Below are 72089 nucleotides of genomic sequence, written 5' to 3'. Positions count from 1 at the left end.
GAACACTGGGAAGCTCAGGAGGAAGTTATGACACTAGAAAGACACTGTTTCACTGTTAGATTTAGTCTGTATGTGTGTGCGTTTCTGTATGTGAAAGAGAAAGAAGTGGAGGAATAATTTATTTTGCACTTGAACACACTTCCCCTCTACTGTGGATATTAGTGGGTGGAGAATTTCAGTGGAGTTCTACTCAGAGAGTTGTAGAGTTCCAGGTTATAGTTGTATGGTGGTTCCACTAGACAGACTGTAGTCTGGGCTGCAGTTTTCAGTGTTCAGTACACTGTAGTTTTGTAAAGTGTATAAGATGTGTAGCAGCATTACTGCTGTAGCTGTATGTAGTGTGTTGTGGAATGCAGGTTTGTTTTTAACTGCAGATGTGTTTTTACTTCCTTTTTGGAAATGATGTGCATACGAAGTCCTGTGAAGCATTTGAGGTTCTTCTTTATTGTACTGATTCGAAGCTTTGGACTATGTCATAGAGAAATGAACTGACCAAACAGCACTGAGGGAGGTCATTTTAGGTCACTCCCACTGGCAACCACATTTTCTCTATGACAACGGACTGAAACGTTCAAGTTATAATGTCGACGTTCTCACTGATGATGTGAAACTATCTGCTAGATCACTGACTGATAAAGAAGAAAGAGGACATACCAAATGACAATGTATTAAACCCTACAGGATCACTATATATGTGAGTGAGAATGTTGTCATTCTTACTTATGTGTGTCTGTGTTGGGGATAGACGTTGGTCAGAACTTCATCTGAATGCACTTCCTCTGCACTATAACTGTAGTTGTCATATTATTCAGTAGAGTGTAGTTCTGAAGCGTGTGTGTATGGTGTGTATCAGCAGTCCTGCTGTAGCTGTGTGTATTTTGTGTGTAACTCAGTAAGAATGCAGGTGTGTGTTTATCTGCTCCTTGTGCTCCATGCTGCTGATGGTGAGTGTAACCTTCTCTCTACTTCTGTAGATCATCAAATATCTGCTCAGTAGCTACTTTATAAGAAACACTGAAAACATCTAGTAGGAGTTCAGTTAGAGACGACATCTCTGACCACCTATAAAAGGCACTTTAAAGGCACATGTGGACACTAGTGCCAATGGGTGATGTTACTGTTTCTAATAAAGTAGGTGGTGAGAATAAAATTGTGTGTGTGCGCATGTGTGTGTTGTATATTACCTGAACATGTAAGGTAGAATTTAAGATTTGGTTAGTAGGCTGCTTTCAGTTGTAAACCAAACCTTGAACTCAATGTGTCATTGTGGTGCAGTTACATCTAATTACATATAACCCATGCATATCGGATTCAGTGCTCAGACTAGAGCATAATAATCAGAGTAAAGTAAGTAGTCAGTACATGGTTGTATAGTAAATGTTACTCTGAACAATCACAAATCACTGTGTGCTTGAGATAGTTAAGCCATGTTAAAGAGAAAAGAGATGAAAAGAGTAAAGAGATGAAACTCAAAGGTTGGGACATGCACATGAGGGGATTGATAGTGAAGGTCTTCTACTGGTGTGTTTCTGCAGGCTGTATACTGGAACATCAGAAGATCACAGACATCACTGCATACGCAGGAGACTCAGTACTACTGCCCTGTTCCTGCACTGACCCACAAACCAGACCTGAGAGTTTCACCTGGCAGAAACACCAAAACTCCAGTTATACAGAGATCTCCAGTGAGAGTGAACAGTACAGAAACAGAATTCAGCTGGGTACTGCTCACTCTCCAGGAAATCTCTCTCTACTCATATCACACCTGACTGAGGAGGATGAGGGAGACTACAGATGTCTAACTAAAGGGAATAAATACAAAGACATCAAACTTTATGTTTCAGGTAAAATATTATTCAGAAACACGGACAAATTAAAATCTCCTAAGTAGATTTCGCCTGGTGGATCTCCATCATGAACTTCGCTTTTCAAACATAAATATAAATGTAATATAAATACATTCACCACACACTTTATTAGACACACATACATCACATTTTACTAAAATTCAAAAACAGGACATTTAAAAATAGAGAAACACCATTACATATTTATGTATCTAACATGTGGACCACATTATCCTCAGATATTAGTCACCAGACACCCTCTGTCACCAGTCTAGAAGAGTTAAACACAACTAACATACATTTCACCTGCCCTCACTGAACACTTTCAGTACCTCTAATAAGTGAATGTGTAGGTATAATTACAGACTGTGTCCACCTGGTGTCTTACACAGTTTGTGTGTCACCCTGCACCCAGGACATTACTGGTCAGTTTCTGACCACAGATGTCCCAGTATATGTGGATACTGAACCATTCTCCACACGTCAATCCCACTACAGTGCTGGAGGCTTGGTAGTGGGTGTTGTACTGGTATGAGTGGTTCAGGTACAGCAGTGTTACTGGATTCAGTGCTACTGAGAAAGAAAAAAAAGAGCAGAGAGAAGAGTCTCCTCTCACAGCTGGTGCTGTTCATTAACACACACTAACACTAACACATCAGGACCAGTCTGAAGTATAAACAATCAGACCAAACCAAATTATTACACTTCACAAACTAAACTACATCACCCACTGGAACACAAACACAAGCACAAAGCAGAGAACACAGCCTGGCCGTCCAGACCAGCCGATATAAATGTTATGGCTGCCCAGAGAACAGAGACTCTGTCAGCAAAAAAAATCTGAGACGGTCCACCCCAACTTTAAGTGTCTGTCTAACACTGACAAACTGCCCATCCTACTAGGCAAAAAGAAGGAAAGCAGCACTTTAGCTGGGTGATACATATCTGCCTGCCATAAGATGAGGGACAGTGATTAACCCACCCAAACATACACACACACACACACACACACAGAGACTATATTACCCAGTTTATAAAATTTACCTAACTTTTTTTCTTTATTAACTATTTATTATTATTAACTATTTGTTATTATTAAGTATTTATTATTTTCCATCCTTATTATTTATTTATTTTCCTTTCTTTTCACTTTTACTTCTTCTAATTATTATTATTTCAGACCAATTACAGTTTCTCTTCAAGTTCTTTTATAACAGAATTCTTAATTTCCATAATTGCAAAGGTTGTAATGTTGTGTAATGTTCATGTTGTAATACCGCTTTGGCAATACTATAGTTGTATATGGTCATGCCAATAAAGCTTACTGAACTGAAATGAACTGAGAGAGAGAGAGAGAGAGAGAGAGAGAGAGAGAGAGAGAGAGAGAGACCCGATCCAGGAGCCCCTAATTCATTCACTCTCAGAAAACGACTAAAGGACACACTGCACCTACAGAGCCCTGCAGCTTCAGACGTAGCCAACGTATCACCACCACTGACACACAGAGAACTGAACACGTCTGTTTGGCCAAACTGTACATACATCAGTTCTGTAGTACAAAATCTAAACTTGTTAAATACATAACAGTCCTGAACCCTCATTACTTATAACTGATCACACTTTTCTATTCTTGCAGAGGCTCCATATAAACCTGTAAATCCTCCTTCAGTGGACACTGACACAACAAGTCCAACAGCTTCAACTAAACCTACTACTACAATGACGTCTCCAAATGGTTAAATTGTTTCTTTAAATCTGTGATGTTTCTGAGAATAAAAGTTATTTAATGTGTCATTTAATGTAAACTCTCAATGAAATATAATGCCTGACTCTGTAACTTCAAACTGAGCCTGTAGAGACGTATTACAGACCCATTCATGTTCTTTTCTATTTGCTTGTGTGTCAATAAGAATATGCTTTGAATGCTTGTTAAACATTCATACAATATAATATTTAAAATGACAATTAATACATTTAAATTTAATATAAATGCTTCCCACATTCCCACATGCAGGTGCTCACACTTCTCCACTGTACACACGTCATGTCATATTAGCTGGTGTGGGGGTTTTACTGCTGTTGATGGGATTAGGAGGAGTCATCTGCTGGAGATACAGAGGTACACATACACACACACACACACACACACACACACACACACAAACACACACACACACACACACATAAATACATACATATCCACATCCATCTCACACTGAGTTAATTTTGTAGTTCAGAGATGTGAACAGACGGTGAGCAGAGAGGGACAAACAGGACAGAGGAGAGATCAGCAGACACAGGTGAGTGTCACACATCCATGTTATAATATCAGTGAACTCTGATTCAGTGCACAGATCTGTTCTACAGTGTCAAAGCTTGGATCAGTGAATGTGACTGTTTCTGCATGATTGTTCTGACATTCTGTACATGACTACAACGTTAAGATCGAAATAATGTAATTGCCAGCCAATCCCTTCATGTAACATCGACATGAGGCAAGAAACATTTGGGCCATATACAAAATAGTTTACTACATACTTATGCTGCATACTGGACTCATTATATACCGTATAATGTTTACTGTTCCCTGTAGTAGTATGATGCATAATATCCAGTGTGTACTAAAACACAAACCATACTAAGGGGTCACGTGAACTTATGAAGTTCTACCCACTTGTGATTTACGGCCACCGTTGCATGATGAGATGCTGTACACCATGGAGACAGGCCTGGTCACGTACTGGATTATTTGGCCATAGCAGTATGTCATCTGGGTATCTTTTGTGTACTGGAAAAATTCATTTTGGTCAGACTAGTTTTCAAGCTCTCTTCAGTAAGCACTCATTAACTAAAGAAAAATTGATCAACAAACATTTATCATTTGTATTAAAAAGGGCAGATGATGTATGTATATGGTTACTCTGCTCAGCTACTTTATTAGGATCACCTTCACACTACATCCAGTTATCTTCTAGCTGCGTTATATACCTGTGTACAGTTCCACAGGCCTGTGTATAAACTTCAGACACACTGCTTTTCTTGTTACACACTCATACATGCTCTAAAGACACTACCACTGCAGAGACACTTCTTTGTTTAGAGTGGTCCACCATTCAGGTAGGATCCATTCAGCAGTGCTCCAGTGGTCACCCAGTAAACAGTGGTGCACACCTGCAAGATATGTGCACATATTAAATTACAGACTGCAGGTGATTTCTGTGTCTTTATAAAAGTGGCCGGTGAGTGTTTAAATGTTTGTGAATGTATAAACAGATTACACACGTGCTGCCATAAATTAGATTTACATGCGCAGTTATGGATTAAATGTATATTACAATTAACACCCATTAACACCTCTGCAATACAATACATTTATTATATTAACACTTGTATTAATCCACTCAACAGGGTGTGCATTAGTCTGTATGTGTGTTAATATTTTGTAATTGTGATATTTTCTGCAGGATGATGTGATGTATTCTACTGTAGCCCAAATTAACACCACCAGACCAGCACCCAGAGCAATGGATAATGGAGATAATACAGAATATGCCAGGATCAAACTAAATTAACAAACTTAAATTCACACACACGGGTATACGTGCGCACACACACACACACACACACACACACACACACACACACACACACACACACACACACACACACACACACACACACACACAGGGACTTTTATTGTATGGTATCTAGCCAATGAACTGTTATGTTCTTCTGTCTTGGTTTCAGTGCTGACTTTGTATAATTTGCTGTATTTTACTAATTAACTGCTAATTAGTTACTTCAGGTGTGGTTTCAGACTGGCATAAGTTAGGAATTGTAGGTGGAGGACTAACAGTAACAGGGGCAGGACTAAGACTGATAACATTACAGTGTAGCCACTCCAAGAACCAGAGTACTTGGGTTTTATTCCTTTTGGGTTCATCTTCTGCTTGGGAAAGGAGGCTAACCGCTAAATCTACAACTAAAATTGTGACTCCTACAAGCAAGTACCGTTTTTGTTCTGTACATTTGCAAAAACTATTTGTTTTATTGTTACATTATGGATTTTTGTCAGCAGATTGTCTTTTCTGCATTTTCTGTATCTCGAAGCATTTTTGTATATTTAATCTTTAAATAGTAGCACATTTTTCTGTTATTAAGCAGGTCATTTTAGAGTCAAATGCCAACCGTTTTCTGTATGCGTCACTTGCACTGTGAGAGTCTATTGTTGTTTAATAAATAAAGAGCCAAAGCAGGAAAGAGTTGTGGTTTCTGTTTACACCTACTGTTCATTAAGTACATCGTGTGTGTGTGGTGTAGTTTGACAGCAGAATGTGTGTAGAGTGCAGTTCACTGACAGCAGTTGGATGCCACTGTCTGTTTCTTTGTCTTTAGGACCTTAAACTGGAAACCATTCTAACTGAGCTGTGGTATGGTTCACATATACACATTATTGGTGTACAAATTCACCAATGCATTGGACAGACAAGCTTGATCAGGAGGGTTGAACACCAAAGTAGAGCAGATGGTTCTGCAGAATTGTACACAATGTGAAACCAGATCAGTGACATAGAAACAGTCTCACTCAGACTCAAGAAAAAACACCAAATGTGAAAATCATCTTTTATCCCAAACAGGTGACTCTGGTCCAGTGCTTGGTGTGAAAGGGTTCATACGTAGAACATAGCAGGTGGTTGCTTAGGGCAGTAGAGCTGTGTTGAAAAGGTTCTGCAAAGTGAATTTATTTTGCTGTTGTAGCTGAGGCAGTTGGCTTGCTACGGCATTATATGACATACAGCGGGTGAAATAAGTATTGAACACGTCACCAATTTTCTAAGTAAATATATTTCTAAAGGTGCTATTGACATGAAATTCTCACCAGATGTTGGTAACAACCCATCCAATCCACACATGCAAAGAAATCAAACCATAGATGTCCATAAATTGTGTAATAATGAGAAATGACATAGGGAAAAAGTATGGAACATGCTTATTGAAATTTATTTAATACTTCGTACAAAAGCCTTTGTTGGTGATGACAGCTTCAAGACACCTGTATGGAGAAACTAGTCACATGCATTGCTCAGGTGTCATTTTGGCCCATTCTTCCACACAAACACTCTTCAAATCCAAACTTCTTCTATGAACTCTGAGCTTTAGTTCCTTCTATAGATTTTCAATTAGATTCAGGTCAGGTGATTGGCTGGGCCATTCTACCAGCTTTATTTTCTTTCTCTGAAACCAATTGAGAGTTTCCTTGGCTGTGTCTTTGGGATCATTGTCTTGCTGAAATGTCCACCCTCCTTTCATCTAAATGGCTGCAGATTTTTTTATCAAGAATGTCTCGGTACATTTGTCCATTCATTCTTCCTTCAATTATATGAAGCGTGCCAGTGCCATATGCTGAAAAACAGCCCCACACCATGATGTTCCCACCTCCAAACCTCACTGTTGGTATGGTGCCTTTTGGCCTCCAAACATCGTGTGTATTACGGCATCCAAAGAGTTCAATTTTGGTCTCATCTGACCAGACTATATTCTCGCAGTATTTCACAGGCTTGTCTAAATGTTATTGAGCGAACTTTAAATGTGCTTCAACATGCTTTTTCTTCAGCAATGGAGACTTGGGTGGTGAGCATGCATACAGGCCATGGGGATTGAGTGCATTACTTTTTTTCTTTGAAACAATTGAACCTGCTGATTCCAGGTCTTTCTGTAGCTCTCCACAGGTGGACCTTGGCTCTTGAACAACTCTTCTAATAATTATTTTCACTCCTCTGTCTAAAATCTTGCGGGGAGCACCTGGTCGTGGCCGGTTTACGGTGAAATGATGTTCTTTACACTTCCGGATTATGGCCCCAACAGTGTTCACTGGAAACTTCAGTAGTTTAGAAATTCTTCTGTAACCAATGCCATCAGTATGTTTTGTAACAAGAAGGTTGCAAAGGTCTTGAGAGAGCTCCCTGCTTTTACCCATCAGGAGATGTTTCTTGTGTGGCACCTTGCTAATGAGACACCTTTTTATAGGCCATCAATTGAACTATCTAATTTAATTTGCACTAATTGGCAGGATTGCTTTCTAATTACTGATAGATTTCAGCTGGTGTCATGACTTTCCATGGCTTTTTGCACCTCTCTTTCTTCATGTGTTCCATACTTTTTCCCTGTGTCACTTCTCATTATTACACATAATTTATGGACATCTATGGTTTGATTTCGTTGCATGTGTGGATTGGATGGGTTGTTACCGACATCTGGTGAGAATTTCATGTCAATAGCACCTTTAGAAATATATTTACTTAGAAAATTGGTGACGTGTTCAATACTTATTTCACCCGCTGTATGAGAGTGCCACTGTTGTTGTCCCATGTTTTATGTTAATAAACGTCTTTCACAGACGAGGGGGTCTGCACGTCCTGCTCCGTACCCATCGGCACTCGGGCCACCAACGTGGCTTGATATCTTTGTCGGATATAAATGGAGGCCAATACTGGAGGGAGAGGATGAGGAAGAGCAACCATCACAGATGAGATCTGGGCTACTTTGGTTGACCAAATAGTTAAGCATGGGTTGTGTTTCAGAAAAGCTGAGCAGGGGTCCAGCCTAATCTAAGTCACTACACTATAGTCAGTGTCCCTGAGCAGCACATGAGTGATGTCACAATGTGTGCAGCCATTAGCCAGAATGATGTCATTCATCATCATGTCACTCTCGGTCCCTACAACTGCCCACGTCATCACCTTCCTCCATACACTACACAACACACTCATTGCCCATCACCAGGGGACTGGACCAGAGCAGTCCTGGTTTGTTGTTGTCTGCAATAACAAGTTTCTGCCAGGCTGCTCTGGTACACACTGAACACCCATGATGTGTTGTGCTTCACCTTCCACCACTTCCTAAATCCTGTTGAGGAGTTCTTTTCAGCATGGAGGTGGAAGGTCCATGAGCACCAACCCCACCTACACATACACGTTCTCCAGGTGATGGAGGAAGCTTGTGGTGACATTGATGATGGAGCATGTCAGGGGTGGATACGTCACTCCAGGTGGTACTTCCCTCACTGCCTGACCAGACATCTGTGATGTTGATAAGATCTTGTAGCCAAACCCTTGCAGGAGACAAGATGCACCCTAATTTCTGTTTCATTATTACAAGCCTATTTTGTTATCTTCTATATATTACGGTATATACAGTATGTGTGTTGCAGTAATGTTCATGCAAAAAATTTAACTTTCCCCTTGTAATTGTGTTTTACTTTATGGTGTGTATGTACTGAATATACATACATAGTCTGTATATTTGTGAAAATACATGTACGTGTGAGTACTATGACAGAACTTTACAGCAGAATGCTGTGCTCTGCACAGTGGAAACTTAAAAAACACAAGCTAGTAGTGTTTTCCATTTATCATATCAGTGTGTAGTTGCCATGCAGAAAAAGCCATACATTTTATATTTGTATAGATGCTTGATGCAAAAATATCATTTTGGAAATAGTTTTGGATGAAGTGTTTGCTTTTCATAAAGCGTGTGACATTTTGTATGTCAACACTCATGAGATCAGAATCCTCTGTAGTCTCTCCCCCAAACCCACACCCACTCCCCACTTGGGAAAACACACAGAAGCACCAAACACATACATCATACACCACATGTAAAATACTGTACCACATATACAAATCAACCACAATGAGGTGTGACCTCTGTCATAGGCAGCTGGATACAGAAGCACAAACAGCACAAACAGAAATAAACAAGTGAGCACAAGTGAGCACATTTATATTTATATATATATATATATATATATATATATATATATATATATATATATATATATATATATATATATTATAAGTTTTATAAAAGTACAAACTTATAGACCGAAATGTTCCTAGTTAAAGTCACAATACTCTGTTTCTTAATTTTGTCAGTCTTAGTAATGTTCCTACAATTCCTACCTTATGCTGGTCTGAAGTAACTAATTAGCAATTAGCAAGTAATTAGCACCGGTTACTCTCTACCGGACCGAAACACAGCACAGATTTCAGTGCCACTTAACGGGTCAGGTCAACGAAGAATCAAATTTACTTTATTCTCCCTTAACCCGGGTGGACAAGACATGTTTGGAGTCCATATTTCGCTCCTTTAGAACAAAAAGCTGCTAACGTTGCTAACAAACATTGGAAGCCAACAGCAACGATAGCTAATAGGATTTGTAAATAAGTGATATCGAGCTACATGTCCTCAAACCTCATCCAGGTCGCTTCCCGGTGACGTGTTTCTTCACTTGTCTAGTTTACAGTGAGTTATACGACACACCGACTAGTCTGGGAGACATTTATTAACACTTGGATGCGGTTTGACCGGCTTGAGAGAAGTCTGTGGGCATGTATTTATGAAGGCTATATTTGAGCTGCTGTTGACCTCCAGTGTTTGTTAGCAACGTTCGCATTTAACAGCTTGTGTTCTAAACTAAAGAGGCAAAATTTGGACTTCAAACATTTCTTGATAGATAGACAGAATCTGGGGTAAGTAGTGAGCTGCTGCTCTCAGATATAAATACCTTTGTGCAAATTTAATGTATGAGGATGACAACACCTGTAGAGAAAAGGTAACACTCACCATCAGCAGCGTGGAGCACAAGGAGCAGATAAACACACACCTGCATTCTTACTGAGTTACACACACACTACACACAGCTACAGCAGGACTGCTGATACACACCGTCCACACTCTTCAATACAGTCTACTGAATGACTTCACAGCTACACTTATAGTGGAGAGGAAGTGTATTCAGATGCAACTGACAAACTAACCACAACACACACACCAAATATAGAAATGCAGTAGGTTTTGTAAGTTGTCATGTGGTACATCCTCTTTCTTCCTTATCAGTCAGTGATCTATCAGATATTCTCACATTGTCAGTGAGGACGGTCTCATTCTTAGTTAAGTGGCTCCGTCCTTTGTCACAGAGATACGATGTAGAAGCTCAGGGGGTGAGACCCAACATAACCTCCCTCACTGCTGTTTGGTCAGTTCATTTCACTACGACACCCAAAGTACTTCAAAGGCTTATTAATGAAAACAGTGTAACGCTTCTTACCTGGAGTGAGGAACAGGGGCTACGGGGTAACCGCGATGCGTGGAGTAAACCTGGAGTGACACACACACTGATGTGGGCAATCTGAAAGACTTTTATTCTCTCCTTGACCACTTCAAGCCAGGTCACATCATTCTACTTATACGTAAAGGAAACAGTAAAAAGCACCGTACAGCGTTACCAAAGCAAAAGGAGCGCTGAGAAGGCAAGCAGAAAGGTGACAGTTCTCCCCTCAGACACTCTCTCTCTTTCTCTATCTATCTATCTATCTATCTATCTATCTATCTATCTATCTATCTATCTATCTATCTATCTATCTATCTATCTATCTATCTATCTATCTATCTACATAACCATAAAGCTCCCTCTTAAAGGCGCAGTACAACTGTGTCTGTTACAACAGCAGGTAGAATTAGGCAGCCACAGAACTGGCTACCTGAGACTTAAAAAAGGTTGAACAGATGTTTAAAGGAGTATTTAATTTCAATACATTATTTTTGATTTATTTATACATAATGCAGTGCATGAAACATAAGTCAGGGTGTATTTTAATTGCACATGTTCAGTTTGAGTAGTGTGGTTCAGTTTCAGATTTGATATGGAATTTGTTTGCAGGAGTAACATGTTTGTTGGCCAAAAAACTGGTCCTCCTTCTGTAAGAATGTCACTCCACCACTAGAGATGTGAACTCTACTCACACCACAAATGTACTGTTGCTTTCAGACTGGACTGTCCAATTAAAATGAAAGCTAAAATAACCAAGTTGACAGTCTATAGACTATTAAATAAATGTCTACAATCATGGACTTAATTCTCCAAATAAAGTGAAAGCTGCACTATGTAGAATGTATGTTGTCCACTACACTATCCGACAGAAACCTTGGCCTCACCATTAAGAAACAATGTCATCGTGAGGACTTACTGTGCCCTGGGCCTACATGGCACTGTGTTTACCGTCCCCTCTGCCCTGGTGGCACAATGTTTACCATGCTCTGGGCCTTGGGTGGTGCTGTGTTTACTGTGCACAAACTCAGGCATCTGAATGGTAATAAAGGTTTTCAGTGAGACTTGAATGGGTCTTCATTTGTTTTGACAGACCAATCATAGCAGTCTCTAACACACAAATCAGGGGCAGTTATAACATTAGGCATGTTGGTGATATTTGTCATTGTTTCATACACATATTACTTAAGTTATGGAAACTATGTAATTCTAAAACATGTGGCAATGTGACAAATATACATTAATCTCGAAACTCTCTGACTTACCTGTGACTCATTTATAAATGAGTTCTTTCAAATCAAAGTGTATTTATATAACGCTTTTTACAACAGATGTTGTCACAAAACAGCTTTACAAATGATCAAGTCCAAGCTCTCAGTGAGCAAGCCAAGGGCAACAGTTCTAGACAAATCTCCTTAGAGGAAGAAGTAAGAGGAAGAAACTTTGAGAGGAAGCAAGACTCAAAAGCGGGGCCCATCCTCCTCTGCTCAACAATGGTCACCACAATAATAACAATTTAAAAAGAAAAATAAATTTAACAAATTAAAAAAAAAGCAATTAATGTCTAGTCCAACTTTCTAGAGGTCCTATTATCCCGAGTTGTGCATTCCTGGTGCGTTGTCTTGTATGTTGATTCACTATGATGATCTGATCACAGCAATTGGTGCAACATCCAGATCCCTCTGAGTCTATCAGGGTTCAAAATCAGATTTATCACCTCTGGTTTGGTGTCAGATAAAGTAATAAGAATCACAGTAACACTGCTTCTAAGCCAGTAAGTGGAGGGGCCATAATTGTAAAAATATGTATACAGTTCTGGTTTGACCATTTCAGTAGTGACTGAGTCAGAAATCAGACTTCAAAATGCTGTTCTCCATTTAAAGAATGCACGATGTATGGTAGCTAGGTCTGACATTGAGGATTTTAGAGGGGATCTCTTTTTTTTAAGATGGTGAATTAGAGAGTAAGAATTTTAGTTCTTTTTTCAAATGTATTTGATCTTATAGGACTTAAAGTCTGTACTGGATCTGAAAACCCCCTTGTCTTGTAACAGATAACTTTATTATATATCTCTAGGATTAGGTAAAACCATGCATATTAAAAGTAATATGTTTTAAACCATTTTATTCTTAGATTTATTGCTTAGATTTTTACCAAGGCCCAATCCCCTCTCATTTTTCCTCCTACCCCTTGTTTTCAAGTGTCATCTTGCCCCTTGGGATTGAGTTACAAAATATTTTTTCAATGATTCACAAGGGATTCTGAGAAATTTCTCCCAAGACTCAATTTGGAGTGAGACTCTGAAACCCTCAGTAGGGCCATTTAGCCCTAAGACCTCATCCTAGCCCTCTATCAGACACCCAACCCCTACTCATGAACACTGCATATGGAGGGCCAGGGCTAAGTGGTAGGGTCAAGGGGTGAAATGTGATTGGGCCCAAGTGAAGGTGTATGAAGCACAGGAACATGAGAAATAATGATGTTTCTGGGGGCCACAATGACTGGATTTAGAACCTCTTTGCTAGCTGAGCTGTTTAAAAAGAAACACGTGGTCTGAGCGAGCTGTTAGTCGTGGTTTTGGTCCTTGTGGTTTTAACCAGCAGTTTTTAGTATTAAGTGTAACAGCTCATAGCAAAGGCAGAGTCTAATTATAACTGATCACCCAGGCTCTGTTTAACTGCCTTGTCAAATATCTTTCAAATACATAATAAATAGAATAATACAAATGTTTACACTTTATTACAAGAAAAAAAATATTTGTGGTGGAGGGGACATAAACATCCATAGTCTGAAACACCATTCATTACCAAAAAACAACCCACACTATTGCTGATTTTATGTACTTACGCTGTATGATGTTTGCTGTATTTATGTATTTTATGTTTATAAAGTGTCATGGCTACACTATAAGTAGTGTATGCAGTTTTTGTCTACCAGTAGACTGGCTGTGTTACATGGCTGCTTTAATGGCAAGTTGTCAACAAGGAGGCTTTTTCAGGCTTCTGGTGGTTTCTCAAGCCTCCTCTTTCTTCCCCCACAGACACCCCCACACTGAAACCACAACATGCATGTCTAGTTCTCAGAGGCACCAGGGGCTCTCTGGGATCTGTGAAACTACACAATGAAAAAACAGACCTCAGGTGTTCAGAGTTCAGCTGGGTACTGCTCACTCTCCAGGAAACCTCTCTACTCATATCACACCTGACTGAAGAGGATGAGGGATACTTCAGGTGTTTTATTAATAGGAGTGAATACACAGACATGCAACTCACTGTTAGAGGTAAAAGGCATCAGATCTCTATTTCTACTGACTTAACAAAACTCATTTTATACTAACCTGTATGTTGCTTTTTTACACATGCATTGCAAATGTCTTTGCCATCTCCTTGTAGGTCAACACTATTAACATTCTAAAGATCACCATGGAGTTGTACTTCTTAAACACATGATTATTATGATTACATGACAGTTTATTTGAACTATGTGTCTATAACGATCTGCTTTGATTCCTGTGTGTTCCACTGACTGCACATCCACAGCTGGACAGACGAATCTACAGGGTCATGTGGGAGGGTGTGTACTACTGCCCTGCTCCAGGACTGGACTACAGACCAAAGCACACACTCTTAAATTGACCTTCAGAGACAAAGAAATCTACCCCACTGACCAGACTCAGCATTACACAGGCAGAGTTCAGCAGCTCAGTGATTCTCCAGGAAATGTCTTTCTACTCATATCACAGCTGACTGAGGAGGATAAAGGAGTGTATGTGTATTCCATCAACAGTAAGCCCATCAGGAGAGTGCTACTTGATATTACAGGTATAAGAGACTTTGGCAGTTTTAATTTCGTCCACATGTAGCTTTGAGTTTAACAGAGATGTTACTCAATTCCCCCCCGTAGCCAGTCTAAGTCCAGACTAGACCACTACCTTCAACCACAGCATCATATCAAAGGCTTACTGGAACACACAGCACAGAGACCCCAGATAAAGGTAAGAGGTCATGGTTCTCATTAGATGTGTAGATATTACAGGTAAATTAACTACAGTTTTCATTAGTCCACAAGCAGTTTTGAGCTGTACTGAGATTTTAACTAGATCTCTCTCTTTCTCCATTTAAGAACCTTCAGCAGTCTTGTTTTAAACAATATGTTAACATTATATTTCATTTACCTGACACTTTTATCCAAAGCAACTTACAATTATGACTGAGTACAACTAGAGCAATTGAGGGTTAAGGGCATGGCTCAGGGGCCCAGCAGTGGTAACTTGGCAGTGTTGGGGCTTGAAACCACAATCTTCCAATTACAAGGCAAGCCCTTAACCACAGAGCTACCACTGCCTGTATTTCCTGTTTTTTACTCATCAGATGTTGTGTGTAGCATATTCTAACTGAACTGAGGGACATTTCCTGATAGAATACTTCACATAGTGAGATTGCTGCGTGGTTTTGTTGCAAAGTCATGTAGGAAATGTATTTCCTGAGTTTATGTGAACAGTACCCAATCTTTAAAGACAGTGAGCATTACAGCATGAATCAAACCAAACCAACCAAACCAAACCAAATATTATCCTGTAGTAAGAAATGCAGGACTCTGATCACGTAACTCTCATCCCAGGTATGAAATCTTCTCTCCTTCCAGAGGTTCCACTTAAAACTACAAAATCTACTCCAGTGATCACTGGCCAGACAAGACCAGTAACCACATCCTCTCAAAGGCCTGCTGGCAGACACAGTGAGGACAGCACAGGGGCCCCTGCTGAAGGTAAGAATACTCTTATGTTTTCTTATTAACATCATAAAACACATGTGCTAACACACACACACACACACACACACACACACACACACACACACACACACACACACACACACACACACACACACACACAGAGTGCATTGTACATGCACCATCAGAAACAGGATGCAGTCCTCTCTCTCTCTCACTCTTTCTCTCTCTTATGCAAACATGTAGAGACACAACTGGGTTGTGTTTCTATCTTATATTACTATCCTATACCCACTGATGCGTGTATTGTTATTGTAATTAAATAATGTCTTTACCTACACAGATTCAATGCAGTACAAAAACACACAAATATGTAAACATGTAAACCCCCCTTATTGGTTTGATTATACTCAGAAGTGTCCACTCACTCAACCATGACTTACATCACCATTCCAGTTCTGCTGCTACTGTTAGGATACAGAGGAGTCATTTAGTTGAGATACAGAGGTAAACACACGCAAACACACATGGTCATTAACGCAAACATACACACATGTACAAATACACACACAAACCATGATCTGTGTGTCTCACTCTGTCTGGTTTCATTCTGAAGTTCATAAGCGAAGACAGTAGGGGAGCAGAGCTGGACAAACAGGGGGAGGAGAGAACAGCAGACACAGGTGATCACACACATCTCATCTCCTCTAATAAGACAGAGAACACACTCTAGAGGAGGAGAGAACAGCAGACACAGGTGATCACACATCTCATCTCCTGTAATAAGACAGAGAACACACTCTACAGGGAGAGAGAGCAGCAGACACACTCCAAATATACTCCAAAATTTAATTTTACATATTGTTCTCTTGTATTGTCTTTGTTGTTTTGATAAGCTTAATTTCAAATTTTCAAGTAACTAAATAAGTAATTATAAATAAAGTCATATGAAAATGCATTGAGTCCTCTTGTGTTTCATGTCCAATACCTTTTAAAAACATAGTGGGTTTACATCATCAAACTTTAAAAAGAAGTTTAAAAATACATTAGGGACAGACGGTAGCTTGTAAGGCTGATAGAAGAGAGAGGTGCCATTTGTGGTCTGGGTGTTTGTTGTGGCTTTAGTTGTCATGGTTTCACACAGTGAGCAACAAAGGTCTAAGGCCTGCTGTTGTAAACATGCACTGGCACTACTGTGATTTTGGCAGGCGTGATTTTGGTACCTGGGTACTGCCGTTAGCCGAGCCATCCGAGGAATAGGACCCTCCGGACCCATGCTCTGCCTTCAGATCGCAGCCTCCTTATCTGCCTTTTCTACCTCAAGCTGTAAGGCCTGCACCCTCAGTAACTCTGTCTCATGTTCCTGCCTCTTGATTTCCAGCATCTGGTCACCCACCAAGAAACTGGATGACCTGAGGCTCTATGCGTGAGCCGACCACATAGTCGCCTCTGGTTTTCACCATTGACATGCCCTGTGTCAGGTTCACCACAACACCAACAGGACCACCTCGTTCTGGCAAAACTCCGTCTTGTACTAAGCAGGCCGCTAAGACTTCTTTGATTTCCCATTTTGTGGCTGAACAGATCACCACAACATCAAAGAAATTTGCTAGTAGTAACAGGTCTGCCTTTCTACACAGATCAAACTGCTCCAGGGTAGAACAAAGAGTAAAACCAGACTAATCAAAACTCACAATCCTAACACAAGTGCTCCCAACACACTATGGCAAAACCCAAACTACACACAACCACACAGCCACCCCACCAACAAAAGAACACAACCAACCAGCACAGAAAACCCACCAAAACACACAAAGGGCAAAGAAAAAAAGGAACAAAGGACCCAATTATGCCCCAATTATGTTACGACCCTGTCTAGGCTGGGAGGCCGTAACACAGGGTCGAGTATTACAACAGTAGAAATAAGTAACAGGATGAATAACCAGACAAAGCTGACAGCAAAGATCTAGTGAAGTTACAAGCTTTAGGTGTTTAAAGACAAGAAACTGGTGCAATTGCATCAGAAGTGACCAAGGCCAACACAACAAAACCACACTAGAAACAAAACAGCAACTGACTAAGCTAACAAAAAGAAACTTACAATGAATATACTGACTACACTGTTTGAAACAAAGATAAACCCACACCCAAACAAAATGGCAGCCACTCCCTACCACCAGTGTGTAACTATATACAGGACAATATATATATATATATAAGACACAAGAAACATATATTAACAAGCCATCAAACAAGGGGCAAATCCAAAGTCATACACATAAAGTCTAGCAAACACAAGCTCAAAATGTAGCAACAAGTCAGGAGCAGGAGGAGGAGCAGGAGGAGGAGCAGGAGAAGGAACAGGAGGAGGAGCAGGAGGAGGAAACTCTTCTCCAATGAGCCCTAATCCAAGCATTTTGTCTCTTCCTCTTCCTTTTATATTGTCCTCTGCTTACCAGAAAACCTGGTGTAGATTGAGATAGAGGCAGAGGCAAAACCTGTAACACAGAATGCAGACATACAGGTGGGCATAACAGGTGGATAATTATTGATTGATATAGATCTTGAATTCTCTTGATTTATCTAGAGTAGTGGTCATTGCATTTGCTTTCCAGGTCACAGGTCCCAGCTTACATACTGTGCAGAAGCATTTCTCTTTCATCCATTTTTGGTGTTTACTGTATAAAATGGTTGGAACAAAGGGAAGCATGGGCAGGCGAGGCTAAAGAACTGCACAGGGAAATCAACTTAAACTCACCATCATGGAACTGCAGCTGAGGTGCTTTTTAACTGTGTTCAAAATGTTAAAAGAAGGCAATACTGTTCATGACTTCAATGTACAATTGAGAGGAGTGAGGTTCTGAGGACAACTATTGGGACTGCAATGAAAGAGATCTTCGGTTTTTATGGTCTTAAGCAGTGAAGATCTCACATGGCCCTGCTACATAAGTTTAGAAAGGAAGAACAGAATCTACCATTTTCCAGGACCACCAGTTTGGACTGATGTGTATCTCGGACTAGAGGGTTCCCTTTCAGCTAAACGGCTCTCCAGTCATTCGAACGAGCACTCAGAGACTTTGACCACAATCTGAAGGGCCATGGGGCCTGCAAAGATGCTGAAAGATTCATATGCTGCATTTCTATCTAGCAGCTTTTGTGTCAACATATTTTCTTAATTCAGACATTATAGTGCAAAACGTCTTGTATCCTTTTACGTTAATAGTGTACAGTATTCTACAACAGTAATATTAATCTAACAGTATTACAGTTACATTAGCCCTGGTGCACATATGCAATTTTATGCCAAGATTAAATTTTATTTCTTTGTTCAAATAAAACCCCAAGGCTCATTTGCAGTGCAGCAGACAGCACGGAAAATTCCAGACTTTTCCCTGCTAGCAATGCCATTTTCCAGATGCTTGTCTCATCCTCTCTCTGCCACGGCAACCCTTAAATAGGCCCAGATAAGATAAGATAGAACTCAGCCACCTCTTAGCCATCCTATAATTGCCGCATTTGCCCGTCAGCGCTGGAGGCTCTGGCTTTTAGCCACGGTAGCTTCTTCCTGCCAGAAGCTCCAGCTTCCTGTCTGTTGACCTGAGGAAACAAGGAAAATTAATGCAAATGTCAAGAAAGCATTTGTTACTATTGCGAGTTCCAGATTGAAACCAGTTTTGTTTGTTGGGTTTTTTTTATTTACAGAGAGTTTAGTCAAAAATATTTGCTCCATTAGTCAAAAATATTTTCCTATGTTTTTGTCTCTCTCTCTCTTTCTCTCTGTTTTGCACAGGTGCTGATGGCAAAATCGATACTGAAAGATGATCGCTTTTGGCCAGTGCAGGCCAAGGAAAAAAAAAAAAAGTTACTCGAAGCCTCGATCCATCTCCGCTGCCATGGAATTTATCAGCCTCACATTAAAAAAACAAAAAACGAGGCTAGAAAAACGGACACGAATAACCGAGCTGGCCGTGCGGGTGTGGTTTGTATCTCTGCCAGGGAAGCAAGACGGCTTGCAGGCGAACTCGTTAACTCATTTGGCAGCAATTTCCCCCAAGCGAGAGCGCGATAGATAAGTAAATAAATAAATGAAGATAAATAAATAAAGAGAAAACGTTAGCGCATTTGTCAGTGCCTCGCCTTAAGAATGCAAACGTTCAGATGTCCTACGGTGTCACATGAGCGCCAGCATAAAATTACATTTTTTTATTTATTTTTTATTCGATGGAATAAAAAAACTTGCACTCGGCAGTTTAGTATTTTAGTATTTATGTACTGACCCGTACTTGGTCTAATACTACAGGATCCGTTCTTTGAATGATTTGGTGATTTGGGACAATTCCAGCAAGCATTTAGCCTCAGAAGAATGCCAGGAGAAAACCTTTTACCTGGATATGGAATGTTATTAGATTAAGCTCTTAGGAAAGATATTTTATGATAATAAAAAAGTTCTAACATATTTAGTAGCAGCTGGGGCCGTTAAGAAGAGCAGAGACGTCGACCTGGACCGAGTCCCCCTCAGAAATATTATGATCCATAAGTTATTCCATAAGTTATGATGTTAAGTTATTAGCTGTATTACATTCAGGGGTACAACGACCCCATAATTACAGAATCGAACCAGAATCGAACAAATCTAAGAACAGTCGACTGTTCGGCTTTATAGCCCACTGAGAGAGGTTTTGTTTTGTTTTTTTTCCCATCAAAGCAGCAGAGATGCCTGCGTTTTTCCTGCCAGCAGGGGCGCCAAACACACGCTCCAGTGCCGGGATGTCCCTGCTGGTGTGCTGCGGTGCTTCCTGCGAGCTCATAACCCCTCCCTCTCTTTTTCTCTGTCCCTCGCAAACCCCCTTCTCACTTTAATAAGTCACTTGAGAAGTGAAAAGAAAGGAAAATACATAAATTATAATAAGAAGAGGAGGAAATAATAAATACATAAAGGTATTTACAAACAGGGCAATACAGTGTGTGTGTGTGTGTGTGTGTGTGTGTTTGTGAGTGTGTGTGTGTGTGTGTGTGTGTATGTGTGTGTGTGTGTGTGTGTGTTTGTGCGCATGTGTGTGTGTGTGTGTGTGTGTGTGTGTGTGTGTGTGTGTGTGTGTGTGTGTGTGTGCGTGCTGTGTTTGGATGTTTTAAAGGCAGATATATATCGCCCAGCTACAGGACGGGCGGTTTGTCAGTGTTCGGCAGACAGTTAAAGTTGGAGTGTATCATTTCACACTTTGTTAAGTACCTTTGACATATCAGGTCAAATATTTCATACTCAGAGAGGAAGTGTAGCTCTGTCTCTACAGTGTCTTTGTTGCATTGCTGGCAGAGTTTCTGCTCTCTGGGTAGAGAGCTCTAATCTCTCTCTCTCTCTCTCTCTCTCACAAACACACACACAACTCTCCTGGTGACACACCGAGGTCCTTCTCCTCTGAAGTACATGTAATCGGTCTTTTCGTTGTCTTTTAGCAACCAGTCTTTTCCTGCCAGCACTGTGAACCCAAGGTGGGGAAATGGGTTCTGATGTTTCCACTCCCAGTACGGTGGCGTGCGTTATGGCCCAGTGTGTGATTGTCTGCATCTCAATGTCTTCTCTGTCTGTCTTTCTGACTCACACCTTCCTTGTCTCTCACATATTCTCTCTTTTTCCCCTCTGAAACACACACACGCACACACAGACGAACGCACACATGCACACCCACACTTACTCATCTCTCTTGCTACCTGTGTGTGCTGCGTGTTTCCAGATCTTCAGATATCGACTGTCCCAAATATCTTGCCTCTCTCTCTCTCTCTCTCTCTCTCTCTCTCTCTCTCTCTGTGTCAGGGACAGGAGTATGTGCAGCAGGATTCTGTGGGCCAGAGGAAGGCTGGACTTAAATCCTGTGGTGTGTGAACTAGTAGTAGTCCTGAACCTTTGACAGCCATTGTGCTTTAAGGTCTCCCGCGCACGCATGCACACACACACACACACACACACACACACACACACACACACACACACACACACACACACACACACACACACACACACACACACTTCTAGCTCTAAAAATACAATGCCTAAAGAAGTTAGACTTTTTTCCTTGGATATAGACTACCTTTCTGGGATTGGAGAGTCGTTACTTTTACATCAAACTTAAAAATCTCCCCATAACATTTTGCGGTTTATAAATACAGAGCAGTAGACGGCCTCTGTAACATCCAAGCTGTCAAACACTTGTCCTTGTCTTATGGTGTAATTACCCATAAATCACTCTCCTCCCTCATACACAGGATACCCCCCCACCGTTATAGATATTCAGCCGGGTCCATTAGAGTTGGACCTGGTCCAGCTACTTATTTTTTTAATGTATTTTCCTGCTGCCACTTTTTCACTTGATCCAGTTGATGGAGACGGGGGGGGGTTTGGTTGGTTTTTTCTGTGACACCTTCCCCCACACACTGGTCATGTTTATAGATGTCTGTCCCCGGAGCAGGGAGTTGTGCCACTCACTGTGCTGGCTGCAGGGGGCGCACTCTACTGATCTCAGAACAGTCCACAGGGCCGATTTAATGGGATGTGTTTTTAACAGCTCGGCCCATGGGATGAGGGAAACACATGGAGGGACAAATAACGATTTTCTCTAAACTCAATATAGTGTTGCTCGCGGACGCTTTGGGGCTCGGTGGGTGATGAAGACTGTGTGTGTGTGTGTGTGTGTGTGTGTGTGTGTGAGGTGATTTTGGTTCATGTTTGAGAGACAATGAGAGATGTGTTGCAGGGAAAGTGAGACAGGTAGTGTGGAGGTGAGGAGAGGTGGTGTTTTTGATTGTCTGTATATTTCAGTCACATTGTCTTTGTGTGCATTCTGATGATGAGACACTGTTTAGAGTCTGATGGTGAGACACTGTTTAGGGTCTGATGGTAAGACTCATTTAGAGTCTGATGGTGAGACACTGTTTAGAGTCTGATGGTGAGACACTGTTTAGAGTCTGATGGTGAGACTCGCATTTAGAATCTGATGGTGAGACACTCATTTAGAGGTTGATGTTGAGACACTCTGTTTTGAGTCTGATGGTGAGACACTCTGTTTTGAGTCTGATGGTGAGACACTCGTTTAGAGTCTGATGGTAAGACACTCATTTAGAGTCTGATGGTGGGACACTGTTTAGAGTCTGATGGTGTGACACTGTTTAGAGACTGAGAGAATCCCCATTTTCTTGCTATTTTTTTTTATAGTGTGTGTGTGTGTAATGAGTGTGTGTGTGTGTATATATGTAGTGTGTGTGTGTGTATATATATGTAGTGTGTGTGTGTGTGTGTGTATGTGTGCGTGTATACGTAATGAGTGTATGTGTGTGTTTGTGTATGTATAATGAGTGTGTGTATATATATTATGTGTGTCTGTGTATATATGTAATGAATGAACATTTTACCATATAAGAATCCCAGAATAACAATATTTACTGTACATACCATATTATTCATGGCCTTTACTGTATTTATACATTTGTTCTCATGGTGCAATACACTGTAGCTTGGAAATGAAAAATATATACAATCAATAACAAATACAGTCATAGCAAATCAATATTTTCACTATGTACAGTAATTTGCACATCACACAGTTCACATAATCTGCCTAGAAGTTTACTGTTAGATGTTTATTGTTAGATGTTTACTGTTGGATGTTCACTGTTAGATGTTTACTGTTAGATGTTTACTGTTGGACTGGTCCATCTATGCTGTCCTTTGTATTAGGCCATAGATTTTCACCATCACAGCGAACATTGTCTCTTGCCAGACACCAATTATAAAAATATCTCTTCATGTGCCGTCCCCAGCCCTGGGTGTGTTTTGCTTTTAGGTCCATACCCCCACCAGCCACTGCATCTAGGAGTGACATCTGGACATTCGGGTGATGGTCAGAAACCTTCCGTCTCCACGCAGAAAAGGAAACGTCTTCCGCCTCCATGTTGTTCAGCAGAAAGCTACAGAAAGTGAAAGCCGACCGTAAGACGGCCAACGCTGGACCGTTTAGGTCGTTGGTAGAAATGACATTAATATTGGAACCATATCTGTTCTACAACTACGTATTTTCGATATAAACATGCACATTTCAATGCCAGTAGGACCACTTTGGTATCGACGGTAAGACTACAAACAACAAGAACCAAAAAAACTGAATACACTGAATAAACATTCTGCTAAAATCAGAATAATCCATCTTGCCTATTTCAAGTGTGTATTTTCATTTATTTTTCAAAGTGCAACCTATTTCCATCTGCAGTGGTCAGAATTTTGTTGGGTTTCGAACTGAACATTAACGGTTTTGAAGAGTGCAACGGTGAGCAGTGAGGAGGCGGACGCATGTGCGGAGAAGAGCGAGATTTGTTAGGGGCAAATCCAGAGTCGTAGTCGTCCGAGTAGTCCAGGGTCATAGAGCCAACATAGAGAGTCCAAGAATACATGACAAAAACAAGCGCTAGGGTACACGAACAACTAATAAACACAACAGCGGCTAGAATGAAACACAAGGAGGCTTGAATAAACGGATGCTAGAATTAACATACAGGCTGGGATAAATAAACATGACTTTACATACATGGATTACATACAGCAGTTTGACTTAAATAAACAATTAACCTACTTACATACATACAATGAACAGCCAAGACACAGGGAACCAGACAGGGTTTAAATACATGAACTAATCAACTCTAAACCAGACACAGGTGAAAGGTAGTGACAGGAAAACAGATGCGGGGTGGAGAGAACGAAACTAAGGAACGGAAGCAAAACAATAACACGAGACAGGGAAACCATAGAAACATGGATGCCAGGAGCTTGGCTAATCATAAAAAAGAGAGTGTTTAAATTTGCTGTAGCTGTACAGACTTTTGCTGGTGGTGAACACAGACTGAGAGAAGGATTCATGAATTTTGGAGGAAGTGGTGATTGAATGCCATTTGTTTGAAAGCAATATAGAAAAGAAATACAGAAAGTCTAGTTCTCATAGTCTGCTGATATGATGAAGGCATTAAGTGGTTTGAAAAAGTGGACGCAAGTGTGGAAACGATTGTTAAAAGGTGTTCAAAGACAGGAAAAAGGCAGAGTGAAAAAAAGGCATGAGAGACATGGCATGGTTAATGTATCTAAACACAAAAGAGCCTTATAAAGGGTGCAGGTAAGGTCCTCCAGGTGTGGAAGAAGGAGGTGTGGCCAGTGAGGTGTGGCCAATGAGGTGTGGATAGTGGGGTGTGGCCAATGAGGTGTGACTAGGGAGGCGTGGCCAATGAGCTGTTGAGCCAGAAAGATGGAGCATAGCATGATTCATGACTATAAACGTGTGAATGTGTGTGTGTGTGAATAATTCAGCCAACTACTCATGATTTTCTTTTATATATGCCATATTGAGCTGAGACTACTGGCCAAATAAAAATTCTCCTGAGAACCTTTGCTCCTGGGAACCACCACTTTGATAAAATAGATTTTCATTTATTTTAATGGAATGACTTTCACGTTTTAGGTTTTCAAAGTATTTTCAAATAATGAATTTATCACACTTGAAAGATCAGTTTAAAAACCACATTTGTCTTCCATGAGACACCTTATAATTAAGAGGGGTCTAAAAGAAAAAGTGTGTGAGGTACTGTAGTGTGTGAGGTACTGTAGGGGGTGAGGTTCTGTAGTGTGTGAGGTACTGTAGGGGGTGAGGTTCTGTAGTGTGTGAGGTTCTGGAGGGGGTGAGGGGCTGTAGTGTGTGAGGTTCTGTAGGGGGTGAGGTACATTTGTGGGTGAGGTTCTGTAGTGTGTGAGGTACTGCAGGGGGTGAGGTTCTGTAGTGTGTGAGGTTCTGTAGGGGGTGAGGTACATTTGTGGGTGAAGTTCTGTAGTGTGTGAGGTACTGTAGGGGGTGAGGTTTTGTAGTGTAGGAGGTTCTGTAGTGTGTGAGGTTCTGTAGTGTGTGAGGTTCTGTAGGGGGTGAGGTACATTTGTGGGTGAGGTTCTGTAGGGGGTGAGGTTCTGTAGTGTGTGAGGTACTGTAGGGGGTGAGGTACAATAGTGGGTGGGGTTATGTGGTGGGTGGGGTACTGTGGGGGAGGAGGTGATGTAGTGTGTGAGGTAGTGTGGGGGGTGAAGTACTGTAGGGGGTGAGGTTCTGTAGGGGGTGAGGTACATTTGTGGGTGAGGTTCTGTAGTGTGTGAGGTTCTGTAGTTTGTGAGGTTCTGTAGTGTGTAAGGTACTGCAGGGGGTGAGGTACTGTAGTGTGTGAGGTACGGTAGTGTATGAGGTACAATAGTGGGTGAGGTTCTGTAGTGTGTGAGGTACGGTAGGGGATGAGGTACTGTAGTGTATGAGGTACTGTAGTGGGTGAGGTACTGTAGTGGGTGAGGTACTGTAGGGGGTGAGGTACAATAGTGGGTGAGATTCTGTAGTGTGTGACGTACTGTGGGGGTGAGGTTCTGTAGTGTGTGAGGTACTGTAGGGCTTGAGGTACAGTAGTGGGTGAGGTACACTAGTGGGTGAAGCCCTGTAATGTGTGAGATCCTGTAGTGTGTGAGGTCCTGTAGTATATGAGGCACAGTAGTGGGTGAGGTCCTGTAGTGCATGAGGTTCTGTAGTGGGTGAGGCCCTGTACTGTGTGAGGTACTGTAGTGTGTGAGGCACAGTAGTGGGTGAGGTACTGTAATGTGTGAGGTCCTGTAGGTTCAGGCTGGCTGGTGAGGGATGTGGTTAAGTTAAAGCATCTGTCCATTAATAATTCTTTTAGTTTATAGACACATAAAATAAACCGAGACAGAAGGGCCCAACCGGAATTTTTGGAGGCCCAGTGTCCAATGCGTGCACACACACACACACACACACACACACACACACACACACACACTGCGACAGCACTGTTCTGTTCTCACAGCCCTAATCCATTCGATGAGGCTCATCAGATGATTATCCAGTGAAGTGGAGCCCGTCAACACTGGGAAAACTCTACACCATGCAGTCTCCCAGAATGCACACTCCCAGTCCTCGGGGACACGAGGCGGAACGCCAAGGGAAGTTAGCGCTCACGCTTCACCGCGATTTCGACATCTGTCTGGGAGCGGAGATGAGAGCTTCCGGCCAAGAAGGTAACAGTCCTTCCCTGGATTTTGTTCCGGCTTTATGGATTAGCTAATTATCTCAAGCCGCGTGTAGAATGAATTAACGGAATCAACTGGACGACGCAGAACCGCGGACATCCTTCTGAACCTGAACTCCCCTGCCCCTCTGGCCGGGCAAAGAGGACTCTCATCGTCACCTTTGGAGTGGTCGGAAGGAGGGTGGGGCAACCCATGTATGCCTGACGTCTTCACGAAACCTCTCCCTCCCTGTCAGCGGAAATATTAGCAAACAAAAACCGACCAACCTGTCCACAACTGCTCGCTGTCGACACGTGAAACGCGTGGATGCCCCACCGCGGCTGCTGCGCCGTGCTCATCTGAGGATCAGACCAGAGATGCTGGCGGCATGCAGACAGGCAGGCTCACTCTCTCTCCGCCCCTGGTGTGCCCGCCTATCCTCACGCCGCCGGGTTCACCTGCCACAGAGAACTGGCAGAACAAACGTTCCTCCTATCAGCACATCAAACGCACTTTAATCAGTGTGTAGCACTTCGCACGCACACGTACACACACGCAAACACACACACCCAGAGTCTATATGGACTGTTATTTGGTAATAACATAAAATTACAGGCTGCAGGCTTTTTAAATAAAGGTAGGTGATCTATCACTCTTTGAAATGAAACTAAATCCGTAACATTTCTTGGGCTTTTTGCTTGCAAGACCATGTGTTCAGTGAACTACAGTACAATGGCAACAAATCATAGGAACTAATCAAACCTGCCCAGTAGCACGTCTGCAGGAACTCTTGTGATATTTTGAAAGGTTCTGTGGTGGAAGTCCGTCTGCAAAATGACAGGAAATATGACCAATGAAATGGATGATTTTCACTAAGGGGCGGGCCTATAGCCCCGGTGACTACAAGTGAGACCGACACTGTGGCATTGTACCTAACTGACAAGTCTCCGAAGGCTACCCTTCGATGAAAATCTCACAATAATTCAGAGAGGCCATCCAACTCTGTCCGTATACCTTTAGCCAGGAAGGAAACGGTTATGTACACAGTTTCTGTCAGATGAGCGATGCTTGGCTAACTGCTAGCCTGCAGCACACACGCCGCTTCTTATTTGTGTCCACTGTGGATGAATTCCCAAGACTGCTGAGATATATTTTGTTATTCCAAACAATAATGTGATGTCATGCGTAATTTTATTTCCTTTTTTTGGGGGGGGGGGGGGGGGGGGTTGGCCTGCAAAAGCCTAAAATTGGTAAACGTCATTTCACATAGCAGCCAGCGTTTTTACAAGGGGGGGAGTAAGTAATGAAAGCTAGAATTTGAAGTGAAATGAATTCCACGCCGTCCTGAGTCAGGGGAAAGTCGGATTTTTAAACACTGCTATTCAACTTTTAAAAATATATATTTAGAAAGAGACAGCGATGAAAGCGACGTCCCGCGAGTTCTGTTCCGTTCCTGCGTGAGAGGTCGCGAGGCGTTTTCAGGCGCCGACGTGTGAGGAATCTTCACGTTCCGTGGGCGCGTGCGTTCCCCGGTAGCCTCGCCTCCAGCACGGGCAGCCGTGATGGCTCTAATGAACCGACGGAAACGAGGAAGCGGGTAGAAAATTAGATTTGCTCTCCAACACACACATATGCCATTTGCCACTGTTCGTTCAGGGTGTGTACACAACTCTCAATTAGAGACCTCCAACTCTCTCTGTCTGTCCACACACACACAGCTAAATATCACTGTGCTTACACCTGAACCTAACCGTAACGTCAGCAGATCTTTTGACACTTTTTTTAAAGAACAGACGGTGAAGGATTTTTGTAATGCGGTCCAACCAAACAGACATATAGTGTGTAATAAACAGACGACACATGTCTCTTGATGCATGGTGAATTTAACCAGGAGTGGAGAGACCTGACTAACGCGTTTTTGCTTCTTCTTGCGTTTAGCGGTAAAGAGACAGATCCGCGCTCTGTTGTGACCTCGTTAACGGCACTCGGAGATGCATTGGACACGTTCAAGCCCATTACAAAATCGGAAGATTCAGGTTATCCAACGATATTGTGGGCTTTTAATCAACACGAGATATACACGCCACACACACAAACACCATTTCACACCGCTCACTCAAACTTATACCCTTTAGCCCACGTAAGTTTGACTTCAAATTCAGCAACTGTGGCTCATGTCAGTTTATCTTTTGTGATCAAATTATATGACACTTGCTCTATGGGGAACTAACCAACTGATTAAGTCTCTCTCTCTCTCTCTCTCTCTCTCTCTCTCTCTCTCTCTCTGTCTCTCTCTCTCTCTCTCTCTCTCTCTCTCTCTCTCTCTCTCTCTCTCTCTCTCTGGGCACTGACTACAGCCTGAAGGCACACCTGTGAACCTCAGGCTGCTGTGAAATTGCCCTGAAATATTTGGTGCCGTACATCCGCCTCACTGCTGCCACGAAATAAGAAAGCCCCTAAGTACAAAAAAACTACAGACAGAGAATTCGGGAAACGTAACCCCATAAATCATAACACATACAGTTACACTGACAATAACCAGACCTTTTTTTTTAATGTATGCAATACTAATAATGACTTCATATCAGAGATAAAGATTTAAAGCTCCATTTAATAGGCAGCAAGCGGGATTTTCTTAATCGCTTGCTGTTACCCATCGCGCCTCTAGATGGCAGCATTTACTCCCAGATCACCAGTGCATGTGGCGTAACCCCTGATCCTGAGACTATGAGCTACTAGACTACGACGATGCTGAGAGGGACGCCTGCGTCTTTTTTTTCGTACAGGTGAACAGTATTCATACGCTCAGATTTTCCTATGAGCAGATTATTATTATTGTTATTGTTGTTGTTTTTGTTGTTGTTACTTTACCGACTTTAGCAGTACACAAACGAGACCGCCACCACGATGCAGCATATTCCAGTCTGCCAACTGGAAAGAAATAAAGATTTAAAAAGACGTAATGATAAAAAAACAAACAGAAAGAAGAAAAAAATCATGTGACAAACAGAGGGCCCTGAACCAGGTGAGCAGGTTGGTTTAACGGGGGTCACGATCATAAATTCGGACCGGCGCGCCGTGATTTCCAGTTTGTTTGTTTTAAATCCCGTCCGTCCGGTCACGTCTCCGCCACGGCCGGTCCCGATGCAAGAGCGAACCGCGTCGGTCCGTCCCACCCCCTCCTCCCCCCGACCATTTTCTCCCTCCGCCAATAACGGCGCCCAAGGTGGGAGGCGCATGCAAGCGCAGCCCGGGCGCAGAGCGCGAGCGCACGGCGAGGCTGAGCGGACTCGCCGACTCTCGCGGATCCGCTCCGAAAATCAGGACACGGGGGCGGGGGCGCTCCGTCTGCACGCGCTCGTGGGCTGTGGAAGGCGTCGGCGCGTTGGCGTCATCGTATTTCATTTCTTTAAAAAAAAAAAAAAATTCTTCTTTTTATTTATTTATTTAGTGAAACCGGGACTTGCTGGACCGATAACAGATCGCACGGTGAAAAATAACTGATGGCGTTCAGGTGTCAGCGCCGTTAACTTTCTGGCCGTGTGTTCGTCGCGCTGAACGTCTTGTCTGCAAGAACGAGCCTTGGTCCCCAAAGACGGACGTAAGCCGTTAAAATGCCATGCGGCGCCCGCGCGGGACACCGAGCGTCGCACACCACCGACGGGACCCGGTAAGCGCGCGTGTTCGACGGACGACGCTCTTTCTGACACGGCACGTCCGGATTTGACTTGGGTGGGTTCGGGCGACCGGCGGCTCGAAGTTTCCTGTCGCCCGTTCGGCGCGGACGCGAGAGAGTTGAGTGAGTTTCCCCCTCTCGGAGTTTGGAGTGCTGGAGGTAAAACGGGAGACGAAGAGATGCCCCGCCGAATCGGTTTTGCACCGTGATCCTACCGGAATGTAATCGCATGTGTTCCCGGTCAACATGCATAAAAGAGATTTAGGGTATTCAGACACTTTGGAGAGTGATGCTGTTCTCCAGGAGTCCAGGAGTGCGTGTTTTGCAGCCTCGAAGGACTTATGTGGCTACCACGCGCGACATCCTGCTCGGCGAGGACTCCTGTCTGCACTGCGATTCTATTAAAAAACACACAGAGAGAGAGAGAAATTACCTCTTTTTTTTACAAACCAAAAATGCCTCAGCATTGCGTTAATTATCAATGGACCTGCTTGGTCGACGGTGACGTGCATTGAGGACCAGGGCTCCGAGAAAAGTTGCCCGCGCGTGGACACGTGCCCAGGCGAGGTAAGCGGCGCTTGCCGGCGGACCGGTTTCCGCGCGCGTGCACTTATTTTCACCTCGCTCGGATGTTTTTTCAAAAACATGCGAGTTATTCAAGAGGGTGATAAACTGTTCTTGTTGTGGAAACGGTGCCGTGGTTCTTTACTAACGGCGCACACGCGCACACACACACACACACACACACACACACAGACAGACACACACATTTTTACCATGTCATGAATATCTAACATCCCTATAACTAAATCGATGCACTTGTACCAGAGAACCTATAAATATGACCAGTGTGGTTAACAAGTCTCTTTTGTTTAAGCATGAAGTGTGTGTGTGTGTGTGTGTGTGTGTGTGTGTCCATCCACAGTGGCCTGTGCTCTGACACTATGCTATAGCGCTGGTATGGGAGTTCTTGTTACAGGCTGAGCGTCACCCCTGCCTGCCGTCCCCGTGTCACGCCGTCGCGCTGGCTGTCCACATGCAGGCCAAGAAACGTTACCGGCTGGTGTCGGCGGGGGCGTGCGCGTTGCTTCTAGCCTACGCCTGGACCCTGCGCGTGGCTGAGCTCCACATCCGCCTCCCCCAGGGCCCGGTGCTGCCGGCCCCCCCGCCGCTGCGGTCCTACCTGGAGGGGGCGGAGCATGAGGAGGATGGTCCCCTCCTCTTGCACCAACACACCTCCCCCCACGAGCGCCGCGACGTCCACCGGACCATGTACAAGAGCCGGCGCTGCCGTATGGAGACCTGCTTCGACTTCTCCCGCTGCCGCCACGCCTTCTGCGTCTACGTGCACCTGCCGGCGAGGGGCGAGGCCGCGTCGGAGGGCTACCGCAAGGTGCTGGCCGCCATTGAGGAGTCGCCGTACCGCACATGTGACCCGGCCGAGGCCGGCCTCTTTGTGCTCGGCGTAGACACGTTGGACCGGGACCGGCTGTCGCCGCAGTACGTCCCCGATGCAGGCGGCCGCATCCGGGCGCTGCCGCTCTGGAACGCGGGGCGCAACCACCTGGTTTTCAACCTCTACTCAGGCACCTGGCCTGACTACGGCAAGGATCTGGGCTTCGACGCCGGACACGCCATGCTGGCCAAGGCCAGCGCCGACGCAGGGAACTTCTGACCCGGCTTCGACGTCTCCATCCCGCTGTTCCCCAGGGAGCACCCCCTGAAGGGCGGCGGGAGGGGCCGGCTGACGGCCAACGATGTGCCGCCCGCCCAGAGGTACCTGCTGGTGTTCAAGGGGAAGCGCTACCTCACCGGCATCGGCTCAGAGACCCGGAACGCTCTGCACTACGTCCACAATGGGGACGATGTGATCCTGCTGACCACCTGCAGGCATGGAAAGGACTGGGAGAAGCACAAGGACGGCCGCTGCGACCGGGACAACGAGGAATACGGAAAGTAAGTGAGCTCCCATTCCCAACCCATTGCGATTTCTCATGGAGCGTTTCGCGGCTCGGGTGGCTGTGGTGGAAAGAAGGGCGCTTGCATGGGAGTGCCCCGAGCGCGAGGGGCGGGTCCCTCTGTGTGGCGTGGGCCCAGTGATTGGCTCTTGAAGCTGTCGCTCTGATGAGGCGCTCTCTCTCTCTCTCTCTCTCTTTGTCTCTGTCTCTCTTCTTCACACACACACACACACACACACACACACACACACACACACACACACACACACACGCCTGCTGTCATTTCCATAATCCAGGGTGGATGTGTAAAATGGCCTGGACCTTCGTGGCCCACGGGAAGAGGTCTGGCCCTGGTTGTTTCATCCTGGTCTCACGCTTGTCTCACTGGCTCTTCCTTGTTTTTCACGTTCCCGGCGGGTACAGCCGGAGCACGGACCCAGACCGAGATCTTTTTGCAAGGGATTCTCACAAGCGTGAGAGCACGCATCCTCGTTCGTACGCGAGTACGCACACAATTCTACTGGAAACGGCATACCCGCAAAATGCACGGACAGCTAGGTTGACCAGCGCCAGCCGGTCCGAAGGCTGAGGTGTGATTGGATCATTCTAGAAGGGGGAGGTCTAATGCAGCAGCAGGCTGGGACCGAGAGCCAATGGCTGGTTGTTGTCGGAGCAGGGCACAAGGAGAGGCCACGCCCACCCTTAGAACAGACAGAACCTGTATACGTTTATTAGGTAATGCAAGGGGGTGGGGCCCATGGGCGGGGCCGAGGGGCAGGGCCATGCTGTTCGTCTTTTAAATTCTGATTTTCTTTTTTTTTGCTTTCTCGAGTCCTTCAGCAAAGATCTGAGCCCAGACAATACATTTCCAGTCGCCGTTGAAATATTTGTAGCAAATGACCTGCTAATAGAATAACCCTCATTCACGACGTCTGCCCTGTGCCCTTATATACACAAATAAATACAACTAACGTCCTGTCACGTGACTGGAGCCGTGGTCTGATGGGGGAATCTGGATCTTGGCTTTAACTGGAGTGATATGTGAAGTGTTCCTGTATGAATGAAACCAGAGGTCCTGACCCTCAGACACTTACAGTTTAAATAAATTGAAAGGGATTTCAAAGTGGCAGTACAGTCGAAAATTGAACCTCTATTGAATTAAGCAGGATCGGAGAGGCAGAGGAGGGTGGGATTCCTTAAACACGCACGCACACGCACGCACAGCCGAGTGTGTTTAATTATCGAGTGACTGAGTCAGTGAGAGGTCCTCTTTGGAAGCCTGTTAGATGTCTTTGTGAGGTTCACTTTCCTTCTCGCCCACAGGGATAAGGGGAAAGAGAGAGAGAGGGATGGAGGGGTGACGAACGGAGAGAGAAATGGCAGCCCCGCCGATAACACGCATCAGAGGGCTCTAAATTACAGCCGCTAATGGCCAGTTGAGGGAGGGAGGGAGAGAGAGAGAGATTGTGGGCTGATTATGCAAGTGAATTTGTAACATCTTGTCAGTACATCCTTGAGTTGGTCAGTATTGTTGATTTGCTCTGATTTGCCTCTTCTCCTGGTCATGCTCTATAATGAAATAATGAAATAGCTGATGATGAAACTTAGGACACCCATGGCAATAAAGGGGCACTGAAATTCTTGCTGTGGAGCGAGGGAGGGAGTGATGCAATTTGTGAGAGAGAGTGAGAGAGAGCGAGAGAAAGAGAGAGAGAAATGGAGGAAGAGAGGAGACAGGAAGAGCAGGAGAGAGAGAGATAGCATGAGATGACACGGCAGACGGGGGGGCTCAGGGGGAAGACTGAACAGATTTTGGACTGCCATCTACACAAGTCAGGGAAAACTAAATAAATAAAACTGTTAAAAGGGTAAATAAATAAAACTGTCAATGTACTCATTTATAGTTTTATTAACATTCATCAGGAACTGCAGTGTTTCATTTATAGCTTTACAATGTAATGTAACTGAACTTTAACTGAACCTCAATAAAAATTAATTGAACAGTTGTTCATCTATACAATGTAGGCTATACAATCTCTACAGATACTTTGATGGTTATTCGCAACATCTATTCACCTATCCTATCTATACTATAATTCCTTGCTTTTAGTTGATAAGGAACATGCAGTCATTTGGTGAAATATAAGACATGCTGAAAGATGGATAAAGCTCTACTCACATGTTGTTGAGAATCAGTTAATAAGCTATTCATAACTTTGAACAGTCAATATTCTGGAGATGGTCTGTTGAATGTCTAAATGCAGACAATCCAAATAAAGGGTTACCCAGATAGGATCAGTTGTGTAGCTCTTTGGCTGGTCTCTTGATCAAGTATTTAAGTCCGTAGACTGTCTGTTGAGAAAGTGTGTAGGTCTGTAGTGGGCCTGTTAATGTCTGTTGTCTGTTCCATCTCCATCAGTGTGGCTGGAACTGATGCTAAGGTAAAATGGATGATAAATTCTTAATTTCAGGAGGCGTAGTGATACTACAACAGCTTGTTTATACATTTGGTCCTCTAGACAACATAAATGTAAGGTGGGCGCAAACCCAGGTCGGCTAGGTGATGACATGGACCGCCTACTGGGTGAACAACCACGCTCTAACAATGGTGGGCCCGTGCGCAGAACAATTAGATGTTGGAGCAGGTAACACAAAAGGAAAAACTAACCCGCACGCTGAGTGTGGAAAAAGGGAGAACAAAGGACGCCACGGAAAGAATGGCAACCCTGATGCACTGGGGAAAACCAAACTAAAACTTCCCAAACAAAACCAGAAAACAAGGAGGAACTTTAATGGCTAAGGGAAGTCTCAGGAGAGAGACAGACTTGAGAGGGGAAAACTGCAGAGGAGAGGGGATATGGAAAAACACAGACGCCCTCACAGGGAAGAAATGAGGTGTAGCCCGAGGACCCACAATACCTGAAGTTACTGGCTAGGCGCTTGGCCCAAAACTTTAGCAAAGACCCAGCAGTGAGTGATTGGGTCACTGGGCTTATATAAGGTCTAGCCCAGCTGTTGGGCATCAAGCCTGATTAGTAGTGTGGTTGACTCGAGGCCTCCCTCTGGTGGCCAGAGGGGGCCTCAGGCTGGTCCCAACTCTTATAGTACTCCCGCCGGAAGGGGCGGCTTCTGACGTCCCAAGGCCAGCCGCACGATCCCGCCAAAAAGCCTGAATGAGTTCACGGTCCAGGATGTGACAGGAGGGGACCCAGGACCGCTCCTCGGGCCCGTATCCCTCCCAGTCCACCAAATACTGGACTCCACCATGAACTGGCCGGACGTCCAAGAGACGCTTGACCATGTACGCTGGTGCACCGTCCACCATGCGCGGTCCGGACCCGGCGGGTCGGAGGGGCCCACCGAACACAATACGGGCCTAAGGTGAGATACGTGGAAAGTGGGGTGGACATGCAACGACGGGGAAACAGGGTTTATGCGGTGAAGAACCTTGAATGGCCCGAGGTAGCGATGGGCAAGTTTGCAGGTATAACCGCGCAAAGGCAGGTCCTTGGCCGATAGCCAAACCCACTGTCCCAGCCGATAAGTCAGCGCTGGTCGCGTCTCTTGTCAGCATAACGTTTTTGAGCAGCTGTAGCAGATAAGAGGCCAAGTGCGCCAGGCCAAGTGGCAGCACGTGACTGCATGCTCAGCAAAGTGGACACCCACGTCAGCCTCCTGGTCGGCAAACATGGGCGAAGCATAACCGTACTGGCACTCGAATGGTGACATACCTACGGAGGAGTGCCACAGGGTGTTGTGGGTGAACTCCGCCCAAAATAGGTGCTCAGACCAAGAGGATTTGCAGGAATGGGCCTGCAGGCATGGAAAGGACTGGGAGAAGCAATGGATTGCGGATGGAAGCCAGAGGACAACCTGGCACTCTTACTGAGCATTACACTTCACGTGTTTCTGGTTGAATTGTTCCTGGCACAGTGTAAACTCTCAGGTCTGGCGTGCGGGTCAGTGCAGAAGCAGGGCAGCAGGACCAAGTCTCCTGTGTAAGCAATGATATATTTGATCTCCCTTGTGCTGTCCAGTGTGCAGCCTGCAGAAACACATTAATTTATGCAATTTTTCTCTTCAAGAAAAACATACGTGTGTGTGTATGTATATGTATGTGTGTATGTGTGTGTATATATATATATATATATATATATATATATATATATATATATATATATATATATATATATATATATATATATAAGAGAGTTTTGCTTTAACCACAGTAGTACATAAACACAGCATGGACTAATTTAGGTTCAGTTTCAATGTACAGCATTATATTGTTAGGAGTATTTAAAGTGGCACTCTGCTGTTTTATGTTATTGCATGACTCTGTTGGGAAACTGACTCCAATTTGTAGAATTAGAACAAGCCTATGTACAAAATATCCCTGATAAACATAATTAAATACCAGCAAGATTACCAATAGATTTGATGGAAGTTGGTTAACTGAACCAAATAATTCTAATGTATTCTCATAAACCAGATTGCATCATGTATTTTTTAATCTTAGCTCAATTTGGACAGCTTAACACACTATTTAAAATGATGCATCACAATCACATGTAATCAGCTCTTGCCAAATTCTATTGCCAAAGTCTATCTATCTATCTATCTATCTATCTATCTATCTATCTATCATTTCACTGACAGTGTTGCTGTCCTGTACCTTGTGTACATGGTGTCCTTTTTATTAGCATCTTTCATATTATTTTAATGGTTTTTTTCTTTGTTGATTTTTCTTTGTTGGTTTTTTTCATTGTGTATGAAAGGTGCTGTACCAAATTACATTGTCTTGCTTTTCATAAGTAACGTGTGTTTGACCAAAGGGGAAGTGTTATCTAGATTCTTCTAATATACATTTATTCTGGAAACTTGAAGCACTTGCGGATTCTTGGGAAGCAGCTGCAAGGTACTGTAGTTAAAGATGTCGAGTGGATATCTATAGAAAAATATACAACTTCTTAAGCACTTTGCTTGCACAGCTTGCCCTAGATGTGCTTCATAAAAACTTAACAAAGACAATAAAATAACTAGAACAAAAGGATCCATTTTTATCACCTCTTCCTCCTCATGCATTACTACAGGAGTGGTCTATTTTATCTTTTGCAAGAGATGTATTCATCTGTATATTGGAGGAAGCAAGAGAATGTTTGCTCATTGTTTTGTTGAACAGCTTTGGACCATCAGAATTAAGGATTTGTCATATCCAGTGGCAAGGCATTTTAATGCTAATGGTATTTGCACTAATTTCGGTAACTTGATGAAAAATATCCCATCTACACTTTCAGAGATTTAGAAACCCATGAAACAGTGTCATGTCTTATAGCCTAAGCTAATTCTACAGTCATAGCTATGGAGCAGGTGTACCTATAGACTGGTAACTCAGTACACAGTCTAAATTCATTTTAGTGCTTCACCTCTATAAAGGTGTAATGTGTCATTTTAAGCAGGTAAAAATAGAAACCACACTCATCTGGCTTTTGCTTTTTATTTTTAAAACAGAAATAAATTCTCACAGTGAAGTAATGGCTACAGTCAACAATAAAGCACTTGACATAAAATGATATGCACATTTATATAATGATGGAGGCTAGGCAGAACGCACAAACGAGCCGACAAAAGTTACGTTTATTAACGCCAGCCAACAGACAACGTAGTACATTGTATTAGCCTATCACCGACAATATCCACTACTAAACAGGAGACTTATATACACGCACAGTAATGACACAAAATGAGAAGCAGGTGTGAAACACAGGGAGGGCGTGGTACACACACACACAGGGAGTGCATGGCACACAAACACACACACACACACACACACACACACACACGGCGATGTCTGGGAGGAGGCCGTACCATGAAAGTTTTACTACTACTAAATAAATTACATGCCGAAAAGCTAACAATTCACAGAAGTATTCAAATCACCTTTCAGCAGATTAACCCCTAATGAGGCATTTACAGTGATGAAACAAATAAAATACATGCTATTTACTGGCTACCATACATGTTTTTGTATGTTTGTTTTTTGTCCATTTGCTTGATTGCATTTGTGCGTGTGTGTGTGTTTGCTTAATTTGAATTTAATGTGATGCTGGCATATTCTGTATAATCTGCATTATCCACTGGAGTGGACGCTGGTTTGGTTTTCTGACTGTGTACTACAGTGGAGTAAGTGACATCATCCTGTAGGAATAACACATTAACAATTATTACATAACACACATGTTTACAAAACACACATTCAGTATGATACACACCTGTTCTTGTGCTGTTTTGCATTTTGCTTTTGGATTTACAGTTGCGTATAGGACACTCAAATCTTCCTGTAGAAGCACAGAAATGGAAAATAAGCAAACTTGTGTAAACACTAACACACACTTTCACAAAAACACTGTATATAGGAGTCTATACATGCACACAAATGCACAATTCAAATGCACCAATACCCTTTATGCACCTATGACCATCATGCAAAGGCTAACAACAACATCCTATATGTGGTGTGAAATCACTGGTACATGTCCAGAAGACCCGTTTTCATATGAATGCAGTGATGAGAGCTGTGCTCCATAAGGGCACAGGTGAAGTGAAACACAGGTAGAATTTAGTGGTAAATAATCCTTGTCCAAAGAAGGACAATATAACCAGCCTTAATGCCTACAGGTCAGAAGCTTTAACATCAGTAGTCATGAAATGCTTCAAGAAGCTGGTTCTGTCTTACGTCAAGTCTATCACTCCCACTTCCTTGGACTGATATAGTTTTACAGAGCAATCTGCACTATGCACAGTCACAATCAACACTATGTCTGTACTCATCTGGACCTTCTAGGATCCTATGACAGAGTCATGTTTGTAGACTTCAGCTCGGCTTTCAGCACAACTGAGAGTGGAACCCTGTATCTGTCAGGGCATTTTCAACTACCTGTCAGATAGAAAGTAGCTTGTGTGCCTGGAACCTTATCTGTCAGAGCCCCTATCCATCAGCACTGGGGTTCCTCAAGGCTGGATACTCTCAGTCCTCCTCTTCTCCTGCTACACCAACAAGTGCATCTCCAGCTATCATCAAGCAAATGACCCTAACAGGACTCGTTAGCAACACTGACAGGACTGCTAGTGGAGTCAAGTGGCTCGTCTGGCTTTGTGGTGCACTGAAAACAACTTGGAGGTCAACATGCAAAAGGCAGTAGAGATGGATGATACATTTCTGAAATAAGACAACTGTCCATATCCCTTTGTAACTCAGTACAGTAAGTGATGTAGAGTCTGAGCTTCCTAGACACCACCATCTCCACTGATTTCAAACTGGAGATCACAACAGCCATCATCAAAAATGTTCATCAGTGTATCAGGAGTTGCTTTGTATCAGAACCTCACCATGGACCCCACACAACTAGGGAACCCCACACACTATCTGTACAAAACCCTCTGCTCAGGTATTTTGTACTGCTTCAAGAAAACCTGAACTTCACAACCTGTGTTTTCCCAAAGTTGGTTTTCCTTTAAAAAAAAAAAAAAAATACATGAAAAAAGTGCTGTATGTGATATATGTGATTCCTTATTTGAACGGTATTGTAATAATTGTATTGTATCATCTGAACTCCCCCCCCAGTTATCAGATACAAAGTAGCACTCACTTGAACAGGTGAACAAAGCACAGCAGAACAATCCTGTAAACACACACACACACACACACACCATGGAAGATTTGACCTTGAAGGACATGTGCCAGTAATGATGTGGAGGTTGTTTTGCTTGTTACACTGGATGGTATGTGAGCATTCACCTGTGTCTCCTGCTCTCTCTTCTCTTCTGTTTGCCCCTTTCTTAGCCTCGTTTGTCCATGTCTCTGGACTACATTAGAAAACCAGACAGTGTGACCCACAACTTGTATGTGTGTGTGTGTGTGTGTGTGTGTGTGTGTGTGTACCTTTGTATCTCCAGCACAAGACCCCCACGAGACCCAGCAGCAGGAGGAGGACAGCTCCCACAGCAGTAGTCATGAGGATATATAATAGACCACGTGCAGGGTTTTGGACATCTGAAGGCAAACGTTATACAAATGTTATGTGTATTTGTGTGCGTGTTAGTGTTTGTGTTTTTACACAGCATGCATTTTAATTGCTTTTTAAGGTATTAGGAGACCATGTTGATATGAAGTAAATGCATGTTACCGTCAGTCAGAGTCTTTGCACTGTCAGCAGTGGAAGCATCAGCTGGAGCCTTTGCACTTGTTTTGACATCAAACCTTGATGTAAATTCTGTTGTTGAGATTCCTGGAGTCGAACATGTGTTTGTTAGCATAAGATGGTGTACTGCTTTAGTACTACTTGTGTTTGCAAGTTTGGCTACAGTACTGACCCATTATAAATGTGTATAGGAACATTCAGGGTGGTTTACATTCATGACACTAGTAGTACAAGAGCACTTTAACCACAAATACACCCCTATAAAAATGGATGAAATGTATATTTACCCTGGACTTGTTTTAGCTGTCCTTTTGCAAACAAACACCTACCAAGCCACATCAGTGAGAAAACACCACTCCAGTGATCTGTAGCATTCATCCTATCTCCAGTATAATAGCCTTTGATAGTCTAAGAGTGCTCTATAGGTGTAACAGGTGCTACAGGTATAATGTAACGTTATACAAATGTTATGTTTATTTGTGTGCGTGTTAGTGTTTGTGTTTTTACACAGCATGCATTTTAATTGCTTTTTAAGATATTAAGAGAGCATGTTGATATGCAGTAAATGCATGTTACCGTCAGTCAGAGTCTTTGCACTGTCAGTAGTGGAAGCATTAGCTGGAGCCTTTGCACTTGTTTTGACATCAGACCTTGATGTAAATTCTGTTGTTGAGATTCCTGGAGAGGAACATGTGTTTGTTAGCATAAGATGGTGTACTGCTTTAGTACTACTTGTGTTTGCAAGTTTGGCTACAGTACTGACCCATTATAAATGTGTATAGGAACATTCAGGGTGGTTTACATTCATGACACTAGTAGTACAAGAGCACTTTAACCACAAATACACCCCTATAAAAATGGATGAAATGTATATTTACCCTGGACTTGTTTTAGCTGTCCTTTTGCAAACAAACACCTACCAAGCCACAACAGTGAGAAAACACTATTCCAGTGAACTGTAGCATTCATCCTATCTCCAGTATAATAGCCTTTGATAGCCTAAGAGTACTCTATAGGTGTAACAGGTGCTACAGGTATAATGTAACACTAGTTTACTAAAGTTCTGTTTATTTATGAGATTATCAATGCACTAAGAATACAGAGTGAGTCTGATGTATAGTTCTTCATATTCCTTATGTATACAATCGTAATCTCCCTCATCTTCCTCAGTCAGGTGTGATATGAATAGAGACAGATTTCCTGGAGAGTGAACAGTACCCAGCTGAACTCTGTTTCTGTACTGTTCACTCTCACTGGAGATCACTTCCCATGTTTTACTGTTTGGGCTGTATTTCTTCCAGGTGAAATGTGCAGGTTTGGCGTGTAGGTCTGTGCAGCTCTAGGGTAGCAGTACTGAGTCTCCTGTGTGTGCAGTGATGTGTTTTGTCTCCCTGTTGTTTTTTAATTGCTCAATTTAATACTGATTTAATACTCAACCTGTAGAAACACACCCTACTGTCATACTCCACCACATTTGCTTGTTAAATTAATAAATATTTACTCTAATATTATATGATTTTTAGCATTGTTCTAATGACATTCACTATCCTTATAACAATGATAGTTATAAGGTGTAACTGAGCAAACTGGTTGCTCCATTTAGGTAACAATTTGAGCTTTGTTTGATATTAATTACCAATTTAACAATTTTTTAATATTTGATCAGAATCTACATTTCAAATTTACTAACATGTTTGTTAAGAGTGGTCTTCATAAGTCCTTCATAACAGCTAACACAAACCTAAATACACCTTTAGTGTATAAAGGCTGATTCTGACAGACAGCTGTCATACAGTCTTCTCTTCATAACACAATACTATCAGTTGATTAGTTGACATAACACTTCATTCAAGGGCTATAGGTTGTTGTTGTTTTTTTCTTTTTTTTACCTAAGTTTTAAATATGTTTCCAGTTAAAATAACATAACGGGACCCCCCAGCAGACAGAGTCGGCTGAGAATGAGGACGGCCACTATAGCCACCCCAATACCCCCAGAGGAAAATCGGGGCTGATGACCAATACCGCCACGGCGTCAGACCGCGGAGGCAGAACGGGTTACACCTTCTCCAGTTGATGGAAGAAGCTTGTGGTGACATTGATGATGGAGCATGTCAGGGGTGGATACGTCACTCCAGGTGGTACTTCCCTCACTGCCTGACCAGAGATAACATCACCTGTGATGTTGATAAGATCTTGTAGCCAAACCCTTGCAGGAGACAAGATGCAACCTAATTTCTGTTTCATTATTACAAGCCTATTTTGTTATCTATGTATTACAGTATATACAGCATGTGTGTTGCAATAATGTTCATGCAAAAAATTTAACTTTCCCCTTGTAATTGTGTTTCACTTTATGGTGTGTATGTACTGAATATACAACATAGCCTGTATATTTATGAAAATACATGTACGTATGAGTACTGCGACAGACTTTTACAGCAGACTGCTGTGCTCTGCACAGTGGAAACTTAAAAAACACAAGCTAGTAGTGATTTCCATTTATCACATCAGTGTGTAGTTGCCATGCAGAAAAAGCATGTATAGATTTTATTTGTATAGATGGTTGATGCAAAAATATCATTTTGGAAATAATTTTGGATTAAGTGTTTGCTTTTTCATAAAGCGTGTGACATTTTGTATGTCAACACTCATGAGATCAGAATCCTCTGTAGTCTCTCCCCCAAACCCACCCCCACTCCCCACTTAGTAAAACACACAGAAGCACCAAACACATACATCATACACCACACGTAAAGGACTGTACCACATATACAATCAACCACAATGAGGTGTGACCTCTGTCACAGGCAGCTGGATACAGAAGTGGGTAGTGAACAAGAGCTGCATCATAAACAGAATGAACAACTGAGGAAAAAATAGCACTAACAGAAACAGTGTGTGTTTTGTGTGTGTGTGTGTGTGTGTGTGCGCGTGTGTGCAGCAGCATGGGCTGTCCAAGCCTCATGACCAAATGAACAAATGAGGAATAAATAACACAAACAGAAATAAACAAGTGAGCACATTTCACACGTAGCACCCAGTGCACCCAGATTAGCAATACATATGTGAGGAGGAAGCAGTGCATGCTGGGAATTCTCACATCTGTAAACTGGTAGCTATGACTATGGTGACAGAATAACTTAGGACTAAATAAGAAAACAGTCTTTAAACTGGAGTCACTGGAGTGAATTTCTGCTGGCAGAGTCAGTTAGTGTTTGACTGATTAAACCACAAAGTTTAGAACTGGATAACTGACACTGATGACGATTTGAAGACTGTTTGACAGTCTTCATGGGTGAGTGAAAGAAGTAAACATGTCAATCACACACCACTCAGAGAACAGCGCAGCAGCATTTTAAGCTCACGAACCCAAAAAGGAAGCATGCACATATGCATGTCTGTGTGTGTGTGTGTGTGTGTGTGTTATTTATGTACTGCTAAAGTGCACCAAGTTTAGTAATACATATGTGAGGAGGAAGAAATGCATGCTGGGAAACTGTACTGTCTTTATGGTTTTATTTTTTTTCTCATTTGTTCATTTTTATTTGTAAATGTTTCTAAGCATCTAAGATAAGAGGAACAACATAGGAGAACTTGAAGCCCAAACACCCAACAAGAAAAAGCGAGAGAGAGAGATAAAGTGTGTGTGTGTGTGTGTGAGAGCAGGGCAGGGTGGGGGAGGGGGTGTTTTTGCATCTACAAGTATCACTTTGAATGTACATTTACTGTGTGTGTAAAATTGTCTTTCTCCAAGTCCTTCAGATGTGGATCTGGCCATCCTGCAGCAGCTGTGCATGTTTTTGTGTGTGTGTGTGTGTGTGTGTGTGTGTGAGTGAGAGAGAGAGAGTGTTAGTTATTTAGTTATGTATTGTTAAATTGTTAAACAGTGCTCCAAGTTTGGTAGGAGGAAGAGGTGCTTGCTGGGAAACTGTACTGTTTTTGTGATATTACAGTTTTTTGCAAGACACAAAAACGGGGAAATGTGACACAATAATTGAAACCACTAACTCATGTAGCCCAGCTCCTGACCTGTTATACTAAACCAAAAGCACCTTCCCTGATTTACACTCATTTTGTATTTCTAAAACACATTTTTTTTCAATACGTTAAACACAATTCTCTATATTGGACACATCATTCAACAGAAATATGTGTGTTTCTTATGGAAAACCCTCAAATGCAATTGATGCATCCATTTATCAACTAAACCCAGTACTCATAGGTGAAGACACTTGACGAATTTTACTAATGACACTTAGAAATCAGAACCCGAGCACTATAAAGAGGCCACAGGCTCGATATCTTGGTTGGATATCAATGGAGGTCAGTATTGGAGAGTGAGGATGAGGAAGAGGATGAGGGCGAGGAAGAGTAACCATCACGGATGAGATCTGGGCCACTTTGGTTGACAATGTCGTTAAGCATGGGTTGTGTTTCAGGAAAGCTGAGCAGGGGTCCAGCCTAATCTGGGTCACTACACTGTAGGAAGTGTCAGCAAGTACTATAGTCAGTGTCCCTGAGCAGCATGGGGGTAAACCATAATAAGCAAGTAAAAAACTGTCTTCACAGTGGGAGACAGCTGTCTGGCTGAAACCCTCTGGGAAGTCCTGATAGCTGAGACCTCCTAATGGAAATGGATTTATTCAGTACCAGTCCAACTCTTTAACCTGCAGGTAGTGAGCTCTGCCCCTCCTCTGGTCTCCACAGTAAAATAGAGTAATACCAACTTGTTTGACTGCTAGCTCAATAAGGGATATTATTGGTACGTCAAAATTCATGAGATCAGAATTCTCTTTAGTCTCTCCCCCAAACCCAGCCACACTCCCCACTTGGGCAAACACACAGAAGCACCAAACACATACATCACACACCACATGGAAAGGACTGCACCACATATACAATCAACCACAATGAGGTGTGACCTCTGTCACAGGCAGCTGGATACAGAGGTGGGTAGTAGACAAGAGCTGCATCATACACAGAATGAGCAAGAGGAATAAATAACAAACACAGAAATAAACAAGTGAGCACATTTCACATACCACACCATGATAAAAAAAAACAAAAAAACAAATTGTTTTTGTAAATGTATAGACTTATAGGGCAAAATGATGCTTGTAAGAGTCACAATACTCTTTTTCTTAATTTCATCAGTCTTAGTAATGTCCCTACAATTCCTACCTTATGCTGGTCTGAAGTAACTAATTAGCAATTAGCAAGTAATTAGCAGCGGTTCCTCTCTACCGGACCGAACCACAGCGCAGATTTCAGTGCCACTTAACAAATAAAGTCAACAAATTTACTTTATTTTCCCTTAACCCGGGTGGACAAGACATGTTTGGAGTTCATATTTCGCTCCTTTAGAACAAAAAGCTGCTAACATTGCTAACAAACACAACGATAGCTAATAGGATTTGTAAATAAGTCAGATATCGAGCTACATGCCCTCAAACCTCATCCAGGTCGCTTCCCGGTGACGTGTTTCTTCACTTGTCTAGTTCACAGTGAGTTATACGACACACCGACTAGTCTGGGAGACATTTATTAACACTTGGATGCGGTTTGACCGGCTTAAGAGAAGTCTGTGGGCATGGATTTATGAAGGCTATATTTGAGTTTCTGTTGACCTCCAGTGTTTGTTAGCAACGTTAACATTTAACAGCTTTTGTTCTAAACTAAAGAGGCAAAATTTGGACTTCAAACATTTCTTGGTCGATAGACAGAATCTGGGGTAAGTGGTGAGCTGCTGCTCTCTGCTGATCTCAGATATAAATACCTTTGTGCAAATTAATATATGAGGATGACAACACCTGTAGAGAGAAGGTAACACTCACCATCAGCAGCGTGGAGCACAAGGAGCAGATAAACACACACCTGCATTCTTACTGAGTTACACACACACTACACACAGCTACAGCAGGACTGCTGATACACACCGTACACACTCTTCAATACAGTCTACTGAATGACTTCACAGCTACACTTATAGTGGAGAGGAAGTGTATTCAGATGAAACTCTGACAAACTAAGCTCAACACAACACACACCAAATATAGAGATGCAGTAGGTTTTGTAAGATGTCATGTGGTACGTCCTCTTTCTTCCTTATCATTCAGTGATCCATCAGATATTCTCACATTGTCAGTGAGGACGGTCTCATTATTAGTGGCTCCGTCTTTTGTCACAGAGACACGATGTAGAAGCTCAGGGGGTGAGACCCAACATAACCTCCCTCACTGCTGTTTGGTCTGTTCATTTCACTCCGACACCCAAAGTACTTCAAAGGCTTATTAATGAAAACAGTGTAACGCTTCTTACCTGGAGTGAGGAACAGGTGCTACGGGGTAACCGCGATGCGTGGAGTTAACATGGAGTGACACACACACTGGTGTGGACAATCTGAAAGACTTTTATTCTCTCCTGGACCACTTCAAGCCAGGTCACACGGCTACCATCACTGTATTTATACGTAAAGGAAACAGTAAAAAGCACCGTACAGCGTTACCAAAGAAAAAGGAGTGTTGAGAAGGCGAGCAGAAAGGTGACGGTTCTCCTCTCTCTCTCTCTCTCTCTCTCTCTCTCTCTCTCTCTCTCTCTCTCTCTCTCTCTCTCTCTCTCTCTCTCTCTCTCTCCATAACCATGAAGCTCCATCTTAAAGGCGCAGTACGACTGTGTCTGTTACAACAACAGGTGGAATTACAGCAGCCACAGTACTGGCTACCTGAGACTTTCAAACTTTTTGAACAGTTTGAACAGATATTTAAAGGAGCATTTAATTTCAGAGCATTATTTTTTATTTATTTATACATAATGCAGTGCATGAAACATAAGTCAGGGTGTATTTTAATTGCACATGTTCAGTTTGATTAGTGTGGTTCAGTTTCAAATTTGATATGGAATTTGTTTGCAGGAGTAACGTGTTTGTTGGCCAAAAAACTGATCCTCCTTCTGTAAGAATGTCACTCCACCACTAGAGATGTGAACTCTACTCACACCACAAATGTACTGTTGCTTTCAGACTGGACTGTCCAATTAAAATGAAAGCTAAAATAACCAATTTGACAGTCTATAGACTATTAAATAAATGTCTACAATCATGGACTTAATTCTCCAAATAAAGTGAAAGCTGCACTATGTAGAATGTATGTTGTCCACTACACTATCTGACAGAAACCTTGGCCTCACCATTAAGAAACAATGTCATCGTGAGGACTTACTGTGCCCTGGGCCTACATGGCACTGTGTTTACCGTCCCCTCTGCCCTGGTGGCACAATGTTTACCATGCCCTGGGCCCTGGGTGGTGCTGTGTTTACTGTGCACAAACTAAGGCATCTAAATGGTAATAAAGGATTTGAGTGAGAACTGAATCGGTCTTCATTTGTTTTGACAGACCAATCATAGCAGTCTCTAACACACAAATCAGGGGCAGTTATAACATTAGGCATGTTGGTGATATTTGTCATTGTTTCATACACATATTATTTAAATTATGGAAACTATGTAATTCTAAAACAAATGTGGCAATGTGACAAATATACATTAACCCCGAAACTCTCTGACTTACCTGTGACTCATTTATAAATGAGTTCTTTCAAATCAAAGTGTATTTATATAACGCTTTTTACAACAGATGTCACAAAACAGCTTTACAAATGATCAAGTCCAAGCTCTCAGGGAGCAAGCCAAGGGCAACAGTTCTAGACAAATCTCCCTAGAGGAAGAAATAAGAGGAAGAAACTTTGAGAGGAAGCAAGACTCAAAAGGGGGGACCATCCTCCTCTGCTCAACAATAGTCAACACAATAATAACAATTTAAAAAGAAAAATAAATGTAACAAATTAAAAAATAAGCAATTAATGTCTAGTCCAACTTTCTAGAGGTCCTGTTCTTGTCCCGAGGTGTGCATTCCCGGTGTGTTGTCTTGTATGTTGATTCACTATGATGATCTGATCACAGCAGTTGGTGCAACATCCAGGCCCCTCTGAGTCTGTCAGCGTTCAAAATCAGATTTATCACCTCTGGTTTGGTGTCAGATAAAGTAATAAGAATCACAGTAACACTGCTTCTAAGCCAGTAAGTGGAGGGGCCATAATTGTAAAAATATGTATACAGTCCTGGTTTGACCATTTGAGCAGTAACTGAGTCAGAAATCAGACTTCAAAATGCTGTTATCAATTTAAAGAATGTACGATGTATGGTAGCTAGGTCTGACATTGAGGATTTTAGAGGGGATCTCATTTTTTTAAGATGGTGAATTAGAGAGTAAGAATTTTAGTTATTTTTTTCAAATGTATTTGATCTTAAAGGATTTAATGTCTGTACTGGATCTGAAAACCCCCTTGTCCTGTAACAGATAACTTTATTATAAATCTCTAGGATTAGGTAAAACCATGCATATTAAATGTAATATGTTTTAAACCATTTTATTCTTAAATTTAGTGCTTAGATTTTTGCCAAGACCCAATCCCCTCTCATTTTTCCTCCTACCCCTTGTTTTCAAGTGTCATCTTGCCCCTTGGGACTGAGTTACAAAGGGTAGTGGTTGAAATCTTCCCCCTTGCTTCTGCATCCATTTTATCAATGAATCACGAGGGATTCTGAGAAATTTCACACTCAATTTGGAGTGTGACTCTGAAAACCTTCAGTTTGGAGGGCCATTTAGCACTAACAGTGCACCCTAGCCCTCTATCGGACACCCAACCCTTACTTATGAACACCGCATATGGAGGGCCAGGGTTAAGTGGTAGGGTCAAGGGGTGAAATGTGATTGGGCCCAAGTGAATGTGTATGAGGCACAGGAACATGGGAAATAATGATGTTTCTGTGGACCACAATGACTGGATTTAGAACATGTGTGCTAGCTGAGCTGTTTTTAAAAAGAAACACACGTGGCCTGAGCGAGCTGTTAGTCGTGGTTTTGGTCCTTGTGGTTTTAACCAGCGCTTTTTAGTATTAAGTGTAACGGCTCCTAGCAAAGGCAGAGTCTAATTATAACTGATCACCCAGGCTCTGTTTGACTGGCTTGTCAAATGTCTATCAAATACATAATAAATAGAATAACGCAAATATTTACACTTTATTACAAGAAAAAAGGATTTGTGCTGGAGGGGACATCCATAGTTTAAAACACCATTCATTACCAAAAAAACAACCCACTCTATTGCTGATTTTATGTATTTATGCTGTATGATGTTTGCTGTATTTATGTATTTTATGTTTATAAAGTGTTATGGCTACACTATAAGTAGTGTATTCAGTTTTTGTCCACCAGTAGACTGGCTGTGTTACATGGCTACTTTAACGGTAAGTTGTCAACAAGGAGGTTTTTTCAGCCTTCAGGTGGTTTCTCAAGCCGCCTCTTTCTTCTCCCACAGACACCCCCACACTGAAACCACAACATGCATGTCTGGTTCACAGAGGCATCAGGGGCCCTGTGGGCTCTGTGAAACTACACAATGAAAAAACAGACCTCAGGTGTTCTCAGGACTCACAAGACACTACATTACTGTGGAGGACTTAGTGAAGTCCTTGTGCACTTCAGCGAAGTACTGCTGAGAGAGTTCTGGACTGAGTTCTGGAGTCAGTGTGTGTCCACAGTGGTAGTGGAGTTCTGGGTGTAGAGTTGTCAGTGTGTGCTGGGAGGTCAGTGGTGTTTCCATAGTGACAATGCTGCTGAGTTTGTGTATTCTCTTCACTGAAAGTGAGTGTAAAATTCTCTTTTAATGCTGAATTGCATTAAATTGTACATTTATTTGTTAATATAAAAATGTTATTTAAGCGAGTTGACTTTTCAGGGAACTGGAAAAATATTTTACTTAACAAATAATTATTAAATATTTCTGCATATCTTATGATTCCATCTTATGAAGTCTGTGTACTTTTTAATATAGTTAAAATATAATTATATTATATTATATTATATATAATTATATTATATTTTCTGTTATACGTTTCTATAGACTACACTGTAGTAAAGAGTAGAAGACAATTACATGTTATTGCTTTAGTATGTCTTTGTCTCCATGTGCTTTTGTATGTTTTAGTTTGTAGCTCCTCCCCTGCTCTGCCCCTTGACATGTGTCTCATGTGAGTTTTGTCTCTTACCCCTCCCACTAATTGTTCCCAGATATTCCCTGTTTGTCTCCTGCTGTATAAACACCCTAATGCTAATGTCTGCAGTCATGGTCAGTGTATGACCCTATTTTCATGTAAATACTTGTGTCATGAAATAACTCAGCTCAATGAATACATCAAATATAACATACAAGGAGTGTTCTTAATCTTAGTGGTGTGAGAAAAATATGGTTTGTGGACTATATCGTGGTAGAAATGTATTTGATAAGTGTATGGCATCTTAATGTGAATATGTGCAGTTTTTAAAATCAGTAAACATTTTGCTCTCCATACACCTTATGAACACCCCAGAAGAAGGAGGAGACTGTTCTGGTCTGAGAGCTCAGGATGTCTGACGTCTGCTGTGGTTTCATTTCTCACAGTTCCAAGCAGTGGGCAGCAGGTACCAGATCAGAATCTAAAACCCATTTTAGACCAGAAGTGACAACTGTGCTGCACCTCTGCAGCTAAGCTGTGGTCACACACTCACAAGCTCAATTTTCTTCTAGTGTATTTCTTGCCTTATGCCATGACAGGTGGTTTCTAGCTAGAAATAGTACAAAATACTACATTTATTCTGTAATGTGTAGTTTAATAATCAAAACAGCACAACTCTGACTGCTGGGTCTATACTAGTGTAAAATTTGGATAAAGGATGATGAAACACAGACTAAAACTATGGCAGGTCCAGTTTGACTGTAATTTAGTACAAAACATTTTTAGTATGAGTAGGACTGGTATGGTTACTGATAATTTGGGGAATATTGTGTACTGTGAGGAGAGATGTCAGTACTTCACTGAGAAAAGGGACTGATCATGTATTACCCAAACCATGTCTATGTTCAAAGGGTGATTAATAGAGTTTATCAGAGTTCAAATAGGTTCTTATTGTGAGTAATGCAGGTTTTTGTTGTTTGTTTTTGACTCATTCAGTAAATCCAGAACTTCATATTACTCACAAAAAATCTTAAAGAACCTTTCTACATAAGCAATGGTCCACAACAAATTATTGTGAAGCAGAAACTGAAAAATCACCAAACAAAAAGCAGGTCTGTAAACTACATTTTAAAACTATAAACTTAGAAATAGGAGTTTGAGAATAGAGTGACAGGATAATACTGTTTGTTTCTCTCCTCTACATCAGACTCCACCCCCTTTGCTTTATAATGAGCATGTGTGTCTCCTATATGGTTTCACAGATGCAGCATCATGGTCAGTGTGGGGTTGCAATAAGTAAGTAAAGCACATTTCACACATTGCACCCAGTGTACCCAGATTAGCAATACATATGTGAGGAGGAGGAGATGTATGCTGGGAACTCTCACATCTGTAAACTGGTAGCTGTTGCCACAGTGACATCACTGACAGTGTGTGTGTGTGTGTGTGTGTGTGCGTGTATGAGAGCATGTATTTGTGAGTGTGGGTGCATGTGTGTGTGTTTTGGGATGGGCAGGGGTGTATCACGTTTGCAGGTTTATCACTTTGTACATTTACTATGTTTGTAAAATGATGTCTTTCTCCAAGTCCTTCAAATGTGGTTCTGGCCACCACACACAGCAATGTGTGTGTGTGTGTTGCGGATAGAAGTTTGTCAGTTTCATTTGAATACACTTCCTCTCCACTATAAGTGTAGCTGTGAAGTCATTCAGAAGACTGTATTGAAGTGTGTGTACAGTGTGTATCAGCAGTCCTGCTGTAGCTGTGTGTAGTGTGTGTGTAAGTCAGTAAGAATGCAGGTGTGTGTTTATCTGCTCCTTGTGCTCCACGCTGCTGATGGTGAGTGTTACCTCTTCTCTACAGGTGTTGTCATCCTCATACATTCATTTGCACAAAGGTATTTATATCTGGGATCAGCAGAGAGCAGCAGCTCACCACTTACCCCAGATTCTGTCTATCTACCAAGAAATTTTGCCTCTTTAGTTTAGAACAAAAGCTGTTAAATGTTAACGTTGCTAACAAACACTGGAGGTCAACAGCAACTCAAATATAGCCTTCATAAATACATGCCCACAAACTTCTCTCAAGTCGGTCAAACCGCATCCAAGTGTTAATAAATGTCTCCCAGACTAGTCGGTGTGTCGTATAACTCACTGTGAACTAGACAAGTGAAGAAACACGTCACCGGGAAGCGACCTGGATGAGGTTTGAGGACATGTAGCTCGATATCTGACTTATTTACAAATCCTATTAGCTATCGTTGCTGTTGGCTTCCAGTGTTTGTTAGCAATGTTAGCAGCTTTTGTTCTAAACTAAAGGAGCAAAATACCGTCTCCAAACATGTTTTGTCCACCCGGGTTAAGGGAGAATAAAGTAAATTTGATTATTCGCCGACCTGACCCGTTAAGTGGCACTGAAATCTGCGCTGTGGTTCGGTCCGGTAGAGAGTAACCGGTGCTAATTACTTGCTAATTGCTAATTAGTTACTTCAGACCAGCATAAGGTAGGAATTGTAAGGACATTACTACGACTGACGAAATTAAGAAACAGAGTACAGAGTATTGTCACTCTTACAAGTATTATTTTGCTCTATAAGTCTATACATTTATAAAAACAATGTATTAGTTTTTTTTTGTTTGTTTTTTTTTTGTAATGATGTGGTATGTGAAATGTGCTCACTTATTTTTTCCTCTCTTGTTCTTACTTTGTACGATGCAGCTCTTGTCCACTACCCACTTCTGTATCCAGCTGCCTGTGACAGAGGCCACACCTCATTGTGGTTGATTGTATATGTGGTGCAGTCCTGCACATGTGGTGTATGATGTGTGTGTTTGCTGCCTCTGTTCGTTTGCTCAAGGTGGAGGGTGGGGGTGGATTTGGGGGAGACAGTGAGTTTTGATCTCATGAATTTTGACATACAAAATGTCACATGCTTCCTGAAAAAGCAAACACTTCATCCAAACGATTTCAACTCTTTCCAAAATGATATTTTTGCGACAAGCGTCTACACTAATATAACATTAATGGCTTTTTGTACATGGCAACGAGCTTGTGTTTTTTTGTTTCTAGTGTGCAGAGCACAGCAGTCTGCTGTAAAGACCTGTCATAGTACTCATACATACATGTATTTTCACAAATATACAGACTATGTATGCATATTCAGTACACATACACCATAAAGTAAAACACAATTACAAGGGGAAAGTTACATTTTTTGCCTGATCATTACTGCAAGACACATGCTGTATATACTGTAATACATAGAAGATAACCAAATAGGCTTCTAACAATTAAACAAAAATTAGGTTGCATCTTGTCTCCTGCATGGGTTTGGCTACAAGATCTTATCACCATCACAGGTGATGTGTCTGGCCAGACAGTGGGGGGAAGTGCCATCTGGAGTGACGTATCCACCCCTGACATGCTCCATCATCAATGTCACCACAAGCTTCCTCCGTCACCTGGAGAAGGCGTATGTGTATGTGGGGTTGGTGGTCATGGACCTTCCATGCTGAAAAGGAACTCCTCAATAGAATTTAGGAATGGAGGGTGTGGTGGAGCGTGATGCACAACAAATCAGGAGTGTTCAGTGTGGAGCAGAGCAGCCTGGTGGAAACTTACCTTGTTGCAGATGACAACAAACCTGGACTGCTCTGGTGCAGTCCCCTAGTGATGGGGAAAGAGTCTGTTGTGTAGTGTGTGGAGGAAGGTGATCATGTGGGCAGTGTTGTAGGGACCAAGAGTGACATGATGATGAATGCCATCACTCTGGCTAATGGCTGCACACGTTGTGATATCACTCCCACGCTGCTCAGGGACACTGACTATAGTTGAGTGACTCAGATTAGGTTGGACCCCTGCTGAGCTTTCCTGAAACACAACACATGCTTAACCATATGATCAACCAAAGTGGCCCAGATCTCATCCGTGATGGTTCCTTGTCTTCATCCGCTTCCTCATCCTCTCTGTCAAATACTGGCCTCCATTGATATCCAACCAATATAGCTAACCTGTGGCCTCTTTATATTGCTCAGGCTCTGATGTCTAATGGTACAAATCAATCATAAGTGTCTTCACTTATGAGTCCTGGGTTTGGTTAATTGATACATCCATTTATCATCTGCATTTGAGGCTTTTCTATAAGAAACCGGTATTTCTGTTTTGAAGTAGGTGTTTAATATAGAGAATTGTGTTTAGCATATTGGAAAAACATGTGTTTTAGAATTACAAAATGAATGTATATCAGAGAAGGTGCTTGTTTTTGTATAGCAGGTCAGTAGACAGGCTACATGAGTTATTGGTTTGTGTCTTGCAAAAAACTATAATACCATAAAGACAGTGCAGTTTCCCAGCATGTATGTCTTCCTCCTCGCATATGTACTGCTACACTTGGTGCGCTGTTTAACAATTTAGCAATACATAACTAACACACCTAACACAAACATGCGCACGCGCACACACGCATGTGCATGCACACACACACACAAACATGCACTGCTGCTGCAGTGACCCACATATGAAGGACTTGGGAAAAAGACATCATTTTACACACACAGTAAATGTCCATTCAAAATAATACTTGTAAATACAAGAACCCCCACCCACATACACTCTCACACACGCATGCACATGCTTCCTTTTTGGGTTAGTGGGCTTACAATTCTGCTGTTTTGTTCCTCTCTAAGCATGTGAACAACATGAACGCCCATGAAGACACATCTCACGCCCATGACTTATTTACAAATCCTATTAGCTATCGTTGTGTTTGTTAGCAATGTTAGCAGCTTTTGTTCTAAACTAAAGGAGCAAAATACCGTCTCCAAACATGTTTTGTCCACCCGGGTTAAGGGAGAATAAAGTAAATTTGATTATTCGCCGACCTGACCCGTTAAGTGGCACTGAAATCTGCGCTGTGGTTCGGTCCGGTAGAGAGTAACCGGTGCTAATTACTTGCTAATTGCTAATTAGTTACTTCAGACCAGCATAAGGTAGGAATTGTAAGGACATTACTAAGACTGACGAAATTAAGAAACAGAGTACAGAGTATTGTCACTCTTACAAGTATTATTTTGCTCTATAAGTCTATACATTTATAAAAACAATGTATTAGGTTTTTTTTGTTTGTTTTTTTTTTGTAATGATGTGGTATGTGAAATGTGCTCTTATTTTTTCCTCTCTTGTTCTTACTTTGTACGATGCAGCTCTTGTCCACTACCCACTTCTGTATCCAGCTGCCTGTGACAGAGGTCACACCTCATTGTGGTTGATTGTATATGTGGTACAGTCCTTTACATGTGGTGTATGATGTATGTGTTTGGTGCTTCTGTGCGTTTTCCCAAATACAGAGTGGGTGTGGGTTTGGGGGAGAGACTACAGTGAGTTCTGATCTCATGAATTCTGACATACCCATCAAATCCAAGACAGTACTACGCTATACTACCATGGAGACCTCAGGAGGGGCGGAGCTCACTACCTAAAGGATAAAGAGTTGGATTAGTTTTGAATAAATACATTTGGCAAGACAAGTGGTCCAGGTCCCATTCCTTATGGTCCATATTTGGAATCTAATCTATAAAATATCCCATTTTGAAATCACTGTTTCTCTGATGTCATTAGAACCAGCTCATTTACATATCTCCACCTCTTCGGCCTACAGCAGTTTAACCTCTACCACCTACATTGCAGTTCTCAGACATATTTCAGATCTTAGTGCTTTTTAAATGAAGCACAGGGTAGCCAATCAGAACAGAGCTCATTTATCTTGCATTCTAAAGGTACAGCAACAGAAATGGGCTGTTTAATTCTTAGGGATAAGGAGATGTTAGAAAATAGTTGTGTAAAGCTGAATTATTATCTGACTTTTGCTGGAAGATCAAGCCACACAAACATTGTAAGAGGACACCAAAGAAAACTATAAAAGAAAGGATAAATGTAGGATATGCGCCCCCTCTAAAGGCGTTTAGTATTTGGTGAGATGGGAAGGTGAGTGGCTACAGCTACAGCTGAGGAAGCACCAGGGGCTCCTGTCTGGGTCTCACTGGGCAGCCATATGCAGGGCAGCTGTGTACAGCACAGGTTCTGAACTTGGCTGAAGGGTGCAGTTTCAGTGCCTTGGACAGCAGTCAGACTGTCTTGGAGCTGAAAGATGTTTGGTCTGTGGTATTGGTCTACAACTCTGAACACGTTTTACTAAAGTCCGTCCTTATTCAATCCTTTTTATGAAATCTGCATCTCTAAGTACAAACCCCATCTCTAGGGAAACATTGAAACAAAAAATGACAAAAAAAAATTAGCAAAGCATTAGTCATTAGATTAGAACATATTCCATCACTGATACACCCTGATCAAACTGGTTTCATCAAAGGTGACACTCAACCATTAACATGCGTAGACTACTTTACCAAATGCATTACACTTCACTCCACATATTACAAACTGCTATAGTCACACTGGACGCAGAGAAGTTTTTCTCCTCACATTGTGTAAAATCCTTTATACCACACCAAAGGTCAGTACTAATGCAATAACATCAAATGTCACAGAGGCACTAGGCAAGGAAGCCCACTCTCTATTCCTGTTCTCAATTTTTACATTTATACATTTTTTTAAATTTATTAGTATGTTTGCTGTTTTTGGCCCTTTTTTCAGTTTTTATTTTATTTTGTTGTTGTTACATTGTAGTGCACACTAGCCCACAGCCTAAATTAGTTATGCTACAGATATTCATCATCAAACAGTCTACCTCTAAAGTGATCTTTAGATGGTTGCCATTATCAGAAACTCTTGTAATTAGCAAATGTGTTTAGTGATGGTCCAAACAGTCACAAAGGAGCCACAGAGCCACCCTGGACATGGAGCACAAGGAACACAACCCCCTGCTGACTGCTTTAGTGATTCTGTCTCAATGTTAGATCTCTCAGCTTCTCTTAAGTAGTTTTTACTTCCTCGTATGACAAATTACAACATGATCATAGATGGCTGCATTCCACCTGTACTTTATGAATATGAAAGTTATCAGACAATCCTCAGGTTTACCTGATTAAATGATCAATGTTTATTTTGATCAGCATGTAGTCTAGAGATCTTCTTGTCTGATCTCTCTAATATTTGCTAAGCTATAGATTCAGTTTGGCCTTCTGATCACTAAGTGCAGGTGTGAAATGATGTGACCACATCACTGTGTAGCACTACTTCTTACTACAGGATCACTTTACTGAGGATGGGGACTGAACACTAGGCAGCACAGGAGAAAGTGATGACACTAGAAAGACACTGTTTCGCTGTTAGATTTAGTCTGTATGTAAGAAAGAAGAGGAGGATTAATTTGTTTTGCACTTGAACACACTTCCCCTCTACTATGGACATTAGTGGGTGGTGAATTTCATTGGAGTTCTACAGAGAGAGCTGTAGAGTTCCAGGTCATAGTTGTGTGGTGATTCCCACAGACAGACTGTAGTCTGATCTGCAGTTTTCAGAGCGCTCAGTGCACTGTAGTTTTGTAGAGTGTCTAAGATGTGTAGCAGCGTTACTGCTGTAGCTGTGTTTTTATCGGCAATGATGTGCAGACGAAGTCCTGTGAAGCGTTTGAGGTTCTTCCTTATTGTACTGCTAAAGGATTCGAAGCATCGAAAGCTTTTGACAAAACAGCGACACCTGGTGGTTTTTAGAAATTATAGCAGCCATAGATTCAAAACTGCGCAGCTCTAGAAATAACACTGCACCGTCATCATATTTACTTTTTTTTTTATAGCTTTTTTGATGATCAGTAATGATGTTTAGACAATAAATTTCTGAATTAACTTATTTAAAATCATTTTTCCTTTTTATATGAAAACGCAGCACAGTAAAATGTTGCAAACTACAGAGGGAGAGAACGGGTTGACGGTATGAAACATTTGTTCTCCCTTTTGGCCTCTATATTTTCCACATTTCCAATTTGTTTTATAGCTTATAGGACAGTACCAAACTTAGGAAACAGTCTCACCCTCATCCTTGCGTAGACGGCAAACACAGAGACTACAAATGAGATCTAAACAAACAAAACAGGAGTAAGGAGCAACACAGGTTCTTATCACAAACTAAATGAAAGACAAACACTCTTACCATGACAAAGCGCAACTAACACCGTCGCGAACTAACCAACAACCGAGAGAACCATATTAACAAACGCGCGATGAGAAACAATAACAGACAAACAAGACACGTAGGGACGGGGTTTTATAAGACTATAATCAGGGATAAATTAGAAACAGCTGGAGACAAAGGGGAGGAGACAGGGACCCATAGAGAATGACGAAAACCCGGAAGTTACTAGGTTGCCTGGGAAACGGGGAATGCTCCGGTCTGTAGACGCGACAAACTGATACAAGCTCCGGGACGCTGTGTGATCTGAGTTTCGATGCCTTAGTATCAAACGTTATATCACTCTTTGGTTTCTGCACAGTTCTTAGATCGTTCTTCTGCCATTTTGTGGTGTTCCGTTTAGTTTGCATCATTTAGTAACGTTCGACGTTATGTCTACCTGTTTTGGAAATAAAGAATTTCGTTTACACATGTGCGTCAAGTCCTGCCTCCGCTTCACATTATCGTTCTGAAAACTGCACAGTGTGCAGATCATTGAGAGAGAGAGAGAGAGAGAGAGAGAGAGAGAAAAAAAAAAAACATGGATATGATAGAAGATGAAGTGGGTGGCCAGGGCAGGAATGGGAGGGAGGGAGAGAGAGAACAAGAACAAGCCTAAGGGGGAGATTTCTCCAAATGTACCTCTTCAGCCCATCAACTCTGCTCCAGCTCCACTCTCAGCTCTGCTCCAGCATTAACGCCACACGGTTCAGAATTTCTTTAGTCTGATCTTGATTGTTCAACAGCAGAGTTTGTCCACCACTGACCAATCAAAGAGTGACCACATACGAGCAGCATCCCTGTCATACCACATCCAAGAGGAACCCACAGCTCATAGAAGAGTGATTTACAGTCCTGAATAACAACTGATAAATAACAATATGTATGCAAGAGACCACAGATGACCACAGCAGTTGGGGCAAACAAGAACAAGACTTCATAGATGAGAGTTTGGCCTACATATATGAATATGTTATACTATGTCATTTCAACCAAGAAAATCATGTCATGATAAATGAAGTTGTAGCTCAGTCTCTCTCAGTGTGTACATTTCTCAGCTACCTTTATGAGTGCGTTATGGAATTTGTAGTTCATGAAGCATTTATGTACAAAGTCTTGTAAGTTTGCTTTTTTTTTTTTTTTTTTTTTTTTAGCTCAGTTTTGTAGCTGGTTGGGTTGAGTCTTTAAATTAGAATTTTCTGTAATGTCTATGGAAGTACTGACCAATATGCTTCCAGATCCAAGACCACTGAATAAATGTGTGGTCACTGTTCATCCCCTATTTAGGTTAAATTTAAAGGCAGCATCAGACACTGAATTTTCAGTGTAAAGTGTCAGTCACACCGCACATGAGTAAAATCTGCCTGGCAAAAAAGTTAATTCACTTGAACAGACAAGAATGCAAAAAATGTGGAAATTTGCTTCCCGTATTGAGTAATCAGGAGGCAGACAGATAGACTATTAGACACAATTTACCTGCCATTGACTAATTAGATTAGATTAAGAGTGACCTCATGCAAGATGTTTCTTTTTACATTTTAAGAGTAAAACTAACAGGAACAGGCCTTTGGTAATATGTAGATGCTGAAAGCAACAGTACATCTGTGGTGTGAGTAGAGTTCACATTCCTAGAGGTGGAATGATATTCTTACAATGCCGGCTCCAGTTTTGGCTACTAAGCACAAGACATCAATCATGCAGACAAATTGCCCACCAAATATGGAAAGATCCAGTACTCAATTTGAACATGAATGGAACAAATCCTCACTAAGTTCTCATGGACTGCATTGTGGGTAATAAAAATGCTCTGAAAGTAAAATACTCCTTTAATCATCTGTTAAAGTCTTCTTGTTCTAAAGCCTCATGCAGCCTGTTTTAGGCCCCTCTCCACTGCAGTCTAGCTCTTCAGTCTCCACCAGCAGGGCTTTAGTGAACTCTGCTCATAATATGGCAGGTTTAGCTTCACCTGCTATTTTCATTAGTAATAGAAAAGATCCCTTTGACCCGTTGAAGTAGTTTGGGTGTTATAGAGAAATGAACTGACCAAACAGCACTGAGGGAGGTCATTTTAGGTCACTCCCACTGGCAATCACATTTTGTCTCTATGACAACGGACTGAAACGTTCAAGTTACAATGATGACGTTCTCACTGATGATGTGAAACTATCTGCTAGATCACTGACTGATAAAGAAGAAAGAGGACATACCAAATGACAATGTATTAAACCCTACAGGATCACTATATATGTGAGTGAGAATGTTGTCATTCTTACTTATGTGTGTCTGTGTTGGGGATAGACGTTGGTCAGAACTTCATCTGAATGCACTTCCTCTCCACTATAACTGTAGTTGTCATATTATTCAGTAGAGTGTAGTTCTGAAGAGTGTGTGTATGGTGTGTGTCAGCAGTCCTGCTGTAGCTGTGTGTAGTGTGTGTGTAACTCAGTAAGAATGCAGGTGTGTGTTTATCTGCTCCTTGTGCTCCATGCTGCTGATGGTGAGTGTTACCTTCTCTCTACTTCTGTAGATCATCAAATATCTACTCAGTAGCTACTTTATAAGAAACACTGAAAACATCTATAGGAGTTCAGTTAGAGACGACATCTCTGAGCACGTATAAAAGGCACTTTAAAGGCACATGTGGACACTAGTGCCAATGGGTGATGTTACTGTTTCTAATAAAGTAGGTGGTGAGAATAAAATTGTGCGTGTGTATGTGTGTGTGTGTGTGTGTGTGTGTGTGTGTGTGTGCGCGTGTGTGTGTTGTATATTACCTGAACATGTAAGGTAGAATTTAAGATTTGGTTAGTAGGCTGCTTTCAGTTGTAAACCAAACCTTGAACACAATGTGTCATTGTGGTGCAGTTATATCTAATTACATATAACCCATGCATATCGGATTCAGTGCTCAGACTAGAGCATAATAATCAGAGTAAAGTAAGTAGTCAGTACATGGTTGTATAGTAAATGTTACTCTGAACAATCACAAATCTCTGTGTGCTTGAGATAGTTAAGCCATGTTAAAGAGAAAAGAGATGAAAAGAGTAAAGAGATGAAACTCAAATGTTGGGACATGCACATGAGGGGATTGATGGTGAAGGTCTTCTACTGGTGTGTTTCTGCAGGCTGTACACTGGAACATCAGAAGATCACAGAGATCACTGCATACGCAGGAGACTCAGTACTACTGCCCTGTTCCTGCACAGACCCACAAATCAGACCTGAGAGTTTCACCTGGCAGAAACACCAAAACTCCAGTTATACAGACCTCTCCAGTGAGAGTGAACAGTACAGAAACAGACTTCAGCTGGGTACTGCTCACGCTCCAGGAAATCTCTCTCTACTCATATTACACCTGACTGTGGAGGATGAGGGAGATTACAGGTGTCAAACTAAAGGGAATACACACAAAGACGTCAAACTTTATGTTTCAGGTAAAATATTATTCAGAAACACAGACAAATTAAAATCTCCTAAGTAGATTTCGCCTGGTGGATCTCCATCATGAACTTTGCTTTTCAAACATACATATAAATGTAATATAAATACATTCACCACACACTTTATTAGACACACATACATCACATTTTACTAAAATTCAAAAACAGGACATTTAAAAATAGAGAAACACCATTACATATTTATCTATCTAACATGTGGACCACATTATCCTCAGATATTAGTCACCAGACATCCTCTGTCACCAGTCTAGAAGAGTTAAACACAACTAACATACATTTCACCTGCCCTCACTGAACACTTTCAGTACCTCTAATAAGTGAATGTGTAGGTATAATTACAGACTGTGTCCACCTGGTGTCTTACACAGTTTGTGTCACCCTGCACCCAGGACATCACTGGTCAGTTTCTGACCACAGATGTCCCAGTATATGTGGATACTGAACCATTCTCCACACATCAATCCCACTACAGTGCTGGAGGCTTGGTAGTGGGTGTTGTACTGGTATGAGTGGTTCAGATACAGCAGTGTTACTGGATTCAGTGCTACGGGTAGGTTGAGAGTGTTCTGACAGTGAAAGATATCCAGCCAGCAGAGGTTCAGTGGTCAGACACTGACCATGACTGGAGTTGGAGGATGGTTAACACTAACTGTGTATTACACCAGATGGGCTAGAACCACTGACTCTACAAGATTCTTCTAATCCATTTATATTTTAATGCATGTGACAGAGAGCATAAACTTGCATAAATTCTGTAACAAAAGGATGTTAAACATTTCACAAATGGATTTGTTTTGTCTTCATATGATGGTTCACAGAATAATGTCACTGGTTGTACAGGTTACTTCATAACAGTACTGTAACATGTCAGTGTTTCTGCTCTCTCTAGTCTGCAAGGATGTTGTGAATCCTCCCATAGTGCTGAGTGGATACGTGGGAGGGTCTGTCCTGCTGCCCTGTTACTGCACTGAACTGCTGGCCGAGCCAAAAACCGTCAGATGGAGTTTTATAGAAGAATCTAATGTCATCTACCCAACTGACCAGTCTGTTTCTAGTTACATCTTCTGTTTGTATTTGTATTTCATGCCTGTAGTTAATGACTCTTGTCTTCTGTCCTGTTTAGGTTCTAGTCAGTTATATACCCATATTACACACGACTTGTTTAGTTTCCTTATTTAGTTACTACTGTTCTCATTTGCTCTAGAGAGAGGGGGAGAAAGAGAAAGAGGGAGAGAAAGAGGGGAGGAGAGAAAGAGGGAGGGAGGGAAGGAGGGAGAGAGGAAGAGACTCGACCCAGGAGCCCCTAATTCATGCACTCCCAAAAAGAGAGAGAGAGAGAGAAAGGGAGAAATGGAGAGTGAAGGAGGGAGGGTGAGAGAGAGAGAAGGAGGGAGGGGGAGAGGGAAAGATAGAAAGAAAAAGAAAAATAAGAGCAGAGAAGAGTCTCACAGGTGGTGCTGTTCATTGACACACACTAACACTAACACATCAGGACCAGTCCGAAGTACAAACAGTCAGACCAAACCAAATTATTACACTTCACAAACTAAACTACATCACCCACTGGAACACAAACACAAGCACAAAGCAAAATGCAACGTTATCTGGCCCTAAAACGTCAGTACACTGTAGCAGACGACCTGTACACAGTGACTGACATTAAACACAGAACCACGTTGACAAAGTCCAGACTCAGAGAACACAGCCTGGCCGTCCAAACCAGCCGATATAAATGTCATGGCTGCCCAGAGAACAGAGACTCTGTCAGCAATGTAAATATGACACTGTAGAGACAGAGCTGCACTTCCTCACTGAATGTGAAAAATTCATCCAAATATGGCAAATTTACTTTACAAAATCTGAGACGATCCACCCCAACTTTAAGTGTCTGTTTAACACTGAAACTGCCCATCCTACTGGGCGAAAAGAAGGAAAGCAGCGCTTTAGCTGGGTGATACATATCTGCCTGCCATAAGATGAGGGTCAGTGATTAACCCACCCAAACACACACACACACACACACACACACACACACACGCACACACACACACACACACACACACACACACACAGTTTATAAAAGTTACCTAACTATTTATTTTTAATAAGTATTTATTATTTTCCATCCTTATTAGTTTTTTTTCCTTTCTTTTCACTTCTTCCCTTTTACTTCTTCCAATTATTATTATTTCAGAACAATTACAGTTCTTCAAGTTCTTTATCGTAACAGAATTCTTAATTTCCATAATTGCAAAGGTTGTAATGTTGTGTAATGTTCATGTTATAATACTGCTTTGGCAATACTACAATACTATAGTTGTATATGGTCATGCCAATAAAGCTTACTGAACTGAAATGAACACAGAGAGAGAGAGAGAGAGAGAGAGAGAGAGAGAGAGAGAGAGAGAGAGAGAGACTCGACCCAGGAGCCCCTAATTCATTCACTCTCAGAAAATGACTGAAGGACACACTGCACCTACAGAGCCCTGCAGCTTCAGACTTAGTCAACGTATCACCACCACTGACACACAGAGAACTGAACACGTCTGCTTGGCCAAACTGTACATACATCAGTTCTGTAGTACAAAATCTAAACATGTTAAATACATAACAGCCCTGAACCCTCATTACTTATAATTGATCACACTTTTCTATTCTTGCAGAGGCTCCATATAAACCTGTAAATCCTCCTCAAGTGGACACTGACACATCAAGTCCAACAGCTTCAACTAAACCTACTACTACAATGACGCCTCGAAAAGGTTATAAGACATTCAGTCCATCAACTACCAATGGAGGTAACACGCATTGGTTTAACGAGTGTGGGGCAGGATGCAAGCGTGACTTAGCCTGGTTTGATGCGTTTTTGTTTTTAATGAAAATGAAAGCGCACATGAACGTACTGTGCTAATGTTGCATACACAATGTCATACAAGTGATTAAGGCAAAATAACACTTTAGGGGTTGTACTGGATTGGGCTTTATAGGGTAAATAATGAGGGTGAGACTAGACCCAGGTGACGGGGGTAAGTGAAAGGGGACACACACGACCCCTGTGTGAGGGCATGAACCACACAAAGCATGTGGAGGAATAAAAACAAACAAAGGAGCACATGGGGAGGAGGATGGTGGTGAGAGGTGTTACAGTAGCACCCACACCCCCCTTAACACGGGGCTCCTGTGTGATGGTGGTGAGGGGTATTACAGTAGCATCCACACCCCCCTTAACACGGGGTTCCTGTGTGATGGTGGTGAGGGGTGTTACAGTAGCACCCACACCCTCCTTAACACGGGGCTCCTGACGCGCATAACAGTTGACAAGGGAGCCCGAGCCCGGCGTCACACAGCAGGGTCTGGAGAACCTGGACAAGGACAGGTGGGAAAGGAGGAAAAAAAGGGGAAAGTCCATCGGGTGAGGGGTGGAAACAGGACGTTGTAGCACAACCAGAGACCTGACAGCAGGCTGGACAGGAGACGACTGGGTTCCAGCTTGGGCAGTGGGATGGACGGGAGCCCGGCTGAGAGTAGGAGCACGGGATACGAGATAACAGGAACCCGAACCACAGCTGGGATTGGGACAGTTACAAAGACAGGAATGGGGACAGAGAAAGGCAGACACTGGGATTGGTAGAATAACAATCAAAGGTTGTCAGTTCCAGTACAACAGAGATGTTACAGGAGGTGAAGTGGGCGGCGAGAGAGAGAGAGAGAGAGAGAGAGAGACAGAGAGAGAGAGAGACACTAACAAATGTCTGGAACTCCAGTGCACACTGACAAAACAAGTCCAACAGCTTCATTCTAAACCTACTAGACAATAACATCTGAAAATGGTTAAAGGTTTTTTCATCTGTGATGTTTCCGAGAACAAATGTAGTCTTAATGACATTGACAATGTCAACTTTTATTAATTACTAATAATATTATCCATAATAATCAATATCAATATTATCAACTCTCAATCAAGTATAATGGCAAAATTTGTAATTTCAGATTGTAGAGATACAGAGACTCATTCATGCTCCATCCTCTTTGTTTTTGTGCCAAAAAAAAATTATATTGAATGCTTGTTATAAAAATCATACAATATAATATTAAAAGTGACAAATAATGCATCATATTTTAATTCTGCTTCCTACATTCCCACATGCAGGAAATGCAGACAATTCTCCAGTATACACACGTCATGTCATCTTAGCTGGTGCGGGGGGTTTACTGCTGTTGATGGGATTAGGAGGAGTCATCTGCTGGAGATACAGAGGTACACACACACACACACACACACACACACACACACACACACACACACACACACACACACACACCTATTCAAGTTCACAGACAATTATAACAGGTCTCAGTGTGAAGTTCTCTGTACAATATTATCCAGTAATACAGACCTCTGCTCACCTGGTAGACAGGTAGTGCACAGTGCTGATAACACACTGTCATGGGTTTGCTTCCCAGAGAGCACACATACTGATAAACATGTGAGATGCTCTTGATAATATAATCTGTATATAAATAAATACATACATATCTGTCCATCTCACAATGAGTTAATTTTGTAGTTCAGAGACGTGAACAGACGGTGAACAGAGAGGGACAAACAGGACAGAGGAGAGATCAGCAGACACAGGTGGGTGTCACACATCCATGTTATAATATCAGTGAACTCTGATTCAGTGCACAGATCTGTTCTACAGTGTGAGAGCTTGGATTAGTGATTAGTTTCTGCATGTTAAGACCCAGTGAAAGTCATGCAGGTACTGGTGAGAGGTCATGTGTTTCTGAAAGTATGGAAAAACTTTAAGGGCCTTATTCTTGTGTGCACAGAGAACTTCACTACAGTCTTTACTGCAGTGCACACAGTCGATTCTGATTGCTAAATTATGACAGACAGTATGACATCATCTAATATGCTGTAGTTTAGCAGAGCAGTTAATTGTTTAATATTCTGTAGTTTCACAGAGTAGTTTTATTTGCCTAATGTGCTGTAGTTTACCAGTGACTTTTCAGCACTCATTCACTTGTGAGTGTTGCAGCTAGAGATGTTAAGCATTGTGTGTGTGTGTGTGTGTGTGTGTGTGTGTGTGTGTGTGTGTGTGTGTGTGTGTGTGTGTGTGTGTGTACGCTATATGCTTGATGATGACTTTATTATGATCACCTGCTCTATAGCAGTACCTTTATGCTACTGGGCCTTTTTAGACACCTCACTGCACTCAGAAGTAACTTCTGAATCAACCAAAGTAGTAGAAAAGTGCCAGAAAGGTTAGAGGGATGAGAGGGACAGGAGATAAACATGCTAACAGGTCATATCAGCGTCATGCAAAATGGTTTATCAAAAAGGTGTCATTTTATTAGAATCCATGAACAACATGCACAGAAGAAACAGCCATGCAGATACACGTCTCCGTGACATGCCATATAAAAAGGTGTGAACAAACAGTCTGTAAAATGAATCTGATGACTGATAAACGGCATATGTCACGTTTCCTACTTTCTGCAAGTAGGATTGTGTATCATTTGGGTTTTTTTCTGATGTCATTACTAAAACAATACTTTTAAAATTGAGCAAGTACCTAAATTGTGCCTGAATCAGTGCTAAAAAACTAAAGTCGACTAAAGTTTTTTAATTGTATTTCTTTTTTATTTGACTATTCACTACCTACTAGCTAACAGTAGTTGTCTGCTGGCCTTTAACTAGTGATGACCACGTGACATGCAGTAACGCTTCTGTTACCTGTAGTGTCTGTTTCAGAGCACCAGAGGGGAAATATTTTAATAGACAGCTCAGGCATTTAAAGGAGTATTTAGGTGAAAAGTCTAATTTACATTATTTTTCCCCTTAGACAAAATTATTTTGAGTGCAATTCTGTTTGTTTGCTAACAAACATTGGAGGTCATCAGCAACCCAAATCTAACCTTCATAAATACATGCCCACAGATGACTCTCAACCAGCTCAAACTGCATCCAGGTCTTAATAAAGGTCTCACAGACTAGTCATTGTGCAGTATGACTCACTGTGAACTAGAAAAGTGAATAAACTCGTCACTACAATCTGGATGAGGTTTGAGCAGGTTAAGAAAGCTTTGTGGACATGTAGTGATCTAACTTATGTATGAAGACCATTATGTACTAAGGTGAGACTTGGGTTGCTGTTGACCTCCAGTGTCCAACTTAATTACAACGACTGTTACCTGCTGTTGCTGTTGGCTTCCAGAGTTTGTTAGTAACATTAGCAGCTTTTGTTTTAAACTAAAGGAGCAAAACATGTCTCGGCCATCCGGGGAAAAGGAAAATAATGTAATTGCTGGCCAATCCCTTCATGTAACACTGACATGAGGCAAGAAACCTTTGGGCTATATACAAAATAGCTTACTACATACTGTATGCTGCATACTGGACTCATTATATACTGTATACAGTTTACTGTTCCCTTTAGTAGTATGATGCATAATATCCAGTGTGTAAAAAACACAAACCATACTAAGAGGTCATGCGAACGTATGAAGTTCTACCCACTTGTGATTTACCACCACCGTTGCATGATGAGATACAGTACACCACGGAGACAGGCCTGGTCACGTACTGGATTATTTGGCCATAGCAGTACGTCATCTGGGTATATTTTGCGTACTGGAAAAATTCATTTTGGTCTGACTAGTTTTCAAGATCTCTTCAGTAAACACTCATTAACTAAAGAAAAATTGATCAACACACATTTATCATTTGTATTAAAAAGGGCAGGTGATGTATGTATGTGGTTACTCTCCTCAGCCACTTTATTAGGATCACCTTTACACTACATCGTTATCTGCTAGCTGCATTATATACCTGTGTGCAGTTCCACAGGCTTGTGTATAAACTTCAGACACACTGCTTTTCTTGTTACACACTCGTACATGCCCTAAAGACACTACCACTGCAGAGACACTTGTTTGTTGAGAGTGGTCTACCATCCAGGTAGGATCCATTCAGCAGTGCTCCTGTGGTCACACACTAAACAGTGGTGCACACCTGTAAGACATGTGCACATATTAAATTACAGACTGCAGGTCTTTAATAAAGTGGCTGGTGAGTGTTTAAATGTTTGTGAAATGTATAAAACAGATTACGCACATGCTTGCATAAATTATATTTACATGTGCATTTATGGATTAAATGTATTACAGTTAACACCTCTGCAATACAATACATTTATTATATTAACACTTGTATTAATCCACTCAACAGGGTGTGCATTATTCTATATGTATGTGTGCTAATATTTTGTAATTGTGATATTTTCTGCAGGATGATGTGATGTATTCTACTGTAGCCCATATAAACACCACCAGACCAGCACCCAGAGCAATGGATAATGGAGATAATACAGAATATGTCAATATCAAACTAAATTAACAAACCTGAACACACACACACACACACACACACACACACAGACACACACACACAGACTTTTGTATTGTATCGTATCTAGCCAGTGAAGTGTAGTTATGTTCTTCTGTCTTGGTTTCAGTGCTGTCTTTGTATAATTTTCTGTATCTATTGGTAATTACTAATTAACTGCTAATTAGTTACTTCAGGTGTGGTTTCAGACTGGCATAAGGTAGGAATTGTAGGGGGAGGACTAACAGTGACAGGGGCAGGACTAAGACTGATAACATTACAGTGTAGCCACTCCAAGAACCAGAGTACTTGGGTTTTATTCCTCTTGATTTCATCTTCTGCTTGGGAAAGGAGGCTACCTGCTAAATCTAAATGTCAAACGCTGTAACCCCCAATTAAAATTTTCTCACTCTGCAACTATAATTGCGACTCCTACAAGCATCATTTCCTACAAGCATCATATGTCTGTACAATAATAAAAACAATTTATTATGTTTTATTACATTATGGATTTTTTCAGCAGAATGGTTTTTCTTCATTTTATTTGTGAATCTCTGTTGAAGCATTTTTGGATATTTAATCTTTAAATTGTAGCACATTTTTATGTTAAGCAGGTCATTTTATAGTCAAATGCCATCCCTTGTCTGTACGCATCACTTCCATTGTGAGAGCCTATTGCTGTTTCATAAATAAAGAGCCAAAGCAGGACAGAGAGTTGTGGTTTCTGTTTTTACCCACTGATAACCACATACATCATGAAGGTGTGTGTGGTGCAGTTCACTGACAGCAGTTGGATGTCACTGTCTGTTACTTTCTCTTTAGGACCGAGGTTGAACTCCAAAGTAGAGCAGATGGTTCTGCAGAATTGTACACAGTGTGAAACCAGATCAGTGACATGGAAACAGTCTCACTCAGACTCGAGCAAAAACACCAAATGTGAAAATCAACTTTTTTTCCCAAACAGGCGACTCTGGTCCAGTTCTTGGTGTGAAAGGGTTCATATATAGGCTGGTCATAGGAAGTGGTTGCTTAGGGCAGTAGAGCTGCGTTGAAAAGGTTCTGCAAAGTGAATTTATTTTGCTGTTGTAGCTGAGGCAGTTGGCTTGCTACAGCTTTATATGACATTATTACCTATATAGTTATACTAAAATATAAATATTAGGAGTGTCATGGTATGTGTTTTCATCCCAAATCACCCCATACACATTACAGTTCACTGTATGCAGTCATACGGAGAGTACACAGTAGCCTAAGTGTGAAGGCCGATGAACATAATGTGGAATCAAACTTCACATCTGCGATTTCCATTCCAAACCTTAAGCTGTAATCTATTAGCAAGTTAGCAACATGCTAGGCTAAATGTAGCTCAAGCTCGCTGGCGACATTTACTGAATCGTTAACACTATGACCTGTTTCTTTCAAATCACCTGTGTGGGAAAGTTTCCTAGCGACCTGAGTGGTGGACGAGGACAGTGTGTTGGTGTTGTAGGGTGTGTGTGCTAAAACACATGAACATGCACATTCAACAGCATCACCCAGATGTGCCAGTTGTGTTTGTTGCTTTTGTCCTGTTGTACCAAACAGTGATGCCTAAATGGAGTGTGAAGAAGATCTCTTACAAGTAAGGTGCTTTTCAGGATGTGGAACTTGGAATCTTCTTCATATATGTATATATAATATCTGAAGAAGTTATATTTATTTCTCAGGTGGTTATTAGTAATGAGTGGAAATGTGCTCACTTGTTTATTTCTGTTTATTTATTCCTCACTTGGTTATTCTGTGAATGATTCAGCTCTTGGTCACTACACACTTGATCAGGAAGGCTGGACAGCCCACACACACACACACACACACACACACACACACACACGCACACACACACACACATGGCCATGCTACTTTTTGAGATTCATGGGCTTTAAGTTCTGCTGTGATCCAGCTCTGAACTTCATGGTTTAATCAGTAATTCACTAATTGACTCAGCAGGGATTCTGAGGAGCAATATCACATTCACTCCAGTGACACTGATGTTTCAGAGAAAGCTAAATGCTCGAGGATAAAATGAAATGTGATTTTAATCAGAAAAGGATAATCCAACAAAGTCAAACTCAGGCAAGGATCAGAACCAGTACTATAGGATAAACAGAGCCAGGGAGCATCACAGAGAGGAACTAAAGTCCAGGTTGAAATCCAGAGAGACAAAATATCCAGGCAGACAAATCCAGGAGGGGCAAAAAACAGAAGTAAGCAATCAGAAATAGTTCAGAAATACAGAAAGCCAATATATAACATTTACAACATTTAACTCACACTTTTATCCAAAGCAACTTACAGCAACTTTCTAATTACTAGCTGAGTACCTTAACCACTGAGCTAACACTGCATATCACTCCATATGCACAGACATTACTTCCACTCTAATGACCTCAGCAGCTTTCTTCATTTAACCAAGCGT

General features: G+C 41.9%; 1 protein-coding gene across 1 annotated transcript; it reads right to left on the bottom strand.

Annotated features, from left to right (window-relative positions):
- Positions 1–37952: 37952 nt before the first annotated feature.
- On the bottom strand, positions 37953–40514 carry LOC145660274 (uncharacterized). Its single transcript, XM_081724691.1, has 5 exons — positions 40353–40514; positions 40209–40276; positions 40060–40092; positions 38683–38748; positions 37953–38608 (listed from the first exon to the last, which is right to left on the bottom strand). The coding sequence occupies exons 1-5, from the start codon at positions 40423–40425 to the stop codon at positions 38495–38497; spliced, it is 354 nt and encodes a 117-aa protein (XP_081580817.1). The 5' UTR covers positions 40426–40514; the 3' UTR covers positions 37953–38494.
- Between the last annotated feature and the right edge of the window lie 31575 nt (positions 40515–72089).

The sequence above is a fragment of the Electrophorus electricus genome, chromosome 2 (genome assembly GCF_041902795.1).
Source record: "Electrophorus electricus isolate QZ-2024a chromosome 2, ASM4190279v1, whole genome shotgun sequence".
Lineage (NCBI taxonomy): Eukaryota > Metazoa > Chordata > Actinopteri > Gymnotiformes > Gymnotidae > Electrophorus > Electrophorus electricus.
This window is presented reverse-complemented; position numbering and strand designations above follow the sequence as displayed.

Excerpts from the sequence above, each read along its gene's own strand:
- LOC145660274 (XM_081724691.1), bottom strand. The coding sequence starts at position 40,425 with ATGACTACTGCTGTGGGAGCTGTCCTCCTCCTGCTGCTGGGTCTCGTG. Across the intron at positions 38,749-40,059 it reads TGCTTTGTTCACCTGTTCAA|GAAGATTTGAGTGTCCTATA; the intron begins GTGAGTGCTACT and ends GTGCTTCTACAG. Across the intron at positions 38,609-38,682 it reads GCAAAACAGCACAAGAACAG|GATGATGTCACTTACTCCAC; the intron begins GTGTGTATCATA and ends TTATTCCTACAG.